This window comes from Schistocerca americana, chromosome X, assembly GCF_021461395.2.
Source record: "Schistocerca americana isolate TAMUIC-IGC-003095 chromosome X, iqSchAmer2.1, whole genome shotgun sequence".
Classification (NCBI taxonomy): Eukaryota; Metazoa; Arthropoda; class Insecta; order Orthoptera; family Acrididae; genus Schistocerca; species Schistocerca americana.
Window position 1 is genome coordinate 25684433 of NC_060130.1, and position 60948 is coordinate 25745380.

At 38.7% G+C, this 60948-nt stretch overlaps 1 long non-coding RNA gene across 1 annotated transcript; it reads left to right on the forward strand.

Moving 5' to 3' along the window:
- Nucleotides 1-26880: 26880 nt before the first annotated feature.
- LOC124556641 lies at nt 26881-54862 on the forward strand. Its single transcript, XR_006968638.1, has 3 exons — nt 26881-26942; nt 31217-31372; nt 54801-54862. It is a non-coding gene; the product is annotated as an uncharacterized LOC124556641 (long non-coding RNA).
- The last annotated feature ends 6086 nt before the right edge of the window (nt 54863-60948 follow it).

Sequence of the window (60948 nt, forward strand, 5' to 3'; positions counted from 1 at the left end):
AAAAATTAGAAAAATTCAGAAATTCTCACTATGGAGACTTTTTTTTGTAAAAAAGTAAAAATAAATCTTTCTCTCATTCTTTGTTAGAACAGTGTTTTTCATCAGTTTCAATTAATATGTGACTTCAAATTATTAATTTATACATGCAAATATACACACTTCGTTGTACAGGCAGTTTTGTTCTAACAAGCGTATTGCAGTGGAGAACTTTTGTTTTAGATGATAATAGGTTATTTAAATTTTGAAATTATGATTTCTGTTTATACAGTTTTTAAGAGACAACATTCCTAAGACCAAATAATTTCTTTGACTTAGGATACACCAAAAGATAAGCATTAGGGTGCGGATTTTCTATGACTTCAACAGGCCCAATACAGATATCAACGAATTTTTTAATTTCTGAAGTTAACATTTTTGATTTTTCATGAGATTTGACCAGAACAAGATCCTCAATTTTAAAAGTGGTTAATCTTACCCTATTGTTATATCTTTTATTCCTCTTTTCCCCTTGTTTCCTCATAGTTCCCCTGACAATATCTTCTCTCTCTTGCATAGTTAAAGGTGGACATTTAGGAAATTCAATAAGTTCTGATATAAGATTTGGAGGTCTAATATTAAACATAATCTCATATGGTGAAAATCCTGTGGAACTATGTTGTAGGCTATTCATAATATCTTCAAAATTTCGAATGTGCTCAAACCAGGTTGGATGCTTATGGCTACAATAGTTTCTACAAAGTCTCCCAATTTCCCTCATATATCTTTCTGCAGGATTGGTGGACGGAGAATAAACAGATATAAGTATATGCTTCAATTTTTATCTTTCAATAAACTTTTTCCAAATTTTAGAGGTGAACTGTGAACCATTATCTGATAATATAGCTTTTGGTTTACCCACCTGTTCGAAATAATCTCTTTCAATTTTTATTATAATTTCATGGCTAGTAGCTTTTTTCACTGGATATAGTTTAATTAATTTTGAAAATACATCTACCATAACAAATATGTAACAGTAACCACCTTTACTCTTTGGTAACATTCCATATACGTCCACTGCAATAAGATCTAAAGGTTTTTCCGGAATAATGTTTTGCATCTCTCCACCACATCTTTGATTGCTCACTTTAACTCTCTGCCATTTGTCACAGGTTGCCAATTCTTTTCTTACCTTCTTTCCAATATTGTAAAAATAAACATTTTCTTGTATCTTTTGAATTGACTTCTGTATCCCACAATGACCGAAACTTTCATGTATGTAAATGATCAGCTTATCAGCATCTGCCTCTGACCAACACAGTTTCCAATTATCAGAATCTACATCTGTTCTCCGAAACAAAATCCCCTTATGCAATTTGTAAAATTTATCAAGTTTCTCATACCCCTTCTTGCCTAAACATTCTTTGATTAATTTCCAACTCTGATCTAAATTTTGATTTTTTCTAATTTTGTTACACATAGCTCTAATTGTTTTTTCATTTTCCACCCCTTTCAAGTATCTAATTTTAAATTGCTTTTCCTCCTCTTGTTCAAAAATCTCCTTTTCTCCCCCAATTGGTAAACTTGAAAGTGAATCAGCTACTACATTCTCAGAACCTTTTATGTGTTTGATTTCAAAGTCAAACTGTTGCAGTAAAATTGCCCATCTGGTCAATCTACTGTGGTATAATTTGCACTCTTGTAAGTAACTCAAAGCTTTGTGATCCGAAAATACTATGGTTTTATGTCCAACAAGGTAAATTCTAAATTTTGTAAAAGCCCAATGAATTGCCAAAAGTTCCTTCTCTGTGACTGTATAATTTTTCTCATGCTTGAGCAACATTCTGCTTGAAAATGCTATGGTACAATGTATCTTAACTCCATTCTTTACTCTTTCTTGAAATAACTCTGCTCCAAGCCCATAATTACTGCTATCCGTGTTCAAACAAAATGGAAAACTAAAATCAGGTCTGTGTAATAAGTGTTGCTTTCTCAACTCTTGGTTAATTTTATCAAACTCTTCCTGACAACTTTTATCCCAAACCCAAACAGTGTTTTTCTTAAGTAATTGGCTTAAACATGGTGCATTCAGACTCTGATCACTTATATGTTTTCGGTAATAACCGCATAACCCAAAGAACGACTTTAATTGTTTTTTAGTCTTACGAATAGGAATTTCTGAAATTGCTTTAATTTTTTCTGGATCTGCCAAATTTCCCTTGTCTGTGACAACATGACCCAAAAATTTCAATTCAGAAACTGCAAATTTACATTTCTCTAATTTCAATGTCATCCCCCCTTTTCTAAGTTTTTCACAAACTGACTTCAAAATCAAAAAATGTTCCTCCCAATTTTGCCCTGTAACCAAAATGTCATCTACATAAATTATCAGTTTAGACGCAAGTTCTTGCCCCAGTACATGATCCAAAGCTCTTATAAATTCAGAAACAGAAGAATTTAACCCAAATGGCACAACACAATATTGGTAACGGTAACTCTTACCATTGTACAAGAAAGCAGTATATTTTCTAGGATTAACCGAAAGTGGTACCTGATGAAAACCCGAAGTTAGATCCAAACTTGACATATATTTTAAATCCGTAAATTTATAGAGTAACTCATCAATATTTTCAGGATGGTCTATCTGTCTGAACAAAATTTTGTTTAAGTGTGTAGAGTCCAAAACCAATGTTACTCCACCATCTTTTTTCGAAACTACTACTAGAGGATTATTATATGCACTGATACTCCTTTCTATTATGTTACATCCTTCCATCTTTTTCAGCTCTTTCTCAACACCAGGTCTTTTTGATATTGCAATACTGTATGGTTTTATGAAAAATGGTTCATGAGGTTTTACCTGAAGCTCACACTGACAACCCTTTACCCTTCCAGGTATGTCACTGAAAACATCACTGTATTCCCACAGCAGATTTTCTAACTGTTGTTTTCGCTCCCCAGATAAATTTTGTGTTTCTGAAATTTTCAAATTTACTAAATTCCCAAATTCAACTTCATTGGTATCAAATCTATGAGTTTCAATATTCTCCAATCTTTTTTCTTTTAGTAAATTGATACTGTCAAAATTTCCATTACTCTGATCACCAAGTGTGTTCGCAAAATTTGTCTGAATGTACTCCCTTTCACTAGTTTCTACAAAAGTTTTTTTCCAACCCAATCAAATGCTGTATTTGCTTCTACTATCCAATTCATACCCAAAAGAAAATCCTCATTAAATTCCTGAATTACGAAACATCCATGTGTGAACAACTTGCCTCCAATTAAAAATGTCACTAAAGCCTGGCTTTTTACCAATTTACTGCTCTTCCCAGTAGCACCTTTTATCTTTACCCCAACAACTGGCATTTCAACATAATCTTTCCCCACTTTCAATTTCTTGCTTAACCTTTCAGATATTCCCGAGATCTCACTTCCTGTATCAATTAAACATTTACCAATCCATGACCCAATTTGAACTTTTATATAGGGACTGCAAAATTGATCACTTTTCTCAGAACCTGTATCCTCATGTAATAAATCACTTTCAATTTCCCCAAACCTATACTTATCAGAATCATATGGCATATCATTACATGTATTATTTGTCACAGTTATAAAATTTGCACAAGACACAAAATTGTCATGAGTACTCTCTATTATCTCAAATAGCCAAGAATTTTCATCCAAATCACATTGTATACTATTGAAGTACTTATCCTTCAGCTTTTCAAAAATAAAATATCTCATCTTTTTCCACCACTCAGGACATACAGTTTCACATACATTAATAAGCATCTTTCTAAAGTTCTTGTCAAAAGAAATAGTTTCACTGTTGAGCCATATATTCATAAGAAATGTGTGTGTATCATTAGTATCTGTAAAAGTTTCACTTAGGTTAAAGTTATACATGTGTCATTGTCATTTGTGTAGTCAGATTCTTTATCAACAACATCAAAATTCACACTTTCACATACATCCAGCTTGTGAGCTTTATTCATCCTGGTAACATCCCTGGGAATTTCTATAATATTCTCACTATTTAATCCATTTTCAACCATGTATATACCCAATTCCCTATTTAAACTAATGAAATACCTTTCCTCAACATCATCATCAATACCATTACCATCATTATCAACTTTATCAACAACATCATTATCATTACACATATTCAGGTCATACACATTCAAATTATTCCCCAAAATATTATTTCCCCTTTCTAAAGTTACCAGATCCCTTTCACCAACATTTTCATTCTCACAGAATGCATTCTCTCTTTCATTCACACACATCTCTGAACTACTACAAATTACATCATCTGACAAAGTGTTGTTCTTTTCTGCCCGAGTGTAAAACTCTGTTAAATTAAATGAATCACAATTACTTTTATCTACTGTATGTTCTTGTGTACTGAAAATTTTATCTTTATCAATATTATTTTCCTCTTGAAATTTTTTCAATAAGTAACAACTAATAACCTCATGTGATAGCTTAGGTTTGGAACTGTCATGTTTGGGTTTATGATAGTCACATCCATTGGTCCTTTCATCATGCTCACCTTCTGCCTCAACCTTGCGGACCTTCAAGGGGGCGTCTACTCGTTTTTTATTTCCGGTTCCTGTATGAACTGGTGATTGTGGTTCTGCCAATGTCTCTGATCAACATTTCTGGTTGGTTGGTTTCGGGGAAGGGGACCAGCCAGCGAGGTCAACGGTCTCATCGGATTAGGGAAGGATGGGGAAGGAATTCGGCCGTGCCCTTTCAGAGGAACCATTCCGGCATTTGCCTGGAGTGATTTAGGGAAATCACGGAAAACCTAAATCAGGATGGCCGGACGCGGGATTGAACCGTCGTCCTCCCGAATGCGAGTCCAGTGTCTAACCACTGCGCCACCTCGCTCGGTTCAACATTTCTGATCCCATTCCTATGCCAAACATTACCTGATTGTTGGTAGTTCCTATTGTACGGACCTCTATCAAAATTTCTGTGATTTTGATCCCTAAAGTGTTCTCTATTTTGTTGATTATTAATGTGAAAATGTTGTTCTTGTTTTGGATAAAATTTATGGTCCTTCTTTTCAAAATTGTTATATCCCCCTGAATTTTGACTGACGCCATGATAATTGTTTTGTTCCCTTTTTTGAAAGTTGTCATTTCCCCAATTTTGACCTTTACCTTTCTGAGTAAACCCATCAGGACAATGAACTAAACTCAACTGCATTGCTGATGGCAATCTTCTCTTTAAGGTATCAATTTTGATCAAGTCATCCAAAGGTTTTGTTAAATGAATAAGTTTTTGAAGTTCACTTTTGCAAAATTGTTTCATGCTCCCATCTGATTCTCTATAGTTTCGCCCATTCAAAAATTCACTTTTGATTCTAGTTTGTTTAAGATCATCCCAAAATTTTTCCAGAGTTACAATCTGGTTTGCCCAAGTCAAAGCTTCCCCTTCTAAGAATTTTTTCACAAATTTAATTTTTATTTCATCTGGTGAGTGAGGTAAAAAACAATCCTTACAATACAGCATAAAATCAACAGGATGTAAGGGTCCATCTACCGAAAAGTGCTTCAGTGGAATATTAGATACAAGATTACATGTGTTGACATTGTAATTTTTGCTTTGAAATTCAATGTTAAAACTTTCAATTTTTTCGCTAAGTTCTTTGACAGATTTTTTGTTTTCTAAATCATTGCATTCTACTTTTTCTTCTAGAGTAACCAAACGATTGTCAAACTTTTTGTATTCTCATCCAAATTTTTTATATCCCCTTTTATCTCATTAAAATACATTAAATTTCGTTCCCTATCTACCAGTAAGTCATTTTTTACAGTATTAATTTCACCGCTCAATTTAGCATCAATTTCATTTACTTTTGCTTCCACAGATTCAATTTTTTCCTCAACACTGCCAACTCTGTTCGAAAGCTCACCCACTTGGGTATTGACTGCTTGGACTTGCAACAAAATGTTATCAATTTTTTCATCCCGGTAAGTCTTATTGTCGTCAACTGATTGTTTAATTTCTCTCGTGAAATTTACAAGAAAACTTTTTAAATCAAATTGATCGGTTCTTTCTCTTTGATTTGACCTGTCCTGATGTTCGAAGTCTATTAAATTACTACTTTCTACTTTAGGCACAATACTCTCGAAAAACTCGTAAGTCATTGTGAAGAACAAAAATTTATACACAACAATATAAAACAAGATAAAAATATTGTATTAACAAAATACGAGGTTTTCGTGACTTATCTGGAACACTCTTCTACTGTTGCAAAACCACGTTTTCCATCCATGTGATTGTTGACCAAAATTCTTGAAGTATTTTCTTCTGTCGAAAATTATATTTTTTGCCGAAACATTTCTTCTCCAAAACTTTTACTTCCCGATGAACACAAACACTGTAACACACATTCTGAAGAAACAGGTATTAACACACAAATCTGTTCTTCCTCGTAGCACTGTTGAAAATCTCGTGAACACAATATCCCGGCTACAGTCCCTAGTTGAAATATGGCATCCCGGCTAAGACACAAGTTGAAAATATGATCACTATTTTTTATTTACTTAAATTTGCCATATTTCGTGATTGTACCTTTTCCGTTAGACGTTTGCAAGGCGATATTAGTCTAGGCTTCAGTTGTCTAAGTATGATTCCACAATGCATCGTTGTCGGCTGCAGAAAAGACGTGGTTCAACGTGTTTCTCTCATTTTGGTGTTTCAAATACAGTTTCTTCAAATGTAGTTTCTTCTTTTTAGTTAATACAAAAATAATAGTAATATAATTCAAAATTATTTATGACGGCGACCTTCACATTGTTCTTCCGTCAACACACACCAAAACAATAGTCAAAGACGACTCCAACGTCAAAGATATTTTACACAATTCACAAGTTTCCACTCGTAATCAGTCTCTTTGCTATTCTTCGATACATCATAACAGTAGCGACACTTCTCCTCGATTTTGTTGCCTACAGCGCCAGCAGCGCCCCAAGAGGCTGCTGCGTTACACTGTGAATTCGCCGCGATCGTGAAAGAGAATAGTGGTTGTTTATTTCGATTTATACAATGGCTTTTACTGGCGGGAGCGTTTGTAGCGCAATAAATTGCACTAACAACAGGAAGAAGACACCACAGCTGTCTTTTTTTAGGTTTCCTAAGGATCCTGAGAGGTATATACCATCATGTTACTAAACTGTATCGTCAGGATTCACTTGCAAACTATATGTGTATAAATGATGAATGTTTCGTTTTAGGAGCAGAAAATGGCTTGTTAATAGCAGGCGAGAAGGCCTCATTAAGAAAGAACCAGTGTACCTGTATAATAATATTAGGTTTTGTTCGCCACATTTCGAACAAAACCAGTTCATGAACGCAGACAACAACAGACTCGTGTGGAATGCAGTACCCACACTGTTTGACATTCCAAATAAGCCACCTCAGCTGACGATGAAGAGGAAACTGCCACAAAGATTCGACAGTCAATCTAAAGCAGTAAAACAGTCCTATGACACAGAAGCAGCCGGTTCAACTCTGCATGTATCAGTGCCAGATTCGTGTGAATCGTCAACACAATTTGCTTTGACGATGAAGTGGTTAGATTAAGTGCAGCTGTTCGTGTCTTACAAAAGCGTGTGAAGTGTCAGAATGTGCAAATCGCTAGACTTTGAGCGAAACTATTACGGGACAAGGAAAGTGCCTACAGACAGCGACAGAAACTGTATCAGAAGGAGCAAGTGAACAAGGACAAACGAATGTTAAAGACTGTAGGACCCCGATATTTAAAAAAAGTGCCCTTGACTTGTTGGTAAGCCAGATTACCATGCCATTGAGAGAAAAACGTGCTGCAAGATGGAAAGACGAAAATAATCTGTTTCCTCTAAATTTATTATATTACAGCACTCAGGCATACAGGTTTTTGTCAGAATGTTTTATGCTTCCATCAGTGCGTACATTACAAAGGTATGTGGAAGGCATACAAATAAAATGTGGGATAAGTGACTATATATTCCATCTTTTAAAGCAAAAGGTGCAACATTTTTCTTATATTGATAAACTTGTGAATATGTCATTGGATGAAATGTCTCTAATGGCAAATTTGACATATGAGGCACAGTTAAAATTGCGAACAGTGTGTTGGTGATAATGATTAGTGGCATTTTTTTCATGTTTCAAACAACCATTGCTGTACTGTTTTTGTAAAGGAACAGTGGGAGCTATGCATTTGACTGCTATATTTTATGAAGTACTCAAGACACTTAAGGAAATTGGCTTGGTTGTAAAGACCTGTGTGACTGATCAGGGTTCAAATTTTGTGGGCTGTAGAAAGAGACTGGGAATTACACAAGACAATCCAAGTTTGGTATATGAGGAGCAGAAGATCTATTTCTTCTATGATACCCCACGTTTGTTTAAGAGCATCAGAAACAACCTATTTAGGTATGGCATAATTCATACATCAAATGATGGTTTGGTTGGTACTGCTTCTTGGAAGGACATTTCTCAGCTCTATTCAAATGACTTGCACAGGAAATACAAGTTAGCTCCGAAGCTGACTAAAAAAGCTGTCAAACTGCCAGCTTTTTCAAAAATGAAAGTGGGTGCTGCAGTTCGTGTGTTAAGCCACACAGTGGCAGCTGGTATTGACACACTTGTATTTTGTGGTAGTATGCCATTATCTGCAACTGGCACTTCAGACTTTTGTCAGAAAGTTAATGACATTTTTGATTTCTTTAATACATACAGTGTGAAAGGGCCTGTGCATCTAAGAAACTGTATTAGGAGTGATTCAGAGCATCTGGATGTTCTACATGTGATGAAGCCATGGATTCACTCTTGGAAATTTGTAGGCTCTGATGGAAAAGATTACTCCCTGAGGATAAAATGTGTAAAGGGGCTTCTAAGCAATATATGTGCTTTGGAAATGCTTGCTTTCGAGGTACTGACTGGAACAAAACTGTACTTATTCTCACGTAAAATTAACCAAGACACATTGGAAAACTTTTTTTCAACTATGAGGCAGAGAGGTGGTTTTTGCAGCAACCCATTTCCAAGGCAGTTTTGTGCTGCATTTAACAGCTGTACACTAAGCAAACTGATAAATTCCTCTAATGTGGCAAGCAGTAATTGTGAAGGAATTGACTGGGGTCAGGCAATACTGGACATGAAATCTGCTCAAACATTAAAGGTCTCTCAGTTGTTATGCAGTAGTGATACACGTTCTGCAACAAAGCTACCAAATGTGGAAGTTCCAGCAGACCTTGAAGAACAAAACAGTATGAGATATGTGTTTGGTTACATGTTGAAGAAACTTTTTTCTTTACATAATTGTGTCAAGTGCAGGAATCTACTTGTAGACAACAGCCAGGACTTAGATGCAAATGACAAATTTTATTGCCATTTCAAAAGTTACGAAGACAATTTTGAAGCTTGGTTATTTGCAGTGAAAATATTTGTTTATTTTTCAGGGATTGTGAAAATCAGATGGCATCAGTTTTTGATGAACATTCTCACAAGAAAAACTGTGGTGAATTATATGTAAACTTGTTGCTGGCTGTCCCAAGTTTTCCCCCTGGATGTTGTGAAGAAACTAAGCTGCTGTTAATCAAGATATTTGTTAAAGTGAGACTTGTTTACCGGCTCAAATATTGGAATCAAGACTTAGTTTCTAACAACAAGAAAGCAAATAAGAAACTGAAGTAGTTGGCTCATTTGGGCTGCTGATTTCTTTGGTATGTATTTCGTTCACTTCTGTTGTTAGTCACCTAATTTTCCTTGCTTCTTTCGTGTGATGACATTATTTTGTCAGCACCTTGTGCACTGACTGATTGATTGAAAATTATTCAAATATTTGGTTTTTCTTGAAATGTAGTGTAATCAGCTCATTATAATGTTTTTAGCATATTTCTCCCGCTATTTTGCAGTTGCTTGTGTCACTTAGAATAATATAAAGATGAAGGTCGTACTTGTGGCAACGGGCGAAAATGACAAACGCAGTAGGCCTACAGTACGATAAACGAGCTGTCGGTCGTTTTTGCATGTAGAGGTACATGTATGTGCTTCCTACATGTGAATCTGTGTGTTTATAATCTTTTGATATCAATGTGGTAAGCTGCAATTCTGTCCAATGTCAAAAGTGTTTCTTCACGAATGTGTTGTAGCTTGCCACTCTATTCATGATTTTTGTCCTTACTTGCGCTTTTTTTAGAATCATTTTTAGTAACATATATGCCTTCTGGTACCACACAAACCCTTGGAGCCAAGAAAATAACTCAAATAATTCGGAAATGAAGAAGGAAATGGATGCAAACAAACATTATGCTTACGACGCGTCTGACGTTCACCTTACCTGCCACTTGGAGCGCTAGTGTCGCTCCATCTGTCAAACGGCAACAATTTTTACAGCAGTGAGTGTCGCGACTGTTATATTAGACTGTGGATACATTTTCTAATAGTAATCAATATGCTTTTACTCTCAAAAACAGAAGTAAATTAACATATAATAAGACAAATTATAATAAATTCTGACAAAAATATAAGAAAACATTTACAATTCGGTATCGACAAATACGGTAAGAAAATAACATCTCCCAGATCCATTACAAGGTCTTGGTAGCATAACTATGACTGTGTAGCTAATATCTAAACCCCAGAAAGCACCAAGCTGGTATTCCGAAGGGGGTGTGGAATCTGAGAAACAACCAGTATTCAAGAATATTGCTATCAAAAATATGTTTTTGGGAGTTAATTTGACAAACTTAACCACGATAGCCTCATGATACTTATTCAGGAAACTGGACTAAGCAATAAATGCTTGTGTGTGAAAAAATAAACGTGTTTGGAGTCCAGTGAACAACATGAGCCATAGGTAGCCTATATGAAATGTGATGTGATATGGCATCTAGGATATTTCGTTTGTTTCAGTGAAATATTTTGAGTGTGTGTTTTGATCATAATATGTTTATTTTTTGTGGCTGGTAGCTTAGACTGTATTGTTTGCTAGGTGTACTTTAAGTCTAGGCCTACTGGAGATTGTGTTCGACTGGGGGAATGCTTGTGACATACAAGATGTATATATGTGTTCATTTACATTGACAGGCTGATCTGTAGACTGGTGTAAACATATATCTAGGATAGGTTGGGTTGGTAGGTCATTCCATAGATACATTTAAGTACCTATGTGTGGCTCCATTTTCGAATTGGGGTCTGGTATTTTCAAGTTTTTAATATATTTGAAGGACTAATAGAAAGAACATCCTGGGCCCAAAACTACCTTTTCTCACAGAGATCCTGTTAGTCCCTAGCATTTTATTTCGCTAACATTTACGTGTTATTAGTTAGGTGAGCAGTTGATCAGTTCTGTGTCTTATATCTCCACCACGTTAAGGGTGTTGTCGTTCATAAGCTTGGTATCACATTTTTAACTAATCCTGTTTTTGGCATTTCAAAGATTGATTTGGACACAACAGTTCATAACCAGTTCTTTGTCTTGCCTTTCTCCAACCAGTCAGTTATAGAGAGGTCTGTGGTTTAACATGAACCCTAAAAACAGTGCAGTTTTTATATTAACAGATTGTTGCCAGAGGTTAAAGAGTGATAAATGACAGAAGAAAGGGGTTGTGACATTTTGAAAACTTAAAGTAAGTGCAATTTTAGGGTATGCCTTCTTGGTCACTGTCCACGTTCTCAGACTAACATGTAAAAATCATTTTATGTACTGTGATATCATGTCTTAGAGTTCAAGTTTGTTGTCTAGATAACAATAGGGGGAACAATCTTACACGTGAGGTGACATCAGTGCAAGAATCCAAATATTAAACAATGAAGTTATTAAGGAATTGTTTTATAAAGAAACAGTATGGCTGGTCACTACTGATAGTCAAGTAAGCAAGATCCCAGGAGGCCCTACTGCTGATTAACACTTTTAAAAGTGAAACACTAATCTTATTTTTCAGAACTATTCATTCTTGTCCTCACATCCTGTCTGTCTGCGTGAGGTAGGAACTAAGTTAAGGGGCCATTGGAAGTGTTCTATTCCACCTGTCTCCTTTGACCCATGACATAATGGTGGTGTGTGTGTGTTTTTGAATTGGTTTGTGTTTGTTGAGTTTAACATGTGATATTGGGTTCATTATCACTATGGTAACATGGGTTTATTTGAGTCTGGGTAGCCAGTGCTGCAATGTGGGTTTGGAAATCTTCATTTTTCAGTGATGGTTTTTTATGTGTGTGGCATTTTGTTAGGTTTGATTAGTTTTGTGTGTGTGTGTGTGTGTGTGTGTGTGTGTGTGTGTGTGTGTGTACTGGTAGCGGCGGTCAACCTAGGTGATTTTGTTGCATGCTTTTGTTGGTAATAAACTTTTATTTTGGTTTTAATCTGTAGTAATTCTGATGTTCTGTCTGTTTTACATTTATCGTACTTTGGTTGGTTTTAATTGATCTGGTGTATATACAGGTTTTTGCGTTTTCGAGTTGTTGAAGGTTTTGGTTTTTGTGGTGTTTTTTGAGTTATGTTGGTGTGTGAAGTTTACATTGTTTTCATTATTATTATTATTATTATTATTATTATTGCTGGTAGGTATTGAGAGCTGCATTTGAGCTACATAGGTCAAGGGAAATGTCTGATTCCACTCTTCAGGTTGTAGCTATTGGTTCCTTGGTATCTGGGCTTCCTTTCAGCTGTATTGGTTCCTTGCTATCTGGGCTTCCTTTCAGCTGTAGAGGTCAAGGGAAACATCTGATTCTGCTTTTCGTGGCACTTAGGCAGTCTAGGGAGTACATGCGCTGATCATGAGAAAAGTACCTATTTTTGAAGGAAACACGTATTTCTGAAGATATAAGCATATATATGCGCTGAATGCCAAAAATTTTTTTATTTCAAAACTTGAGTGTTACAGTCATATCTGACGCGCTCTTCACCAAAAAAGTACTTATTTTTCATTTGGATGCAAAGAAAAAAATCTGTTAACTGTCTCAAAAAATTTTTTTGTATCAAAAATGACATATTGCATATGTATGCACGGAATTTAATTTTTTTTTTTTTTTTCTCCTCTCTCTCTCTCTCTCTCTCTCTCTCTCTCTCTCTCTCTCTCTCTCTCTCTCTTCTAGAAAGGTGGAATTAATAACAAAATTGTGGAATGGGTTTTCCCCAAAACGTTGACACCAGAGAAATTCCGCCAGGTAGTTATTCAGCATAGCACAGTGAGTTCTGAAAGGCCTTATAGGATTTTTTTCTTTAGCTTTTTGCCAGACTGACTCCATGTGATTTGTGGTTGCGTTTGTAAAGGGATCGAGAAAATAGAAACAGTGAAAGTAATCTTACTTCAATGATAAAATGAAACTACATAACAACCGCGGGAAATAGGGGGTCTAGCGCAAGGACAACCTAATTTTAACAATACAAAACATCACATCACATCACCCCTAAAAAAAGTCTCACCCTACGACATAATGCTACAGCCACAAAGCCAGCAGGAATCGTACAGTTCACTCGACCTATATAGCTCAAACCAAGCCCACAATACCAAAAAACGAACATCTGCAATAACGAAAATGGCACTTACGCAGTTTGGGGGGGTACATGCACTGATCATGAGAAAAATACCTATTTTTGAAGCAAACACATATTCTTAAGATATAAGCATATATATGCACAGAATACCAAAAAAGTACTTATTTTCATATGGTGGTGGTGGGGGGGGGGGGGGGGGGAGGGAAAGATTAATTAACTGTCTGCTTTCACCAGCTTATTCATGTTGCTATGCCAATATGCTGCAGACATTTTAATATATTTCTTCACAGAGTTCTTTAGCCATAGGTAATGCTGACAGTTTCATACATCCTTACCATGATAGCTATTGTTGGCTTTGCATATTGTTGCATATGGTATTTGTCCCTGTTGCTCACAGTTATGCATCTTGATCAGTGCGCCCAACAACCTATATTTTCCTGTTGAGGCTGTCCGTTTTGAAGTATCGTATATTACTGCGTGTGCCAAAATGGCGAGAAATTTTCCAGATTTGAGCAATTTGGTAATGGAAGATTTATACCATGTTATGGAGAACACCCGAAGCTCAATACAATGGGCTAGGCAACAAGGTCTTATGAAGAACGATATGGTGTGTGAAAATAGGTATTGTGTTGGATACAACGAGATGAAGCTGGAGAAAACTACAGGGAAAGATGGCGAAATTTGGAGCTGCTCCATTGGCAGGGACTGTAGAAAGAAATGTTCAGTCAGGAAAATATCATTTTTTGCTGGCAGTCATTTAGACATTTCTAAAATTGTGCAACTGTCTTACATGTGGGTTTTCGAACTCAGTAGGCAAAAGTTTTTAATAAGGGAGCTCAAAATTGGCAGTGAGCACACTGTGTTCGATTGGTGCCAATTTTGTAGAAATATCTGCCATGAATATTTCTTAATTGAGCCAATAGTTTTGGGCGGCCCTGGCCATACTGTTGAAATAGACGAGAGCTGCTTCGTCAGCACCATCGAAGTCATAGGTGCGAGAGCAATGGGTCTTTGGTGGTTATGACGTTGAGACAAAGCAAAGCTTTATGGTTGCTGTGCCACAACGTGATGCTACCCATTTGCTGCCAATTTTGCAACAGTATGTTTTGCTACTGGAAACACAGCAGTTTCTGATTTGTGGCAACTTACAACACCATAGGTAACTTGGGCTACTTGTCGTTGCAGTGTGTGGCTGATTTTGATGAGTGATTTATGTCCAGCATTTTGATGATGTGATAGGTGAAAGCAGACAGTTGGTATTGATAAAAATCAAAATTTCTGTTATGTAAGCTAGGACTAGTGGGCCAGGGAAAAAAGTAACCAGTCGCTCGGTCATTTCAGAAAAAAATTGATATTTGCTGGATGAATTCCCGAATGTTTAATGGGTTTAAAGACATTTTTAAAAAAAATTTATTCTCAACATTTAGAAACAGTGGCTATTTTTTGCTTTTACAGGCATCTGTTTTTATATAAATTATTCAGTACTGAGTTGCCCCAGAAATTTCAAATAAGAATCATTAACTGGACTATAAATTAAAAACCATGATAACCATGCTGAATGTATTCCTTAATATAGGCCCTACTTTTAATGGCTCAAACTTGTTGATTGCAAGCTAAAAAAGCTCATTCTTTAAACTATTTAATTGAATAGATAAAAATTCTACTCGTCAAGCAGCGGCAGAACACATACATAAAAGACAGCTGTAATTAGCAATCTTTTGGAGCCAGTGGCTCCTTCTTCAGGCAGAAGGGTGGAAGGGGAAGTAATCGAGTGAAGGAGAAAGACTGGAGAGGTCTAGGAAAAGGGGTAGATATTGGTTAAGTCACCCAGAACCGCGGGTCAGAGGAGACTTACCGTACGGGATGAGAAGGAAAGACATTACTTACGGTAAGTCTCCTCTGACCCGCTGTTCTGGGTGACTTTCCCGATATCTACCAATTTTCCTAGACGTCTCCAGTTCTCTTCCTTCACCCCTCTTCCGTCTTTTATGTGCGAGTTCTGCTGCCACTTGGTGAGTAGATTTTTTATCTACCCTAATTGTATTTTTCCAAAGTAAGAGTAATTTCTCAGCCTTAATATTTATTGTGCTATTTCACTATACAGTATAACTACTTCTTATAGTGAGAAGCTTACACAAAATGTACACTATTTTAAAAAATTGATTTTTTGAATTTTTTCATTCTTTGACCTACAATATCTTTGTAAGGAGAGCAGATAAAAGTCTGAAAATTACACACTTAATGGATCTTCATGATATCAAACTTAAATTGGAAGTAACAAACAGAAAATATTGTGGGGAAGTGTAATCAAAGACTGCAATTTATTGGCAGTACGAAGGAGATTGCCTACACTACGCTTGTCCGTCCTCTTTTAGAATTCTGCTGCGCGGTGTGGGATCCTTGCCACATAGGACTGACAGAGTACATTGAAAAAGTTCAAAGAAGGGCAGCACATTTTGTATTATTGTGAAATATGAGAGAGAGTGTCACAGAAATGATAATGGATTTGGGCTGGACATAATTAAAAGAAAGGCATTTTTTGTTGCAACAGAATCTTCTCATAAAATTCCAATCACCAACTTTCTCCTCTGAATGTGAAAATATTTTGTTGACACTGACCTACATAGGAAGAAACGATCACCACGATAGAATAAGGGAAATCAGAGCTCGAACGGAAAGATATAGGTGTTCCTTCTTTCTGCGCTCTATACGAGATTGGAATAATAGAGAACTGCGAAGGTGGTTCGATGAACCCTCTGCTAGGCACTTAAATGTGATTTGCAGAGTATCCATGTAGATGTAGACAAGCCTGTACAAATCTGTGTGTTGTCATCCCCCTTCCACCAACATCTGTTCACTCACACTTAGTTAATAATGAGCCCTTGAAGTGTGCAGTTGAACAATCGAGTCTCAAAATAATGAGAATAGTTTTTCTAAGTGTTGGTTACTAACCTTGAAAACTCAATAGTGTGTCATTTAATTGCCAAAGTCAGGATAAATTTCTGAAGGACAAAAGCAAACCTTGGCAGTTGATGAATGTATAGTTCTTGCTGACTTTTCTGAAAACTATTCCTTTGTTGTTCAAGTGAAATACAAGGGCACCACTGGGTAAACAAACAGGCCACAGTTTGTCCATTTATGTTCTGTTATAAAGATCCAGATAAACTAGAGTCATAGTTTTTGTGTTGCAAATGATTACTTTGAGCACAAAGCTACAGCAGTGCATGCTTTTCACCTGCAGTTAACAAACTACGTAAAACAGCACGACAGTTCCATAAACAAACTGATGAACTTCTCTGATGGTGGTGCAAGCCAATATAAAAGCAAACAAATATTAATATCTCCTTTCTCCGAGAAAAAAAGACCGTTGGCTTGGTGCAGAATAGCACTTTTTTGCATCATGCCCTGGGAAGAGTGAGTGTGATGGCATAAAGGGTACAACAAAGTGAGCTGTCACAAAAGCTAGTCTGCAACGGACCTATGAGAACCAAATCTGGACACGTCAAGAAATGTTCACATTCTGTATAAAGAATAGGTAAAAGGGATTACGTATGTTTCATTAAATGTGAGGAAATACGAGAACTCTATGCCAATGTCTTGGAGGAAAGATTCAAAACTTGTCAGAAGGTTAAAGGCACCTGATCTTTTCATTGTTTTATACCTTAGTCATACAACTTGCTCAACTGTATCACTGTGGAAAACTTGTACCACTGACACTTCAAAGTAAGGACATAGTGGCTTGTGTCTATGACGAACAGTGGTGGATTGCCAAAGTTGGTAACATTGCTCGTCAAAACCAAGATGTGGATGTTACATTTTACCAGCACCAAGAACCCCGTTTAAAAAATTTGAAAAGGATGAATTCGAGAGGCCCGTTAAAAATCATTAAAGGAGTTGTCTTCTCCCCTGGAATTTATGACTGTGACTAGGCGAACATTTAACCCTGTGCCCAACATGAGTGAAGAAATATCTCTGTTGTTCAATAAACAACATAGTAAAAACAAATAAGTTGAGAACGGGATAATGTAATGAATTGTCTCATTTTTTAAAGAGTTATCCTAGATATTTTTAAATTATGTAATTTATACACTGTTTCCATCAGCCCAGATATTGCAAACAGTAAGAAACATATTTTTGACTCGTATTTGAAATTTTTTTGTCCATGGAATCTCAAGGTTGAAATTTATACAGAAGTTTGATATCATAAAGGTCTATTAAATGTGTAATTTTCAGATTTATATCTGGTCCATTAACAAAGAATGAAAAAATTCAAAACATTTGTTTTTAAAGTGTTTTTAAGTATAAGCTTGTCATAATTGTTTCTCTAAAAAAAAAAAAAAAAAAAAAAAAAAAAAAAAAAAAAAAAAAAAAGAAAAAGGTATCTATACTGAGTAGTGTAATACCACAAAATGTATTAAGGCTAAGAAACTACTCTTTGGAAAGATAGTATTAAAAATGGTTTTTTTAAATTTACAACCAACAACTTTGAGACATTAAAAGTGTATTCCCTAATACATTCAGCAGGGTGATCATGGTTTTAATTTATGGTCCAGTGTCTGCTGAAATAAATACCTCTTATATGAAAGGTCTGGCGCAATCCATTACCGAATAATTTAAAAAACCACAGACGCTTATAAAAGTGTAAGAATGCTTGCAGCCTGAAACAAAAATGGCTGCTCTTTCTAAACGATAACCAATAAATGTTTTTAAAAAATATTTTTGAGTCCACCAAACATGAAGGAATTCACCCAGCGAATTCTTTCTACGCGAATGCAATTGTCTCTCTTTGTAATTTTATTGCTTTCTCAAGTATGTTTCCCTTTGGATACAATTAATTGATAGTTTTATGGTTTGGATGGTGTACGATCTTCCACAGAATGCTTGTATTTACTTAATAGGCACACGTTTCAAAATCCAAATATTAGATCATTATTTCTCTAAAGGAAACATTTTTTCCAGTATAAATCCTAGAGGCAGAATTGTATTGTTTACATTGTGACTGCAGCACTACTCTTCTCTCACCTGTTGTATATAAATATTTCTGGAATAATTTTATCACCTCTTTAACAGGACACTAATGACAGCAGCGGAGAAGCTTGCCGCTGTTCCTGATGTGGATATCGACCCAGAAGGAACATTTAAGTATGTTCTAATAGGTGTCTTTGGTCCAGAGGGTCCTGATGGCAAAGAACCGAGCAAATTAGTGGTCAGTAACTGGTAAACTAATATTTGGTCAACTTTGTGATACATTATTATTTGAGAGACAGTCGTTAGCATCATTTTTCAATTTTCTCAGTTGAATTTTTTCTTTTGATGTCGGTGACTTCCAATGGGGAATTGTAGCCTAAGGTTGGTTGTTATCTGCATAACATAGTGTTTCAGTGTTTACTGTTAAATTGGAAGGGAGATGGTGGATGGTGATACAACTGAAAACACACAAAAAATTTTCACTGAAACACTGTTGAACTACAGTTATGGCCCTGTGTGCTATGGTATCTTTGTCAGATAGTGTTGACAGAGGACATGAAAAAGCATTCAAAGAAGAGCAACTTATGTTGTTTTATTGCTAAGAAGGGGGAGTGCGCCATGGACATGCAGGGTGTGTACGACCCGGAAGAGCTGGGGAAAAACCCGGGAAATTTTTCATTGTTTTTGTTTTCAGTTAAATTTGTGTAATTTTGATTGGTAAGAACCAATACTCTAACAAAGGATATTTCTGTGTCTCAATACTGCAGCAATAAAACATGAACAAGAGAAAAAACGAAAATAAAACTTAAATTTCAAGGGAAATGCACCATATACAGCAACAAAACGGTGCTCATACAAGTGTCCGCCAACAGTAAAATGCGTCAAAGGCCTTAGGAAGACTGTGCAATGCTTTGTAACAGCAAATTGCCTCTGCTGAGCGTGACGTCACAACTGTTTACATTAAATTCATTTTAACAGTTACGAGCTCGATCATGCACATGCACAGTTGAGTAGTACCTTCTCCCGCTTCTGGCTACAGAAATTGTTGGTTGTGTAAGCAGTCGCAGCAAGCAGCTAGATGCTACTGGGAAAAATTTTACTGGAGCGCCCAAGCTGCCAGATTTATACATGCGCAGGAGGTCCAAATCTAGGGAGGGGGGGCAAATTCATATTCTTGAGGGGGGGGGGGGGGGAGGAAACCTTGTTTCACAAAGCGACTCGCATCCAGCGCACGTTAGTATGTTAGTTTATCGATTATTCATATTACGTTGAAACTCATCCCTGTCGGTTTTTGAACATTTTTAACACATTCTAAGTTGATTTTGAATGAATCGTAAGTTGATTTGTGAATGCGTGCGTAGTGTACATGTTTCCTCTGTCAGTGGAATCTGACAGAGCTGAGCGAAGTAAGGCTGAACGGATGAATGCCAACCGCTGTCTGATTGTGTGGTTGATTGTGTTTGCGAATGATGAGCGTTGTTGTAATTACTAGCGGAATCCATAGATTCAGATTACAGGAGTGGAAATAAACGAATAACAGGTAAGAATGATTACGTATTACGTTCTCGGTGTATACAAGAAAATGAAATTTTGACAAAAAATTTTTGGGCAGATCGCTATACTAGTAAGGGCGAGTTGTACAGTCCACAGCTAGCAGCTACTTTAAGTTTCTAGTTCACCTTTATCTCTCCCCATATTTTTTTATCTTTCATTTTCATTTCAACCTCATGTTACACTTTCCACCTTCTAATACCATGTCACCCTCACAACACCCCCACAAAAAAATGGTCTTTAAATATGTCTGCTTGTGTCTGTATATGTGGTCTTTAAATATGTCTGCTTGTGTCTGTATATGTGTGGATGGATATGTGTGTGTGCGCGAGTGTATACCCGTCCTTTTTTCCCCCTGAGGTAAGTCTTTCCGCTCCCGGGATATATATATATATATATATACACACACTTCCCAACTGTAATTCAGACTGTTCTGCGCATCGGTCCCGGATCTCTAATATTTCCGAACCGGGGCAATACCCCGCCATCCCCTCGAGCGTTTGAGATAGGACGTTAAAAAAAATTTTTATATATATATATATATATATAAATTCCCCTCGAGCGTTTGAGATAGGACGTTAAAAAAAAATTATATATATATATATATATATATATATATATATATATATATAATTTTTTTTTAACGTCCTATCTCAAACGCTCGAGGGGATGGCGGGGTATTGCCCCGGTTCGGAAATATTAGAGATCCGGGACCGATGCGCAGAACAGTCTGAATTACAGTTGGGAAGTGTGTAGTCTCCACGTGACCCATTTTTACATTTAGTGTTTTTGCTGCTTCCTCTTCATTTACTGCTCCCACGTCAAATGAAGACAAAACAGATTTCTGTGGCCGGGAGCTATCAAGTGAATTAAAATACATTCACATAATTATGGAAGGCTAAACTGTGTTATTAGTAGCAGATTTTATTTTATTTCCATCTTTCTGACAGTCAAGCGTTAATTGCCTTTTAGAACAATGAAGTTATTTTTGTTGGTTTGCCAAAGTTATTTTCTTTCATTGATCTTTTCCACTAAGGCAGACAATATAATTTAGACAAAGTGTTTAATTCCACACACTGTGTTTGCTGCATTTCAAGTGCACATTTTCAACTTCTAGCTTATTTGGCGTTACGCCATAATAAAGAACCAAATATGAGACAGGACAGTACTGGTACTCCAAGAAAATTTACATCCCAAAAACCACATAGAAAAGCTTAATAACAGGTCGTGGGATTCTGGACATACAAATTTGCACTTTAAATGTGAACATTTTAGTATGGGTCATGAAATTCTGATTCTCTTGGAGTATCCTCTGATGTCTTGTTTCTTACATAATGTAATATCTTTTATTGTTTCACACGTACGAACATGCGGGCTCCCTACGACATCGTAGCTGCGCTTGCGCAGTGATGCCTGTCATCTGGCGCTCTCTGGCAACTGCAGAAACGAACCTATTTCTAACAGGTCGTGGGAAAATATTTCGAATGGTGGGTTGAAAATCGTTACCATCAAAGTACCATTCTAGCAGTTACACCAGAACTATGTGAGATAATATACGATGAATTTCTTAAATCACAAAGTATTTGACTCTCATTTAAAAATCAACTCTTTGATGATGAGCCATTTAGATGAATTTTGAGCCTGGAAGATCAGACATTAATGTCGTTATTAAAAATTTTACTGGCACCTTTGTGTGATACATCTTAAATTGTAATACGCGCATAAAAGACCAACATTTTATGTGAAAGCTTAGCTTCTCTTGCAGCGTATTAATCTGATAGACCAATATTATATGTGAAGGCTTTGCGTTTCGTTTAGCAACAGTATTTACATTAATTTGAACCATTAACTTTTTCTGTTTGTGTGTTCGCGCTACTTAACAGTGATGTTGCTGTTGGTTGACTACATCACGTGTCCTAAGCTCTGAATACCTGCTGTGATCGGCTGGCGAAATCGCATGAAATGAGCTATGACTAACTTACAAAAGCGCATCCCAATCTCAATTTCAATGCTTTGGAAAGTAACATGCGGTGTTTGGTGGAATTCGAGTTCATACTTTCCTGATACAAAAATATACAGCATACATGTTGCTGCACATCAAAGATCTTTCCAAAATGCGTGTTTTTTTTATTTTTTTCCCTAAAGCGCCAGGACATTCTACGCCCGTGTATAAAACCATAATCAAAGGACTTATAAGTTATACAGTTCCAAGAGAAAATATACCGTCAGTTAACAGGGAAAAAGTATGTTTTCACTTGGGAGAAAGTGTATTTTTGACTGAGAAAACTGGGAATTTTTTTTCCTTGTCCGCGTATACCCTGACATGATATACAAGTTGGGGTGACAGTCATTAAAACAAAGGTGTTTTTTGTTATGATGAGATGTTTTCAGGAAATTTCCTCTGAATGGCAAAATATTTTGTTGGCACCCACCTACATAGGGAGAAATTATTATCATGATAAAGTAAGAGAAATCAGAGCTCCCACAGAAAGATTTAAATGATATTTTTCCCCAGTGCTGTTGAAGAGTGGAATGTTACAGAAATAGTCTGAAGGCTTTTCGATGAATCCTCTGCCGAACACTTAAGGATACAGGATACTTATAAATGGTGGAAAAATCAAAATTTTTTAAATGACTTTATTAAATTCTATAGTCTTTCCTGATTACATTGATATATACACTGTAGGGTTTGAAATGAAAAAAGACCTATACATACCAAATTTTAAAGTTACGGTCATGTACGAGGTGCGACAATAAAGTAATGAGACTGATTTTCTTTGCAAGGTGTGGCACCCCTGCAGGCTTGCGTAGGCACAATATCTGTGACCTTGGTCTATAAGCCGCTTCTAGTCCAAGCGGCATGTTGAAGCAACTGCTCAGTCACGAGTTGTGCTGTAATAAGTTAACACGTGTTAGTGTCTCTCATCACAGAAATGGAACTGCATAATATTGCGCAACAGTATGCCATTTCTTTTTGCGTTAAATTGAGTGAAAACGCGACGACAACTTACGGTAAGCTTAAGAAGGCTTTTGGAGAGGAGGTTATGTCAAAAGCTCAAGTTTCTGATTGGCATAAAATGTTTAGTGAAGGCAGAACAAATGTTGAAGATGAAGACTGCAGTGGACGACTGTCAACCTCACGGATGGGTGCATGAACTCGTAAAATCTGATAGAAGTTTATCCATGAAAATGATTGCAGGAGAACTGCACATCAATCGAGGAACGGTTCGTCTAATAATAACATTGCTGATAATTGGATTCTGCATCACGATAATGCACTATCCCATACTGCTCTGTCAGTACAGTAATTTCTAACCTCAAAACAAATTTCGGTACTACCAGAGCCACCTTATTCACCAAATATTACTCCGTGCAACTTTTTTCTCTGTGAAAGAGTCAAAATGGCGGTCAAGGACACCATTTTCAAATAACACAAGATGTCCCAAGAGCTGTGACGAAGGTCTTGGAGGATATTACAGAAGATTAGTTCCAGAAATGTTACCATCAATGGCAGAAGTGCTAAAGAAAGTGTGTGCAATCAGAAGGGAACTTTGAAGGAGACAACACGAAAATTGACTAAAACTGTAAGCAACATTTTTTTTCACATCAGTGTCATTACTTTACATTCGCACCTTGTATACTGCCATGCCCCCTTTATTTCTGTTACAGAAACCAGTATTATTTTGAAAAGAACTGTGCACTTTCTTTCTGTTTCCAGCGATTATATGTATGATACATTGTATATGTTGGTAACAGTGCAGGTTTCTAGCGTCTGTAAATGATTATCTTTGCAAGTATTTACTTTTGTGTTCTGAAGCAGTTTGTTCACATGTTAATAAACGTTTGTTTCCCAAGTGCTACATATATTTGTGGAAATACATATTTTTTAGTGTGCCACACATCAAGAAATTCAATAAAAGGAAATTCTGTGGTAACCAGTTGACAAACAAAACAAGCCACACTGTTGAAAGTAACCTACGTGTCAGTTCTTCAGTGAAGAAATTCACATGTGGCACGCCTCCTGGTGATTCAAATTTTTGTGTTAAAAATGACGCTGTTTGTAGTGGATTTGTTGTTGTTGGTGTGGGTATCTTATCTTCTTTGATAAAGGAAGTGGAAAAATGTAAACAATGTGATGGTGTAGGCTGTCTGGAACTAACTGAACAACAAAGTAGCAGGAAGGGTTTAGCGCCAAAATTAGTTGGTCTGTGTAGATCCTGTAATAAATCTACCTCGAAAATGACTTCGAACATTGTGCATAATTCATATGATGTGAATTTGAAGTTAGTGTACGCAATGCGTGCAATAGGAAAAGGAAAAAAAGGCTGCACAAACGTTCTGTCATTTGATTGATCTTCCTCCTCCCAGTAGGTTCAGCAAGTACATAAGAATACTTTTAGGTGCCTTGACGGTTGTGTCTAAAGCATCTATGAAATGTGCAGTAGAAAAAACTGTTAATATTAGTGAAACAAGGGACATTGCTGTTGCACTTGATGGGACATGGCAACATCGAGGACATCGTTCCTTGAATGGTGTTTTAAGTGCTACTTCTGTGGAGAATGGAAAAGTTTTTGATGTTGAGTGCTTATCTAATTATTGCCACACCTGCCATAGTAACACTGAAGGACATATTGAACATCAGTGTTATAATAATTATGATGGTTACAGTAGAGGTATGGAGAGTGATGGAGCTCTAAAATTATTTCAGAGGTCAGTGCCCGTTCATAACCTTAGATATACAAAGTACCTAGGTGATGGGGAATCTAAAGCTTTCAATAAAATTAATGAGTTCAATGTTTATGGTGATAGCTTCGTAACAAAACTGGAGTGTTGTGGACATGTGCAAAAGAGGATGGGTGCTAGATTGAGGAAGCTAAGAAGAGAAATGAAAGGAAAATTGCTATCTGATGGAAAATCTCTGTCTGGCTGAGACAGATTGACAAAAACTGAAATAGACCTCCTTCAGAGGTATTAAGGACTGGCCATTAGACAAACTGCACCTCTGAATGATGATACAGCAATGAGGAAAGCTGTATGGGCCACCTACTTTCATAAGTTGTCCACAGATGACCACACTGTTCATGGACTTTGCCCTAAAGGAGTAGATTCTTAGGTGTGCTTACCAAAAAGCAAAAGAAAGTGGTCAAATATACTATCAAAATATCATAAGCATTTTCTTCTTGAGCCTGTTATGAATGAAATAAAACCAATTTTTAGAGACCTGAGTGGACCCTGTTTTGCTTAGTACCACATTTACTAGAATCTAAGACGCACCTGAAAAATGAGACTCGAAATCCAGGAAAAAAAATTTTCCCGAATCTAAGCCGCACCTGAAATTTGAGACTTGAAATTCAAGGGGAGAGAAAAGTTTTAGGCCGCACCTCCAAATCGAAACAAAGTTGGTCCATTGTAATATGAGACACAATTTAGGTCAAATGAATGACGATACAGCTACAGTAGTTTGGTTCGAGTCGTAAGCTCAGTAGTTAAGCTTTACCAGGTAGCCATTACTATGCGTCAGGCGCTCCGTCCATATTATACGGGTACCCTTCCTCTTTCGCGTACTTCGTTAGCGAAACAATGGCAAGAGACTGCTATTTACTGTTACCTACACTCCTGCTTTCTTGGAGAATGATCAACAAGAACCAAATAATAGACAGCGTACGATAGAAGATATTCTGAACGGGAGTTTAGCGAAAATTTTTCTCCGTTTGAAAATCTTTGCAGGCACCTCGTTAGTACATTACATTCTGCACTGAAATTAGTCATCTTCGATTTAAAAATCTAGTCAATTGCCGTGCTTCATTTCTGACTGTATCACTATTAGGCATAAGAATAATACAAATATAAATATGGGATGATATCTATATTTTTCCGTGTTTGCTGTTGTCTCACTCTAGTTTCGTAGTTTATTAGGCAGACAGGATTTAAATGAGTTAGCAGCAAACACGAAAGAATACATGGCAAAATGTTTATATTCTAATTATTCTTATGTGAAGAGAATACTGCATGCTATTCACAATTCATAAAAGTTCCTATAAGGAACCATCTCTTCTCACAGTTAGGAAAAAATTCAGAACGTAGAGTTGGCCATATTGACAAACATCCCAAACAGTCTTGCCAGTCGGATTTTCGTAGTGCATTGAAATGCTGCTACATTCAAAGGTGCACAATACGGAATTTGTATTTACTTCGTTGGATAATGTATGAAAATGCAGTGGTCGAAACTCAAGGCGGAGGAAAAACTTGTCTGCCACCCCTTTTTCTTTTTCTTTTTTTTTTTTTTTTTTTAATACACTCATGCAGAGGGTTTGGCGCCAGTATTTATCTTTGTGCCTGCAAAGCATGCCTGTGTAGCGCTACATATATTCGACAGCAGAAGTTAGTTGTGGCGGCACCTACCAACATTTTCCAGAACTTCCGCTTACTTTGCACTCAATTCTAAGCCGCAGGCGGTTTTTTGGATTACAAAAACTGGAAAAGAAGTGCGGCTCAGATTCGAGTAAATACGGTAAATGTCTTCATGGGGGCACTCAGAATACAAATGAAAGTTTCAACCATTCCATACGGGAAAGATTACTCAAGAATGTTTTTGTAGGAATAAATACATTAATAGTTGGTGTACTAGATGGTGTGCTATGTTTCAATGATGGAGTGATAGGAAGGTAGGAAGTCCTGAGAAATTTAGGCATAAAATGTGGCTCTAATATGAAAGATCAATTTCTTCTGTGTGACAGACAACGGGTGCATGAAGCTGAGAGATTCGCTCTTCAAGTTACCAAAGAAGCAAGAAGTGCTAAAAGGAATGCCAAGAGGAAGCTTGAAGATGAAGAAAGGCTGCAGGATGTAGACTATGCTTCAGGAATGTTCTGAGGCACAGTTTAATTGGACTCATATGTTCATTCGCAATTTCCCGCTAGTTGTTTTCTTCAGAATTCAGGTACAAATATTTCCTAAAGTTTATAAAGCATTGCTCTCATTTTTTCTGTAACTTTCGGTAGTCCATACTTATGTAGTAGACCTAAGCTTTATTGCAGAATCAGCTAAATCATAAAAAAATAACATTTTTATTAGGAAAAAATTATAAATATTAAATGTAAGATGTGATACTTTTTTATCCTTGTAATATACGTAATAGGTGGAATTAAATAGGTCTAGTACCTCAGCCATGTCATGCATGTCTGGTAAAAATTTGGTCTCCTTCAAATGTATAACATTGGATCAAATGGTACCTCAGTTTGAGGAAGAATTTCCTTGTTACTTTTTTTAAATAACTCTAAGCAGGTTCAAAAATATTCAAAATACTTCTAATTTGTTTAGAAAGTGTGATCTATTACCTGATATCAACAAAAAATCTTAAAACATATACATTATAAACAGTGCCTGAAAGAAATAGGTGTTGATTTTTACATAATATTGAGCTGGAAAAATGCCGTGTATCCTTAAGTGTGAACTGCCAGATAGCTGTGTAGATTTACACGAGAAATATCGTCTGGTTTGCACTGATGATGTAATGATGTGAGGGGGCTGAATGCATTTTTTTTTCCAAATTTAATGTGCCATTATCAACAGAATGATTGCATGCAGATCATTATATTGGCGTGTGAGGTTTTGGGATTAACATTTATTTTTTTATCGCGTATCTTGAGACTTTGAGCCAAAGCTCATGGGATGAGGTGGTACCTAGTTTACAGAAAGCTGAATATATAATTTATAAACAAAAAATTACAGAATTAATAAAATATGAAATTAAGAGAAATTAGGATAAATTACATGTTGCATAGAGAAGTTTTCATGTATTGTGAGGGTCTCCTGTGTGGAATTCTAGCATACCACAAGGTAACCTTTGTGTGTGGATTTGAATACTTAGGTGTATCACTCTTTTTTTCTGCCCTGCTGGGAAATTTGGAAAACAAACCCTGGAGAAATCTTGTTTTTTGTCTCAGTAGATGAAACAGTTTGTTTACTGGGATTTCCTGCATCGTCGCTGGCTGGGTGCAGCTTAATACATGCACCGCTTCCCTACTCCCTCATTCTTACTGCTTCTCCACTTCCTACCACTCCCCTCAGCTTGCAGTCAGTGCTGCCACCACTTCTTGCCACTAGCCTAGTAGCTGCCGATGGGTGGCGTGAGGGGTGGTTTGTTTTGATATGATTCTTGGAGATTGTTGACCCAGTGGCTGGAGACAACGGTCATATGTGCACGAGTTGTGTCTGAGTGATTGTGTGAATATGTGTGTGTGTGTGTGTGTTATTTTCCAAGAAAGGTTATGGCCAAAAATTTAGTTGTGAGAGTGTGATTGTCTTTTCTACGTGTCTGTCCATGGTTCAGCTATCATCTTTACGTTGAGTTGCTACCTATCTTCATTAGCATTAATTCTCAGAGTATTTGCACAAATTGATGGATTTATCACCACCATCTCATTTTGTCAACATAATGTCAGTGACTTGTGTAAAGCTGGCCACATGAATGGACTTCCATGATGGGCCAAAACCACAGGCCATTTCTGTGGGTCTCTCTAACGGATTGGGTCTGCCGATTTGAAGCCCATCGTTTCCCAATAATGTGCAAGCCCTGCCCATCGGATCTAGTCTCGCCGATCTGCTCCCAGGCCGGCTCTGTTTGTGTGTGGTATAATGCAGTGGGTTTTCGTGATTTATATGAGGACTCAGGACTGTGGTGCTCCTCGGCAGGCCAGAGGCCACGGGCGATGGAGTTCAGGAATTGTGACTTTCTCACTGCAAGTACAGTGTGCGGTACATTTTTTTATAAACATTTTATTTATTCTAGTACTTTTTGGGGCTTAGAAAATAATTTATACAGGATGTACATATCTTTTTTTTTTTTTACAAACGTTCAGTACGCGAATCATGAGTGACCCGGCAGACATCAATACAATAATCGAATTCGTGCCATACCTGTCCCAGCATGGCATCGTCGATTGTGATATTTGTTTCTCGTATTCTCTCCCGGAGCTCCGCTACATCACGTGGTAGAGACCATACATACACCGGATCTTAAATGTGTCCCCACAGAAAAAAAGTCACACAGAGTGAGGTCTGGTGATCAGGGAGGCCATTTCATGAAACAGCTGTTCCCTTCTGTAGCACGGCCAGTTCATCGATGCGGCAGCTCCGTATTCAGGTACCCGCAAACTTCACGATGAAAATGGGGGGGAGCCCCATCCTGCTGAAAGATGAACGGAGAGCCCAATTGCATCTGAAGCATCAGCCATTGCTGCAACAAATCCGAGTAGGAATATCCAGTGACAGTTCTCTTGGCGAAGAAGAATGGCCCGTACAGTTTTCGACACAACAAAGCACAAAAAACATTTACATTTAGCGAATCACACCCAAATTCAATGCATTCGTGTGGATGCTTTGCACCCCAGATTCGACAATTATGCCTGTACACTTTCCCATTAGTGTGAAAAGTGGCTTCATTGCTAAAACTTAAGCGATCAAAAATTCCATCCCCGTCCTTATTCAATTGTTGCAACTGTGAACAAAACTCAAAACACTTGTCTTTGTCGTTGTTATTGACCTTCTACCCTAGCTCCAATCTGAATGGTTTCATAGACAACTTCTGTCGCATGACTTGCCACAGTCAGTGGAGCCATTTCGAGTTCATGGGATGCACGACGCACCAATTTCTTTGGACTCCTTATGAATGTCTCTCATATGCAATCCAAATTCACTTCACTCACACTGGGATGTCTGCTTCTCTGTGCTGGGCACAAGCAACCCGTCATAATAAATTTGTTGTGCCTTCCTTATTGGTGGTTTCTTACCGTACTTTGTTCTAAACATCCATTGAACAGCTGTAGCAAACACTTTGTTTGTCGAACTCCAACACGCAGAAAGCTCGCTCCGCACCTGAACTTGCAATGTTTATGACTGGTGTTATCGGCAAATCACCAAAGTATGCTGCGGTGGTATACATGAAAAAGAACTTTCAGGGTTTCCTTCAAAAAGACATATGTGTGATATCTGTGCTATGTTTGGTTCTTGTGCAATAAATAATTGAAAGTGTTCCCAGATGTAATGTACACCCTGTATATTAGAAAGTATGAGCGATAGGAAGAACAACTTGTGGCAGTCACAGGCGGTTTGTATGCTATGTACCTGTATATTTTGGCCTGCCTTATATACTACTTTCAATAGGCCTACTTTTTTCTGAGGTTATTTCTGAAATCAGTGTAGGTATTTTAAATCTGTCTTGCGACTCCAAGGAAATGCGTATTTGTGTCACCAAATATGTTTAGTTTTATTGAAATAAAATAACATCAGTGCTCTTCATGGAATATTATATACCATTGTCTTTCTTTCTCCATCTAAAAACTGTTCATTACAAAAGATGCTGACATTAGTACTTAAGATTTTTGCTCATGAGGGGAAGAAAGACAGAAGTCCTTACATTTTTTTTGTGAACTTATGTCTTTACTTGCCCTTGAGACCTCGAAATTTGTCAGGGAAAAATGCTAAAACTTGCTGGAAATCAGGGAACGTCACTTGGGGAAACTTGCGGCAACCCTGAATGTTCACAAGCTGGCACTGCAGACCTTGCTGACTGCATTTTTCAGGGATGAGAATATTCTTGCCAAGTGCACAGAATTGCCCCAAACTATAACACCATATGAGATAACAGAGCAAAAGTAAACAAGCTTTTGTGTTTGTGTCCAAGACATAGTGTATAGTGAAGACAGAAGTGTTCATTTTCTGCTTAAGGTGTTGAACATGATACTTCTGAGAGAGCTTTTCATCTATCTTCAGTCTTAAGAATTTAAAATGTCTGTTCGACCAGCTCAGGACAAGACTATTTCTATTTTACAAGAGTTCCGTTGTTGGCAGTGAAGTATTAATCCATTCTCCAAAAGCCATGTGCTGATGTTGCCAACTACCTTGTCAGCTAGATGATTTACGTTATGTTCAGTGTTTTCCGAGAGAACACATGTCCGAATATACAAAAGCTTTCGTTTGCATTTGCAGTAGGTATGGAATAAAAATAAAAAAAAAAAAAAAAAAAAAAAAAAAACAGAAGCCCCTGTTTGTGTTTCCTATAGATAGTGGATATAACAACAGCTCCTTTAAGTTATGTTTTCAGATTATTTTTGATGCCACAATTTCCACTCACGTTGCTACTTTTGTGTTTTCTTCTTGCTTAGTACTCTTGATACATTTTGTTGAAAGTTTGACTATGGTTCCTGCTACTAGGTGCGAGGATACAAGTGAGTTGGCTTCCATTCGGACGTCTACGATGAGACGATGGACAGGGTGAAAGGCCTCGGCGTTGATACCGAGTGCACTGGTGGTGGTAGAATACCGCACGACCCCAGTGCCAACGTCATCAAAGCGTACAGCTACTCACAGGTGATACCAAAAGCAGTGAGTTGTAGAAATGACAGTATGTGTCATCTTGAGCTGTTATTCAACTTAATTTTTTACTGTGTGACTGGTTTCAGTTGAAGACCATTTTCAGGCACCTGTTGTATATACATCGTGGATACGGGAAAATTTGGGATGAAAAGAATGTTTGAAAATTATAGTAACAATACAAGCAACACTTACAGAATTTGATTACCAGCAAAAACTATATATATCAAAAGAATACAATGTCAGAAATATAAATTAAATATCCACAAGCATTGTATGTATTGTTACTACAATTTTGAAGTATCCATTTTGCCTGAATTTTTCCTGTTTCCATGCTGTGGGTACAACAGGTCCTCAAAAATGGTCTTTGACCAAAACTGGTTGCATCATAAAAAAAAATATCAACAGCTTAAGATTAAAAGAATCGATTTCTGTGATTTTATCCTTGCTCAAATGGAAACAGATGAATCTTTCATTTCAAAGATTGTGTTTAGTGATGAAGCAACTTTCCACACTAACGGGAAAGTCAACCGTCACAATGTCTGTGTATGGGGCACTGAGAATCCGCGGGAAACAACTCAGTATGAACATGACTCGCCTAAGGTGAACGTTTTCTGTGCCATTTGAGCCAATAAAGATTTTGGTCCCTTTTTCTTCGAAGGTGCTACTGTAACTGGACTACAGTATCTGGAGATCTTAGAGAATTGGCTGTTCCCTCAGCTCGAACAAGAAGCACAATAATTCGTATTTCAGCAGGATGGAGCGCCACCACATTGGCACTTATCTGTCCGTAACTACCTGAACGTCAACTACCCCAGGCGATGGATCGGCCGCCAGGCAGCCCGTGACAGAGCATTTCGTCACTGGCCTCCAAGAAGCCCTGATCTTACCCCCTGCGATTTTTTCTTATGGGGGTATGTTAAGGATATGGTGTTTCGGCCACCTCTCCCAGCCACCATTGATGATTTGAAATGAGAAATAACAGCAGCTATCCAAACTGTTACGCCTGATATGCTACAGAGAGTGTGGAACGAGTTGGAGTATCGGGTTGATATTGCTCGAGTGTCTGGAGGGGGCCATATTGAACATCTCTGAACTTGTTTTTGAGTGAAAAAAACCTTTTTAAATACTCTTTGTAATGATGTATAACAGAAGGTTATATTATGTTTCTTTCATTAAATACACATTTTTAAAGTTGTGGTATTCTTTTTGAATCACCCTGTACAGTTAGTTCTGGCCCAAAAAGTCATTTTAAATGTTTTTAAAGTACAACAAACAGTAGCATTTCTACTGTAATTTGTAAGCCATGATGAACAGTAGCACATAGTGTGAGTTTGCTGCCTTTTTATTTCTGTGGGACCTCGCTATGTGTGTAAACCGAAAAATGGCTTTTCGAGCTGAAACTAGTTGCTTAATTAAAAATATTTTTAGTAACTCTATTATCTTAAGCTGAAAAATATCATTTTCATCCAATGACATTAATAATTTTTGTGTCCTCTTTTTCACTTTTGCCATATGGGTGTGTTCTGAGAAGGTCTATCACATGTTTGTTTCTAAGATTGGTACAGTTGTTTTCTGTCATTAGTTATTGTATGCTGCTTTTGACCACTGAGAATCAAATTTTTCAACTGTTTAATATCAGGATTTAGCAGCAAGTTTTTTTACTCAAGTGTTAAAAGGTGTTGTATCTAACAACTATTTTTCTGATCTTCACAACTATTTTTCTGATCTGAAGATTGCCATGCAGGAACTCAACAAACTAGTTCTGATCTGATTCAAAGACTGCATTCATTTTGTTGGTAGAGACAGTGGGGAGCTGTCCTCTTCAGTCATCATTATCCAGAGGTGAAGCTAGTTTCTTTCAGTAGTGGCTGTCATTATTGACTTCAGTCTTCAAGAGTGTGTCTCAGAAATCATTAAATCAGCAGCAGACTGTTGGTTTATTGCATGAAGAGATTCCAAATACTGCTTTAAATTCACTTCTATCTTAAATTCAGTGCCATGTATGAATGTTTGCTTTTAAACTCCATTGCTACCTCAGTCTAACTGATGTGTGTACAAAAGGAGTGAACAAGTGGCCCGTGTAATATGCCTAGTGTGTTAACAGTGTACACCACTACACATTGTCTATTTTAAAAAATGAATCACTCTGCAGCAACCCAGAATGTCTCAGAATTCCCACACTATGCAGTACAGTATCCAAAGATTGTTATTCTGTGAACAGATATCCATTGGTGTTAATTAGATGTGTACTGTACTCTCCATTTAATGTACAAAAGCAGTTGTCCAGTAGCAATTCATTGCAAGAGGAGGGACAATTTCCAGTTTTGTTATTTATTTTATTTGCCCATTTAAATAAAGCTGACTTAGGAATTTTCCCTTATGTGGGGACTGTTTGTACTAGATAATGTGTCTGTTTGAAGTTCTATATTTGTATATTTTGCTGTTCATGTCACTTCTGCGTAATTTTTCATTGATTGTATCGATACTTGTTTGAATTCTGATATGTTGTGAAATTTCAAACATTTGGGAATCCCGTGATAAACCAGTACTATTACCGTCAATTGTAGGCTTAAACTAAACTGTGTTCTTTCAAAAATTTTTAGAACAGTATGCCTATCATCCTCATTCAAAATATTCTGTCTCTTATTTTGTTGTCCAATTATGTGAGAAATAGTTTAGTTTCAGAATTTTGAGATGCCTGCAAAACTATACTTTGTAAGTTAGTGCTACCAGTGTTTTGTATACGTAATTTACGTAGCAAATCAATGCTTTGTGGTTCACAGCTCAGCCAAAGTATACATCACCCCTGAATTTCATTGTATATCAATGCAAATAAATGTGTATTTTTGAGAATTTTCGGAAGTTACCATTGTCCTTTGCATAATCTGTGAGCAGTTGGGGTTTGTGATGTAGTTCCTGTAGCAGATTTTCTGCCAGACATTTTGTGTTACATCTGGTTTTCCCTTAACCCTTTACTGGCCAAAACTCTATTGGATCTTTTTTTTTTGCAAACTTTTATACATAAATATGTTACATTGAGTGATAAATTGAATAAAAAGTTGTTTTGAAAAGTTTCAGTTTATTAGAACAAAAACTACAGAAGTCCTCATTTTTGGGACATTGGCCAAATGCGCTATCCAAATTCACAATCTTATTCTCCATGCATAATATTGTAAGAAGCAACACAAACATTAAATAAAGAATATTGTAATGTTATGGAATGTATATTGTACTGGTTGTTACCTATCTCGTTTCTTGATAACTGAATGATGTGGACTCTTACGCGGTATATTGTGGTAGGACCACATTCGCACCACGTGTTTGTAATTGATAATAATATGAGTAGTTCCAGCACAATTTCAGCAAGGCTTATTTATTAGTAGCTGGTGAAAGATTACACACTGCAGATCTCGTTTGTCTAGGGGTTTTGTCTGCAAAACATTACTCTAACGAGCCTGGCCTGGGTTTTCTTCTTGTTTGAAATAAACACTACCGGGTTTGAATTACTTTCGGCTAAAACTAATATTTATTCGTACTCTTTGTTTAGTAACTACAATATTTTCACTTCGAACATTGATACCCTAAAAATGCATTATACTGTACTGGTCACTTAAACACGTCCATCTCCCTCCAATACCGACAAAGAATTGGCGTGCAAGCCAACATGTGCCCGGAAGTTGCAGACATTCCTGCATTCCAGATTCTTTGGTCTTCTGACCTTAATACACTCCAAAGACACATATAAATAAATACATATAAATATACCACATTTATCATCTCAAACAAATCCATTATTTATCATAAAAGAAAATATTCATAAATAAATAAATTAAACACATTGTATGGCAACATAATGAAGTTACCTTAACTCTCTACTGTGGGCATCGTACTTTTCGCATGAGATAAACTTTATCTCTGACAGTTAATTACATTACAATAGCCCACCAGGACTTGCAAGTGTACCTTGGTCCACTTGTCAGTCCGATACAGAAATTGCATCATTGTCTTAGCTTGTATACAACTTTTTATCACAACTGTAGTAAACTGTTTATTCTTTCATCAACCATTGACTTCCTCCTTTGTCTCACAACATAAATACATATGTCGATTTGTTGCCCAGAAATTTACTATAAAATAATACTAAAGTTAAAACATTTTCTCATATTAGAACAAACATAGTACTAACTCCTATATCATCAGTGAGTTTGCAAAAGTATTTCAATTCAACAACACTATTCTCTCATGAGCCTTGTGAATTATGTTATATCAAAATTAAGAGGCAAAATAAGCCAACAAAGTATCTTTATGGGGTTATAAACAGAGCTGAATAAAACCAGTTATGGTGAGCATGATGTAAAACAAAGGCACACTTGCATATACAAGAAAATATATTCTATTAACTATTCAATTTTTTTTTTTTTTAGCATTATGGTCTATTTAAGTGAATGAACAAATTTCAAAATTTATGAGATTTGCTATTCTCAAACTGTGAGGGTGGGTGACATGTCTTGTCTCCTAGCATCATCAATAAAATAAAATCCCTTATTTATCAAGTTTACATATTTTGCAATTCATTAAATACTGTAAAATTACTTTAAAAAACACATAGGAATCATGAAATCTAATCTTATAATATAATTACGTGACAATCAGTCTAGATACAACATCGTTTTGCATGAGATGTGTTACATGGCATAGTATGGTGACTGCATTTTTTTTCTTTCTTTCTTTACTTCCAGTAAAATTCTTTCCAGATAAAGGCATGTTTTTAGGCTCAGTTTGCTCTTTTCTCAATATACGGCTTCAAAGAAACATTCCTAAGACCAAACAGCTTTCTCGACTTGGGATATACTAATCGGTACGCATTTGGATGGGGTTCTCAATAATCTCAAATGGCCCAATGTAAATGTCAAAGAACTTCTTGAGTTCTGCTGTTAGTAACTTTGATCGTTCGTGGGATTTCACTAAGACATGGTCACCTACTCTGAATGTGGTAGCCTTTATTTTCCTATTACGTCTGTTTTTCCTAGCTTCACCTAGTTTCTTCATGGTTTTCTTTACAATCTCTTCACGTTCTTTCATTGATATTAAGCTACATTGTGGAAAGTCTATTAATTCAGAAATAAGATTTGCTGGTCTGAGGTGAAACATAATTTCATATGGTGAAAACCCAGTGGAGCTATGCTGCAAGCTGTTCATGATATCCTCAAAGTTGTTTACATGGTCGGACCAACTAGGATGTTTGTGACTACAATATGTCCTACAAAGTCTCCCTATTTCTCTCATGTACCTTTCTGCTGGGTTTGAAGATGGGTTGTACACGGATATCAAGATATGTTTTGTGTTAGTTTTTTTCCATGAATGCTTTCCAGTTTTTTGAAACAAATTGTGAACCATTATCAGATAGTATAGCTTTAGGTTTCCCTACACTCTTGAAGTAATCTCTCTCAATTTTTGCAATGATCTCTTTACTTGTAGCTTTTTGCACAGAATAAAGTTTAATTAGTTTGGAAAATACATCAACCATGACGAATATAAAACAATGGCCACCTTTGCTTTTAGGTAAAGGTCCATAAAAGTCTACAGCTACTAAATCTAATGGTTTATCTGGAATGATGTTCTGCATTTCTCCCTGACATGTTCTGTTGCTTACTTTTACTCTTTGACATTTGTCACATGTTGATATTTCGTTCCTCACCTTCTTTACCATGTTATAAAAGTAGATATTTTCTTGTAACTTTTTTTACACATTTCTGTATTCCACAGTGACCATAACTCTCATGGGTGTACTTCATTAATTTGTCTGCCTCACACTCTGGCCAACGTAGCTTCCAATTGTCAGAGTCCACATCTGTTCTTCTAAAGAGTGTTCCCTTAAAGACCTTATAGTACTTGTCAAGTTTATCATACCCTCTTTTGCCTAAACAGTCCTTAACCAATTTCCAATTAGGATCGTTATTCTGTCCCCTCCTGATGTTATTGCAAAGTGTCTTTATGAGCTTTTCATCCTGGATTCCCTTCATGTATCTTATTTTAAATTCCTTTTCTTCCTCTTGATCAAACATTTCCTGATCTCCTCCTACTGGTGACCTGGATAAAGCATCAGCTACTACGTTTTCTGATCCCTTAATATACACAATTTCGTAATCAAACTGTTGCATGAACATTGCCCACCTGGTTAATCTACTGTGATATAATCTACACTCCTGCAAGTAACTTAAAGCTTTGTGGTCTGAATAGACTTTTATCTTGTGTCCTAACAGGTATGTTTTAAATTTTGTAAACGCCCAGTGTACTGCGAGTAATTCTTTTTCTGTGACAGTGTACGTTCTCTCATGTTTAAGTAACATTCTGCTGGCAAATGCAATTGTACAATGAAGATTTTTTTCATTCACAATTTTCTCCTGAAATAGTTCTGCTCCTAGTCCATAATCACTACTGTCAGTGTGAAGACAAAATGGCAAACTAAAATCTGGTCTGTGTAAAAGACTGTTCTTACAAAGTTCATTCTTAATTTTATCAAATGCTTTCTGGCACTCTTCAGACCAATTCCATGGAGTATTTTTTCTAAGTAAGTTGCTTAAACATGTTACATTAAGGCATTGTCCATTTACATATTTTCGATAGAATCCACAGAGTCCGTAGAAAGACTTTAATTGTTTCCGGTTTCTAGGAGATGGAAAGTTTACGATAGATTTTATTTTCTCCGGATCTGCACTTATCCCTTCCTTAGTAATGACATGACCTAAAAATTTTAGTTCTGACACACCAAATTTACATTTTTCCAGTTTTAATGTCATACCACCTCTTCTGAGTTTCTCACACACCTTCTTCAATAACTTCAAATGATCCTCCCAACTTTGATTTGAAACTAATATATCGTCTACATAAATTGTTAATTCTGACACAACTTCTTGGCCAAGTACATAGTCTAGTGCCCTTATAAATTCGGCGACTGATGAGTTTAATCCGAAAGGCACTACACAATACTGGTAACATCTCCCATTGTATAAGAAAGCAGTGTACTTTCTAGAACTAATTGCAAGAGGTACTTGATGAAAACCTGAAGTTAGGTCAAGGCTTGACATAATTTGGATATTTTTAAATTTATATAACAACTCATCGATGTTCTCTGGGTGGTCAGTTTCTCTGTATAAACATTTGTTTAACTGTCTGGAATCTAGTACTAATCTGACTTGTCCATTAGGTTTATTTACAGTGACTAAGGGATTATTATAAGGGCTTATACTCCTCTCAATGATTTCACACACTTCCATCTTTTGCAATTCTTTCTCCACTGCTACCCTTTTCGAGATTGGAATACTGTATGGTTTTGTAAAGAAAGGTTCATGTGGCTTCAACTGTAAAGTACATTGGTATCCAATTACTTTACCTGGTATATTGCTAAATACATCACTATATTCCCACAAAAATAATTTCAAATCTTGTTTTTGGTTCTCAGTTAGTTCTCTAGCCTCGACTACTTTTTCATTTACTAACTTTTCAAACTCTATCTCATCTGTATCGAAATCTGTGACATGGCTTTCAATGTACTCACCTTCTTTTGTAAATTCAATACTGTTCACAGTCTTATTCATACAAAACACATTTGATTGAAGAAGTTTCGTAGTGATGACTTCACCACTTGGTAGAGTCATCATTAATTTCTGCCCTGCCCAATCAAATGCTGCACTTACTTTTGTTATCCAAGACATGCCTAGGATAAAATCCTCTGTGAGATCAGGAATGACGAGACACCCATGTGACCATGATACTCCTTCAATTTCAAAAGTAATAAAAGCCTGACTCCTTATTGATTTACTGTGCTTCCCGGTAGCACCTCTTATTTTAATTCCTACCACAGGTAACTCGACATAATCCTTATTAGTTTTCAGTTTTTTACTTAATGATTCTGATATCCCAGATACTTGACTTCCTGTGTCTACTAAACACTTTCCTTTCCATGATCCTATCTGCACATCAATAAACGGACTGCTTACATCAAAGTCAAATTTTTTGTTAATATTCTCATGTAATAAGTCATCTTCAATTTCACTGAATCCATATCCCTTTCCAGTATCCTTACCTGTATCATTACTACCAGAGTTATATGCTGTTATTACCCTAATTGCATTTTCTTTGGCCTGATTACTATTTCTGAATATTTCATTAAGCCAACTACATTCATTTGTGCTATTGTGTGTCTCTCCTTTATATTTCTGTCTTAACATTTGTGCAATGTGATACTTAATTCTATGCCACCAGTCTGGATACAAAGTTTCACATATATCAAGTGTTACCTTTCTGAAATTTTCATCATCCTTAATGGCACTACTGTTAACCCATAAGTTAAACAAAAATTGCTCACTATCTGACATTTCATCATCTACTCCCCTAATGCTGTTAAGATTACCTGCTGTCAATTCCTTCTCATTTTTCTTCCATGTATTAAGATCAAATAACTCATTGGCTGAAATTCTGGCATCCTTATCATTGAAATTGTCAACTGTGTTCATGTGTACCTCGCTAATTTCATTACTATCCTCTTTTATATTAGTAATCCCTAAAGCTTCCAACTCCTCACTTACACCAATAAAACATCTATCTTCACTACTATCCTCAATTTCCTTTTCTTCCCAATCAACATCACAAAAATTATCATCTTTATCCTCTGCACTCTTACCTTCAGTATGCAGATATACATTTAAATCATCCTTACTAGGTGCTCTTTTCATTCCTAGCCCACCAGACTCTTCCATAAGTTCTCTAATTCCTAATACACTTTGATCATTTGAACAACTATTTTCCAGCAAGGTGCTCCTCTCAGCCCACTCATAGAATGAATCTAAGTTTAAGTCTTCACAGTTTTCTAAGCAATCAGTGTCTTTAAATAACTTACCTTTTGTTTCAGGTTTATTTGTATGTCATATATTATTTGTAACAGATACTACATTAATGGGATAACACTCCTCTTTGAAATAATTACTCATTATGTCACAGGTATCTTTCTGTTTAGTTAGACAGTTTGGGTTGGCCCTTTCCATTTGTGTATAAGTAGCTCCTACCTTGCGGACCGCCAATGGAGCCTCATTCAGTTTTTTAACTCCTGTTCAGTTCTCCCCATACCATTATGACTATTCCACTCCTTTGGTTTATTTCCAAAGTGTCTGTTACCAGATTGGTTATGATTATTTCCATACTGACCTTTGTAATGGAAATTGTGTCCTTGTGATCCCTTGAAGTTGTACTGGTGATTTCTCTGATGAGAATCACTACTTCCAAAATTGTGTGTTTCCTTTTTATCATGTTGTGTGTTTCCCCAATTTGTATGCCCTGTCCTTTGAAAATGGTTTTGACTATGGTGTGGTGGTTTACCCGTTTTCTCAATAATTCTGTCTAGTTTGTCAACATATTTCAAAAACTGATCTATTGTGTCATCTGGACCATAAGCTAACTCCCACTGTAGTTCACATGGTAGCCTCCTTTTGAGTGCATCAATTTGAGTGAGTTCATCAAAAGGTTTGCTTAGGCGAGTGAGTTTCCTTAACTGATTTCTGCAAAATTGCTTCATGCTACGAAATTCATGTTTATAAACAGGTCCATTCAAGAATTCGCTTTTTATTCTTGCCTGTTCTGTCTCTGACCAGAATTTACTTAAGAACCTCTCCTCGAACTCTGCAAAAGACATTCCCTCAGTACAATAATGATTAGTCCATGACAATGCTTCACCTTCTAGAAATCTTTTCACAAATTTAATTTTCAAATTATCATTCATATTTGGAAAAAAGATATCCTTGCAATGCTGCGGGAAATCTACCGGATGCATACTGCTCTCATCTGAAAAGTTTTGTACTGGAATATTGTACCACAAAGTGCCAATATTGTTCGGCAAACTATTGCTGACCATATTGCTACTAACACTTTCAAGTTTCTTAGTGATGTCATTAATACTACTTTCTAAACTCTTGACTTCATTTTTGTTTATCTGATTATTTACATCTATTTTTTCAGTAATAATTCCTATCTTTTGTTCAAATTTGCTTTCTACTTTAACAATTTTATCGTCTACAAGAGAAATACGCTCAGATACTGTTTCTTCTACATGTTTGATATCTGAATGCACAACTTTAAACGCATTATGGATTTTCTCTCTACCTGTACTTGCTTCAGTTTTCAGATTTTTTACTTTTGCATCTACATTTTTAACTTTTCTCCCGACATAATTGACCTTACCCGTGATCTTAACCATATTACGACTCAAACTGGAAATTTTTGCTTCTACTTTTTGAAAGTGATTGTCATTTTTCTTTTCATATTCTTTGAATTGTTTTTCAAATTTATCACTCATGAGCTTGAGAGTCTGGTCTAACTGAGCAGCATTGTTTTGCTCCATTTGATCCAAACGAATCTCATTAGCATCGAGTCTGTCTTTAATATTTCCTAACCACTGTCCGTTTTGTCTGTTAGTGTCATCAATTGCCTTAAATTTTCCCTCCATATAATTCATTATTTTTGATAGCATGTCTTTAACTTCATTCTGTCTTTCCGTATGAGTTTCAACTTTGTCTACAGGATTCGGACTATTACTGTTGCATTCACTTTCGTATGATAAATTCACATCTGTACTAGCGTTGGCGACACCGTCGTCAATACCTTCCTCTTTTACAATAGTCATCTTTTTACACAGGAATAAACAAAACACAACAAATTTATCTTTTCTAAAGGAAACTAAACTATTTTACTCACAGTTTACTTATTTTCTTATAAGGTCTTCTTTGTTGATTGGTGCGTGATGGAATTCACAACACTGAAACACTACACTTATATGAATATTGCTTTTTTGGTTGCACAACACTTTACACTTTTTTCTTCTTTCGTGACTTATTGCGCCGTTATTCTTGCTCCAGTAACTGCATCCCGTTGTCTTGAAGGTATCAGCATTCGACTTCCTTTGTCTTGAAGGTATCAGCATTTGACTTCCTTTAACATTTTCAGCCAGGATGTACGAATTCTGTCGTTTTCTTCGCAATCTCGGTGGTAGTTCATTTCGGTAACATTTTCAATAATCCCGGACGACGCCACCATATTGTACTGGTTGTTACCTATCTCGTTTCTTGATAACTGAATGATGTGGAATCTTACGCGGTATATTGTGGTAGGACCACTTTCGCACAACGTGTTTGTAATTGATAATAATACGAGTAGTTCCAGCACAATTTCAGCAAGGCTTATTTATTAGTAGCTGCCGATAGATTACACACTGCAGATCTCGTTTGTCTAGGGGTTTTGTCTGCAAAACATTACTCTAACACGCCTGGCCTGGGTTTTCTTCTTGTTTGAAATAAACACTACCGGGTTCGAATTACTTTCGGCTAAAAATAATATTTATTCGTACTCTTTGTTTAGTAACTACAATATATTCTCTTCGAACATTGATACCCTAAAAATGCATTATACTGTACTGGTCACTTAAACACGTCCATCTCCCTCCAATACCGACAAAGAAGTGGCGTGCAAGCCAACATGTGCCCGGAAGTTGCAGACATTCCTGCATTCCAGATTCTTTGGTCTTCTGACCTTAATACACTCCAAAGACACATATAAATAAATACCTATAAATATACCACATTTATCATCTCAAACAAATCCATTATTTATCATAAAAGAAAATATTCATAAATAAATAAATTAAACACATTGTATGGCAACATAATGAAGTTACCTTAACTCTCTACTGTGGGCATCGTACTTTTCGCATGAGATAAACTTTATCTCTGACAGTTAATTACATTACAATATTCAGTATGAAATGAAGCAAAACACTTGTCATGTCCACCAACATTGCACCTATCACAAATTTTTGTTGTTTTTTTCTTGCAGTAAGCACATTTCTTCTGTGTTTTACTTGGCACAAAGAAATGATTTCCTGGATCTAGTCGTACATCTGTGCTCACCCATCCTCCCATCAATTTGCTTCCTTGTGCTCCTCTTTGTTTTGGTACTGATCCTTTTTCCTTTGATAGAAAAAACATCACTATTCTCTGTCGGACATCCAAAAGTAAGAGCTTCTCATTAGAGTTAGCAATTTGGTATGCACGCCATGTGTTTACTATGCAGATATATATCATCTGTGTGAATAATGGCCACCACCATTTCTTTGACCTTATCCTCGTCCTATAAAGTGATATCTGCTTGTCCAGTAGATATATGGCACCCATGTGGGCATTGTATTCTTCAATGATATGTGGCAGTGTAACAGATATTTCCTTTTTTTTGCCCGTGAATATATTTTAGTAGAACTCAAGGAATAATAGTACTGTTATTTGTCACTACACATACTGGTTTGTTGTCACTCCATTTCACAACCAGAACTTCATTCTCTTTGTCAAATATGTAGTCATAGAATCCTCGTTCCTTCCTTTTGCCATTCTTTTCGAGTCAATCAAAGGACATGCATTAGTTCGGATCTCTGTTATTGTTCCTGCAGCTTTCATTTTACTCTTTCCGAGTGTGATCAGTGTGTCAACACTGGTGAAAAAGTTGTCAAAGAAAAGCTTATAATTCGGATACTCTGATTCTGGAATAATGGTTTTTAGTTCATTAATTACCCTTGCACCTAAAGGCTCCTGTTTGTTGTCAGTCTTGCTACAGTATGGTGAAAAATTATAAAGAAAGCCATTGGAACTTGTAAGACACCAAATTTTATATCCAAATTTGATAGGCTTTTCCCTCAGAAACATTTTAGCTGAATGTTTGCCATAATAATGTACCATTATTTCATCAGTTGAGAGTTCTGAATGAAATACGCCAAATTTACCAAATTCCTATTTCAGCATTTCAAATTATAACCTCAGTTTGTACATCTTGTCGTTTCTGTCTATTTTGGAGTTGTCATTGAGATGAATGAATCTCTTTATTTCCCAAAACCTATTTCTTGACACGGAGTTGAAGACTAAAGGAACACCGACGTCAGGAGCCTGTTCCCAGTACTTATTCTTGTGGGGAAGCTTATGATAACCACTCAGAAGTAGTACGCCAATAAATAATTTTAGTTCTTCTTTGGTTAGCAGAAAATTTATTCTGTTATGTTGGCAAGCATAAATTTCGCTTTGTTCAATAATAGTATCCATTAGTTTCTTAGAAAAAGAAATCCTCAAACACCTGGGGCACTGTGTTATTTGCTAGACATTCCGCATCATAATGTTTGTTGCTCTTCCCTGGTTCACTATTGTTTGTGTACGTTGGTTGACATTTATACCACTTACATATATATTTTTTTGTAGATAACATACCACTTTCTCCTCCACCTCCCAACGCTTTCCTTCTTTTGGCTTCTGGATGTACAACTGTAGCATTAACTTCATCTCAGCTGGTTGTGAGCTCTAAAGTACCGGCGTCATCTTGTACAACAGTACATTTTCGTCAGTGTCTTCTTCATCTGTTATTACATCTGCATTGGGTGGAATAATTGCCAATTCTGTATATCATCTTCATCGTCACTCTCTTGATGGTTCTCTAGTTCTGCTAGAATTTCTTCAAATGTAAGTTCACGTGGCATGTTTTTGTCCTGTTGGAATCGTAAAATTCGAATAGAATATGAAAAAAGCAGATATAAAGAACATAAAATGCAATTCTTCTCTGTATATTATGTGTATACAAGAATAGGGCACATCAACAATAAATAAATGATTTTTTTATATATATATATATATATATATATATATATATATATATACACACACACACACACACACACGAAAGGATGTGCGTTTTAAGGGAGAGGGTAAGGAGTCATTCCAATCCCCGGAGCGGAAAGACTTACCTTAGGGGGAAAAAAGAACAGGTATACACTTGCACACACACCCATATCGAACCACACGTACACAGACACAAGCAGACATTTGTAAAGGCAAAGAGATTCGGCAGAGATGTCAGTCAAGGCAGAAGTACAGAGGCAAAAATGATGTTGAAAGACAGGTGAGGTACGAGTGGCGGCAACTTGAAATTAGCGGAGGTTGAGGCCTGGCGGATAACAAGAAGAGAGGATATACTGAAGGGCAAGTTCCCATCTCCGGAGTTCTGACAGGTTGGTGTTAGTGGGAAGTATCCAGATAACCCGGACGGTGTAACACTGTGCCAAGATGTGCTGGCCGTGCACCAAGGCAAGTTTAGCCACAGGGTGATCCTCATTACCAACAAACACTGTCTGCCTGTGTCCATTTCCCCCCTGCGGGTTCGGGGGTTAGAATAGGCCCGCGGTATTCCTGCCTGTCGTAAGAGGCGACTAATAGGAGTCTCAACTGTTTCGGCCTTTAATGTGATGGTCCCCATTAGGGTTTGACCTCCATTTTTCCAAATTCAACAGAAGTAAGAGCCTTTTGGGGAAGGACCCCTTACGTGGTGCACCATCAGTCCTCTGTGCCCTAAGACCTTGGCACTCTTTATCGTCTGGGTGTCGTAACTGCACCCTCCATCCCTCATTTTGGGCATACACACCTGATGGATTGTGTAAGTTACGCCCTTAGTGCATCATCATCTGCACCCACGATCACTATGGACTACCCATGGCACCCAAAATCCAGCACGGTAGCCAGCCCGTTGTGGTGGGGTCGTCATGTACCCTCTAGGTTGTAGCCCCCTGACAACACAGGGATCGTACTGCCGATGCCTGAACTGCCGCCTCCCTACGTAAGCCTAGGAGTAGATGCCCGTCTCTCCGGGGCATCAGGACTCCCGGCAACGGCCATCCTGCTAGGTGGCCTTTGCTGTGGCTGGGTGCCACCCGTGGGGAGAGCCCCTGGTCGGAGTGGGTGGCATCGGGGCGGATACCCCGCAATGAAATGGGTACAATCTCAATCCGGTGGTCGCACGACCACCAACGTCTCTAAGCGCAATAAAGTAGACTTTAACGCTGTGGCATATAACCCCAAATCGTCCCCTTCCCTAGCCACGCCCTGGGAGGGACGCAGGGCTGCGGACAGACAGGAGCCATATTCACCGCGATATCTTGTGTGCAGCAGAACTGATGGGGATTCATTTTTGGGGACTAAGCCTCTGTTCTTTGTGACCCATCTTGAATATAAGTTCGGGGAAGTGGCCCCTCTTTCCAAAATGCGGAGCGGGGCCATTTTGATACAAGCACCTTCCTCTGCACAGTCAAGGGCGTTGCTCGCCTGTGAGAAGCTTGGTGACATACCTGTTAACGTCACTCCCCATAAGTCACTAAATTTGGTCCAGGGGATTATCTTTCATAAAGATCTTCTGCTACCGTCTGATGACGAGCTACGGGAGAACCTGGCACGAAGAGGTGCACACTTCGTTCGTCGTGTCTTTAGGGGACCCAAGGATAATAGGATCGCTTCCGGTGCTTTCATCCTGGCCTTTGAGGGCAACTGCTTGCCTGAGAAGGTCAAGGTCATGATCTACCGGTGCGATTTCAAGCCCTATGTCCCACCCCCTATGCGATGCTTCCAGTGCTGGAAATTCGGGCACGTGTCCTCCAGATGCACTGCCAGCCCCACATGTCGCGATTGTGGACGACCTTCGCATCCAAATGCTCCGTGTGCTCCACCTCCCACCTGCGTTAACTGTGGGGAGCATCATTCTCCCTGCTCGCCAGATTGTGCAGTCTACCAACGAGAGCGGAAGATACAAGTAATTAAGACCCTGGACCGTTTAACTTACCAAGAGGCGAGGAAGAAATTAGAATGGCTCAACCCCACACCTATGTTGAGGAGTTATGCTGCTGTAACACTGCAGCCACCAGTTCCTGCAAAGACTCCTTTGACAGTTGGCCCACCGAACAGTCATGTTTCGCCTGCCCCACCACCGGTGGGGGCCACTCTCTCTTCCACTGCTCCCAAAACACACAGTTCGGGAGCAGTGCGCCCCAAGCAACCGAGGACGTCGGTCCCCACCTCTCAGCCGGAGCGGCGACAGCCCTCTCTGGCTCCTCAGCCGGGGAAGCGACAGCTCTCTCCGGCTGCTCAGCCGGAGACGCAACAGCCTCCTCTGGCCTCACTTGTTCGGAAGGGATCCCTTGGGGGAGTCCCTTCCAAGGACTTCCCCAGTGTCTCACAAGACACTAGCCAGTGGCTGAAGAAGCCACCAGCTGCTGGTCGAAGGGCTTCACGCTCTTCCTCTGTTCCTGATAATGCGTCAGGAAAGCCCTCCCAGCATGCCAACCCTCCTCCGAAAGACAAGAGAGAGAAGAGGAAGCTCTCCAAGAAGGATAAGGACCCAGTGGTTCCCGCACCAACGCTTCCTGTCAGCTCAGCCTCTGAGGATGAGGTCGAGCTCTTTGCGTCCCCTGATGACCTGGATCTCGCCGTCTCCTCAGAAACGATGGCCGTAGCGATGTCCGTCACTCAGTCGGTGGCAGCATGTGACCCTGCCCAGTAATTTGCCTTTTCAGTGCCTGAATGCCTCTACAGGACACGCTTTGTACAATCCTCCAGTGGAATTGTGGCGGTTATTTTAGCCATCTACCTGAGCTGCGTCAGCTTGTAAGCTTGACACCTGCTTTATGCATTGCTCTCCAGGAAACCTGGTTCCCGGCAATGCGGACCCCTGTCCTCCGTGGATACAGGGGTTATTACTGCAACCGAAGCACTTACAATAGTGTGTCAGGTGGAGCCTGCGTGTATGTCCTTACCTCTGTATATAGTGCTCCTGTGCCCCTTCAAACATCTTTGGAAGCTGTGGCTGTCCGCGTAAGGACTACCCAGGACATAAACGTCTGCAGTGTCTATCTCCCTCCAGGTGGTACAGTCTCCCTGACCGAATTGGCTGCACTTGTCGCCCAACTTGCCACGCCTTTTCTTCTCCTTGGGGATTTTAACGCCCACAATCCCCTGTCGGGTGGATCGAAGATTACTGGCCAAGGCAGAGATGGCGAGAATCTCATCTCCCAACTTGATCTCTGCCTCTTAAACACTGGCGCTGCCACGCATTTCAGTGTGGCGCATGGCACGTTCTCGGCCATAGATCTGTTGTTGTGCAGCCCAGGGCTTTTACCATCGGTCCACTGGAGAGTCCATGATGACTTGTGTGGTAGTGACCATTTTCCCATCTTCCTTTCACTACCCCAGCGTCGATCCCATGAACGCCTGCCTAGGTGGGCATTTAGCAAGGCAAACTGGGAAACATTCTCCTCTGCTGCCACTGTTGCATCTCTCCCCCACAGTACCATCGATGTGGTGGTTGAGACACTGACTGCAGCGATTGTTTCCGCTGCAGAACGTACCATTCCTCGTTCGTTAGGGTGCCCCCGGCGAAAGGCAGTGCCTTGGTGGTCTCCGGAGGTCGCTGAATCCATTAAAGAACGTCGGCGGGCTCTTCAGCGACATAAGTGGCACCCGTCTTTGGAGAACCTCATTTTCTTCAAATGTCTCCGTGCTCAGGCACGGCGGCTCATCAAGAGTCGGAAACAGGAGCGCTGGGAGAGGTACGTTTCCACCATTGGTTCCCGTACTTCACCCTCCCAGGTGTGGATGAAGATTCGGCGCATCTTTGGAGTGCAGCACTCTACGGGTGTCCCAGGGCTTACCATCAATGGGGCGGTATCCACCGATGCTGATGCAATCGCCAAGCATTTCGCACAGCAGTATGTTCGGGCCTCTGCGTCGGGGAATTACCCGCCTGCGATTCGCGCGCTTAAACGCCAGGAGGAAGGCAAACGGCTTTCTTTTGCTTCTCGCCACCCTGAGACGTATAACGCCCCATTTAGTTTGTGGGAACTCCAAAGCGCCCTGGCACAGTGCCCCGATACGGCCTCTGGGCCAGATGGCATCAACAATCAGATGCTCAAACACCTGTCCCCGGTCTGTCAGCGATGTGTTCTTGCCGTCTTCAACCGCATATGGGGTGATGGTGTCTTTCCGTCGCAGTGGCGAGAAAGTACCATCATTCCGGTGCTGAAGCCTGGTAAGGACCCACTTACTGTGGATAGCTATCGACCCATCAGCTTGATAAATACTCTGTGCAAGCTACTGGAACGTATGGTGAGTCGACGGCTGTGTTGGCTGCTCGAGTCTCGGGGTCTTCTGGCTCAGTGCCAGAGCGGCTTCCGTCAGGGCCGTTCCACCGCCTATACTTTGGTCTTTCTTGAGTCTGCAATCCGCACTGCTTTTTCCAGGCGCCAACACCTTGTCTCCCTCTTTTTCGACCTCTCCAGAGCATATGACACGACGTGGCGGCACCATATACTCGCCACGTTGCACGGATGGGGTCTCCGGGGCTCTCTCCCCATTTTTATTCAGAATTTTTTATCTGTTCGGACATTCCGCGTTTTAATTGGCACATCCCATAGTTCACTTCATATCCAGGAGAATGGCGTTCCACAGGGCTCAGTATTGAGTGTGCCCCTTTTCCTTGTGGCCATAAATGGCCTTGCAGCAGCAGTTGGGTCGTCTGTCTCACCCACGTTATATGCTGACGATTTCTGCATCTTGTTCAGCTCCTCCACCATTAGTGTTGCAGAACGTGGGTTGCAGGGAGCCATACGCAAGGCGCAGGCATGGGCCCTATCTCATGGGTTTCAATTTTATCCTGCAAAGACTTTTTTTATGCACTTTTGTCGGTGCCGAACTGTCCATCCCCACCCTGAGCTCTATCTTCAGGATGCCATTCTCAAGGTTGTTGACACTTACCGTTTTCTGGGATTGCTGTTCGATGCCCGGCTTACTTGGCTTCGACATATTCATCAGCTCAAGCGTCAGTGCTGGCAGCATCTGAATGCCCTTCGCTGCCTCAGCAACACAACTTGGGGTGCCAATCGTAATACGCTGCTGCAGCTCTACAAAGCCCTTGTGCTGTCCCGGCTTGATTATGGGAGTGTGGCGTATGGCTCAGCGTCGCCCTCAGCATTGCAACTGCTGCACCCCGTTCACCACTGTGGGGTTCGACAGGTGACAGGAGCATTCCGCACCAGCCCTGTGGACAGCATACTTGTGGAGGCAGGTGTACCTCCAGTGCGATTGAGGCTCCAACATTTACTGGCCGCTTATGCTGCCCATGTTTTTAGCTTGCCTGGGCATCCAAACTATCGTCTCCTGTTCCCACAATCGGTCGTCCATCTTCCTGAACGTCGGCCCCGGTCAGGTTGTACGATCGCGGTCCGCGTCAAAGAGCTTCTCTCTGGGCTTACGGTTTTTACAGTTCCACCTCCTTTCCGGGCCACTTTGCGGACACCCCCATTGTGTGTTCCTCACCCTTGCCTTCGGCTCGACATGGCACAGGGCCCGAAGGACTCCGTCCCTCCAGAGGCCTTCCGCTGCCGTTTTTATTCCATCTTGACCACGTATCAGGGCTCTGGCATTGTATACACTGACGGTTCAATGGTTGCTGGTCGTGTCGGATATGCGCTTACTCTAGGGGACCATTCTGAACAACGTTCCTTGCTGGATGGCTGCAGCGTTTACACAGCTGAGCTGGTCGCCATCTTTTGTGCCCTAGAGTATATCCGCTTCTGCTCAGGTGAGTCCTTTGTTATCTGTAGCAATTCCCTGAGCAGTTTACGAGCTCTCGACCAGTATTTCCCTCGTTCTCGTCTGGTGATGGCTGTCCATGAGTCCCTGCATACTCTTGCACGTAACGGCCGCTCTGTGGTCTTTGTGTGGACCCCAGGCCATGTTGGGATCCCCGGCAATGAGAATGTTGACCGCCTGGTGAAAGAGGCCATCAGTAAACCACCTCTGGAGATTGGCCTCCCGGCGACTGATTCGCGGGCACTATTACGCCGCAAAGTTTTCGAATTCTGGGACATTGAATGGCGCAACCTGCCCGTGCCAAACAAACTCCGTCGTATCAAGGAGATGACGACTGTTTGGCGGTCATCCCTGCGAGCCACCCGCAGGGACTCAGTCGTCGTTTGTCGGCTCCACATTGGCCACACCCGACTGACGCACAGTTATTTACTGTGTCGTGAGGATCCTCTTATTATGCGTTCAGTTAACTAAGTAGAAATTAGTAATATCTTATCTCAGTGAGGAACTTGAAACTTTCAGGACAGGTCAGGAGCATGTAGAGGTGCTCTTCCTCTACTTGAAAAGAACAGTTGACCACACACTGAGTAGATAGGTTCCTAGTAGAACAGTTCATAATGGGATGGAACCTCCGTGGTATACAGTCACTGTAAAGAAAACGTCTAAAGGAACAGAGATTACTGCATAATAGGTGTAAAACAAAGTGTAGGATTATAGATTGAGAGACGCTGGATGAAACATGTTTGGCTGTCAAGAGAGCAATGCATGAAGCCTTCAATGGCTACTGTAGCAGAATATTGTCAAATGACATTTCACAAAATCCAAATAAATTCTGGTCGTATGTAAGGGCTGTTAGTGGCACAAAAGTTAGTGTCCAGTCCCTAGCAAGTGAGACAGGAACTGAAATTGAGGGTAGCAAAGTAAAAGCTGAAATTCTGAACTCGATTTTCAAATGTTCCTTTGCAAATAAAAACCCAGGAGAACTGCTCCAATTCAATCCTTGTACACTGAAAAAATGAACAAAATAGGTATTAGTGTCAGTTGTGTTGAGAAACAGTTGAAATCATTAAACAAAGCTCCAGACCCCGATGGAATCGCAGTCAGATTCTATATTGAATTTGTGGCTGAGCTATCCTCTCTTCTCACTGTAATCTATCCAAAAAACCTTACCCAGTTTTTGGAAAAAGTTACAGATCACACCCGTCTACAAGAAGGGTTGTAGGAGTGACAAAACTACCATCCAGTAGCCTTGACATCGATTTGTTGTAGATTCTTAGAAAATATTTTGAGCTCAAACATAATGAGGTATCTCGAACGGAACTACCTTCTCAATATGAACCAGCATGGTTTTCAAAAACATAGATGATATGAAATCCAACTCTCACTTTTCTCACATAACTTGCTGAAAGCATTGGATCAAGGCAACAGGTAGATAGTGTTTTTTGATTTCCTAACAGTATTTGACTCTGTTCCACACCTACACTGACTGTGAAAAGTACGATCATATGGGGTATCAAGTGAAATTCATAACTGGATTGAGGACTTTTTGATAGGAAGGACACAGCATGTTACCTTGGATGGAGAGTCATCATCAGATGTAGAAGTAACTTCAGGTGTGCCCCAGGGAAGTGTGTTGGGGCCCTTGCAGTTCTTGTCCATTAATGACCTTGCTGTAAATCAGGATTTTTGCAGATGATGCAGTTATCTGTAATGAAGTGCTATTTCAGAGAAGCTGCATAAATATTCAGTCAGATCTTGATGAGATTTCAACATAGTGCAGTGATTGGCAACTTGCTCTGAATGTTTAGAAATGTATAAACTTAGTATCCTGTGACCATAATATTGGTGAGTCACTGTCGGAATCTGCCAACTCGTACAAATACCTGTGTGTAACACTTTGTAGGAATATGAAATGGCATGATCACATAGGTTCAGTTGTGGGTAAAGCAGGTTGTAGACCTTGCCCTAGACTATTGCTACAGTGTGTGGGACTTGTACCAGATAAGACTAGCAGGAGACATTGAATGTATACAAAGAAAGGCAGCATGGTCACAGGTTTGCTTAATCCATGGGAGAGTGTCACAGAGATACTGAAGGAACTGAAATGGCAGACTGTTGAAGACAGGTGTAAACTATCCCAAGAAAGTGTATTAGCAAAGTTTCAAGAACTGTCTTTAAATGATTACTCTAGGGATATACCACAACCCCCCCCCCCCCCCCCCCCCCCCCCACATATTGCTCTCACAGGGGTCGTGAAGATAAGATTAGGATGATTACTGCTCACACAGAGGCATTCAGACAAATTCAGACAATCATTCTTCCACGCTCCATACATGAATGAAACAGCAAGAAACCCTGATAACTGGTACAATGGGACTTACCCTGTACCATGCACCTCCTGGTGGATTGCAGATTACAAACGTAGATGTGAACTGACAGTCTCTTACATGTGCATGAGGGAAACATCTAATCACCTTTATTTTACCAAGACAAAAATTATGATTTACTAAAGTTTCAAACCTTGACAGGAAATAATGGATTAGGCTGTCCATAAATTATAAACTAACATTATTGTGATGATGGAAAGTCTCATATAAAGACGTGAAACAAATACTAACAAAGAGATAGAGGGGCTGGCCAGTACAGCCAATAGATACACAAAACATAACAGAAAATTTACGTATCGTAGCTTTTGGAACTTTGTTCCTTCATCAGGGAGGAGAGAGGGGAAAGAAGGGGAAGAAGAGAAAGTGGATTCAGTTACTCACAACCCAGGTTATGAAGCAACAGGGTAGAGGTAAACAGGGAGGGTAGCAAAGATGGAGGCATGGGTGTATACTCTACAGTATGTCAACATGTTGCCTTGACCTGTTTGATCACCAGGTCTGGCTCCAATTCAGTGCACACGGGACATCATCGAACAACTCCAGTGTCTCCCAAAAACAGCATTAACCATCCCTGTTTCGATGACAATGTGAAACAGGCATGGAACTTCATCCCACAAACTCATATCCAGCACAATGCATGCATGTTTGCATGCTTACATTTGGGCAGTTACACTGGATTTCAATGTATTAGTGTATCACATTTGCAATGGTGTATCTCGCACTTATATTATCCTGTGATCTTGCAACATTAATCACTTAAATAAGTTACTTAGACATATATGTTCCTGAAATTTCATTACTCTACGTTAATTACTTTTTGGTGTTGCAATTTTTTTTTTTTTTGCAGTGTACATGATGACTACAATAATACATTATAATGTTTCTCCAGTGGTTTCAACATTAACTTTTTAACAGAAAAGATTTTGCTTACAGTTCATTTTTTAGTTAACATTTCTAAACTTCTTAACAATCCATATTAAAGCTAGCAATAGTAACTATATTAATAATTGCTGCTGTAAACAGTTACACATATGGACATCAGTTTTGAATAATGGGTTTTGAGTGTAAATAATGTTTTATGTAAGTGTTTGTATTGATACTTAAAATTAAATGTCATGTAATGAATGTCCAGATACTCATATAAAAAGTTTTGTTGGATCAAGTTATTTACGAACGCGATGTACTGTGTTCTTCCATTAGAGAATGAGACTGTATTGTTTATCGGTTTCATTACAAAATGCTAATAAGCTTTTAGTTAGAAAACCTTCTATAACTAGAATTATTAATATGAGAAAAATAGGAACAGTGAAAGAACGGAAGATCAGTTGCAGAAACAAGAGTAGCTCTGAGTTGCAAGAGTGGTTGCTTTTCCCACACATGTAATTAACTGGCATTATCGCCACTATTAACTTACCATGGTTTCACATCTCATCTGTTCATTGTTCCCCATGTCCTGCCCTTCTGTTCCCCCTTCCTATTAGATCATATATGCCTCTGTTACTGTAATCGGTATGTAAACAATAATTATCACATGACCTTTTTTTGTTACAGGTTGTAATATTTGACATTGCAGCTTTTGAAAATGGAGCAGGATGTTGTGCCCTCTCTCCTATTGGAGTGTTTCTCTGTGATCAGAATTGGAGGCAGACAATTCACTTGAACGTCTCGACGCGCAGGTCACCGAAGTGGCGTCAAATCGAAAGACCTGCACCAGGCGAACGGTCTACCCGACGGGAGGCCCTAGCCACACGACATTTCCATTTTTACTTGAACGTCCATTGCTGTTGTTGATGTCTTTGAATCATGTTGGTTCTTTGTGATTAATAAAAAAATTATACAATCCAATGGTTTCTTCGCCTTGTCTTTAAAAATTCCAGACCTATTGTGCAAACACATATTTTGAGAGTTATACATCTGAGCCTTTTTGTGGAAAGTGCGTTTCACACATACTTTCAAGATAAATTGAATAATGACCCCCATTTTGTGTGTTGGGGAAGATAATTTGATACAGCTAAATGCATATACGGGTACACACATTTGCTCGCGCCTGAGACAAAGTGAGAGTGATTCAAAGGAAGAATTCACTACTTTTTACCTACTTTCTGAATAACTCGTACTTTCGTCAGAAATGTCACACTGCAAAGTTGATTAGGTAAAGGGACAAAAATGAGAGTAAAATATAATTTGAATATCAGAAAAAATAACCACTTAGTTTCCAGAATGAGATTTTCACTCACCACCTAGTGTTTGTGTAATACTTTACGGCAAGCGTAAAATTAATTTTTAAACATTGGGAAATCTGGGATGGAATAACAATAATATGAAATAGGATAGCTTTCTGCTCCCCACCTAGAGAAGACACTGAGTGGCAGACTGGCACATTGAAGGAAGATTTTTAGATATTAGAAAGTATGGGACAGCCCTCATCAAGCAGGTGTGGTGGTGTGAGGCTGGGGTGGGAGCAGGTAAAGGACAGGTGAGACAGAGAGACTAGCAAAGGTTTACATAACGGGGTTTACAGGAGTGAAGAATATGCCGCAGCTAAAGTTTCTAGGTTTCGTTCCTGTGGCCCCACACCTCAATGCCCTCCCCTGCTCCCATTCCAATCTCACACACTGTTACTGTCCCCCTAGTACACTTCTCTCTGTCTGTCCACCTCCACACTCCCAACCAGCAGAGACTCCCTATGCTGAGGTGGGCTCTGTCCATTAGATTACACTCGTAAGATAAAAATAAACATTATGCAGCATGAAAGAATTATCTGTGTGGGATGGAAATATGTAGATGTGATGTACGTGCACAGACAAAAAAAAAAAAAAAATAAAATAAAATAAAATAAAAATTACAATGTCAGAAAAATTGATTGATTAATTCAAGATAAAGAGCTTCACAAATTGAGCAAGTTGGTTCACCTCTGACTCTTGAGCAAGCTTGGCATTGATAGATTTGTTGGATGTCCTACTGAGGGACATCAAGCCAAATTCTATCCAAGTGGCGCATTGTATTGTCTAAATCATGAGCTGGTTGGGTGGCCCTGCCCATAATGCCCCAGACATACTCAGTTGGGGAGAGATCCCGTGACCTTGCTGGCAAAGATAAGGTGTGGCAAGTATGAAGACGAATTGTGTGTGGGCAGGCATTATCTTGCTGAAATGTAAGCAAATGATGGCTTGTCATGAAGAGAAACAAAATGGGGTTTATAATATCGTCAACAGATGTCTGTGTTGTAATGGTGACACAGATGACAACCAAAGGGGTCCTGTTATGAAAAGAAATGGCACAGTAGACCATCAGTCCTCGTTTGGCTGTATGGCAGCCAGCAGCCAGGTTGGTATCGCACTGCTATCTGGTGTGCCCCCAGGCACGTCCCTGGTCTGGAATTGCATTGACTGGAATATAATTGGCTTCAGTGATGAATCCCACTATGAACTGAGCCCCAATGATCAGCACAGATGTGTCTGAAGACGCCCCAGACGGTGGGATGCCACCGTGAATGTCACATCCCATATGGTCCAACTACCAGGACTGATGATCTGGGGTGCGATTTCTTTTCCTAACAGATCCCTTTTGGTCAACAGACGACTATGCTGTAGGGGTGACATGGATGCCCCCCCCTACAGCATAGTCGTCTGTTGACAATACTGTACATCCTATTTTGTTTCCCTTCTTGGCAAGCCATACATTGCTTACATTTCAGCAAGATAATGCCTGTCCGCACACAGCTTGTCCTCATGCTTGCCAAACCCTAGCTTGGCCAGCAAAGTTGCTGGATCTCTCCCCAATTGAGAATGTAAGGAGCATTATGGGCAGGGCCATTAGACCACCTCGGGATTTTGACTATCTACCGTGACATTTGAATAGAATTTGGCATCATGTCCCTATGTTGGACATCCAACAACTCTATCAGCCAGAGCCAAGCTTGTATAAGGGCCAGAGGTGGACCATCTCATCCAATTTGTGATGCTCTTTCTCTTGAATAAATCATCCAGTTTTTTCTGAAACTGTAATTATTTTTCTGTCTTCACATGTATGTCACATTTACTGATTTCAGCCCTATTTGGTATTTGGATAATTCCTTCAGTACCTAAGTGTTTTTTTTGAGTATATAGTATTTGACAGTTTTTTTTTTTTCAGTATGCTTGTCTGCTGCCCATTGCCTGCTCTAACTGGTTAGTAGCAATCTGTCCTATTTCATATTGTTGGAATTAACTTTTGACACTCAATATTTATGATGCAAGCAAACTGTTATTGCCACTTGACATGATGGTGAATGGTACTCTGTTAGCCATTGGCACAAATGGATTGACATGATAAAACAAGGGTCCACAGCTTTTACAAACTTTTTGGATGTGATAAATACAGCTTACTGCTGTCAATACTTTTCTTAATTACAATATTGATCGTTTGTTATTTTCAAGCATACATTTCAGGTGCCACGACACCTTTGAATTACTGCAAATGGACAAAGATGACCAGACTCATTTCTCTTCAGTAGAAACAACTATTGACAAGAGAAGAAACTTGATGTCATTCAAATCTACTTTTTCATTGGTAGAGATCTTTCACTCATGGGATTAGCAGCAGAGATTAAAAAGAAGCAGCAGCAAACAGATCCAAGGCATCCATTGTTTGGAACTCATGTTCTTCCATCACAACTCCTTATAATAGTATCAGCTCTGGAGAACTAAGTCCCGATTCATTTTCTTGTAACAAAATAGACTGCCATTACCTTGCAGTTAAAAATGGGAAGCTTTACATGAATGTCCTACATGCAGTTTTTTTATACTTGTGCTCTTTGAGTTCCTGTCCTAGAATACATTAAAATATTAAAAAATGTGTAAATTAATCTTTGAAACAATCCAAAGCTTTCAATGGAAACCAGGAAAGACTTAGAAACATTATCATTAAAAAAAAAAAAAAAATCAAGGAAAGGTAATGTAAGGAACAATCAGGAAAAGTCCGCTGTACCCTTCCTGTTGTGTACTGTTATTGTTATTCTTAATTTTTTAAAATTTGATAATGGCCATTAAAGACCACGCAGAATAGCAATTGCACATTACTAGAAGCTGGCTTTGCATTCTTCCTCCAACAGCCCGTTGTATTTGCTCAGCGTAGAAGCCTTTAAAGTTGTAACTCTGGTCGGTCTGAGACGCCGCCTAGATTTAATCCAGCCTGTCAAAGATCCCTTTGTCATTCCCCTGAACTATGTCAGAAACTTTAGGGTTCTTTCCAAGAGTATTAAAAATCTGTTTTGTCAACCTGACCTTCAAACTTTCGTCTTCCTGACTCGACAGGTGCAGGCAGTATTTCTCGATTTCTGAACAGCTTTTGACTTAGTGCCAGATTGATGCTTATTATCAAAATTGCTACCGTGAGGGGTATCGAGTGAAATTTGTCACTGTAATTGAGGATATTTTGGTAGGAATGACTTACATGTTATCTTGGCTGGGGAGTCATCATCTGATGTAGAAGTAACCTCAGATGTGTCATAGAGAGGTATGTTGTGACCATTGCTGTTCATGTTCATGTACATTAATGACTTTGCAGACAATATTAATAGTAAAGCACTCTTTTCACAAATAGTGCATTTATCTAGAATAAAGTGCAGTCTGAAAGAAATTGTACAAACATTCATCAGATCTTGATAATTTCAAACTTTCTTTTAAATGTTCAGACATGTAAAATCGTGCATTTTGCAAAGTGAAGAAAACGCAGTGTGGTATGACTACAGTATCAGGGTGTCTTGCTTGGATTAAGTCTATTCGTACAATTACCTGGGTGAAGCACTTTGTAGGGATATGAAATGAACAGTCATATGGGCCTACTCAGGGGTAAGGCAGGCGAAAGAGAGAGATTTTTTTTTGTAGAATACCATAGAAATGCAGTCATTCTACAAATCGTTTGTATGATCCATCCTAGAATATTGCTCAAATGTGTGGGACCTGTATCAAAATGAATTAATGGGGAATTGAACGCATGCAGAGAAGGGCAGATCAAATGGTCACAGGTTTGCTTGACCCAAGGGAGAGTGTCACAGAGATGCTGAAATAACTGAATTGGCAGACGCTTCAGGATAAGATGTACACTATCCTAAGAAAGTATGCTTACCAAAAGACGACTCTAGGAATAAGCTACAACCTTGTAACTATTGCTCCCATAGGAACCATGAGGACAATATTAGATTAATTACAGCATGCAGAGAAAGATTTAAATGGTCTTGAAACATGAACAAGCTTTAATATCTGGTACAGTGAGATGTACCCTCTGTCATACTCTTCATAGTGGTTTGCAGAGTGTGGATGAACATGTGGATAGCATCATCAAGAACGCAATCGATGTGTATCTGAAACTTGAGCTTCTCCTAGATGTGTAGTGTCACAAACGTTTTGACATTATTATACATACGTCTGCCACTGGGGCAATCACAGGTAATGACTAATTTGGCAGTAATATGCAGTGCTAGATTTGTTAAAAGAAAAAAAATAGACTTCTTAACATGTATTTATGGTAAGTAGCACTCTATCATTTCCTATATTTCTAAGTTCCTACCGAGAGTTTCCGTAGTTTGATTTAGACTTCTGAAAAAGTTATAACACTTTTCTGAGCTTTTTAAAAGTGTGAATACAACATTTGCATCTTACCGCTTCAACTAGAGCAAAAGTTCTATTGTACCACATCTCAAAATCTTTGGGTCCAATTTTTTTCGTCATCAGCGGTATACTGTCACAAATCAAGCCTTGGTTATGTGTATTGTTAGATTTTGTTTATTATTATTTATGTGGGGTGCATGAACAATGCAGCTGACTGGGATTCACCTGCTGCAAGTCATAGACTGACCGCTGCTGTGTTCACTGCCTGGGTCAAAGGTGCTGAAAGGATGTGCTCATTGATGCTATGGAGACACTGTTCTGTGTTTTATTTTAACGACAATTATTGTCAGTTTTTTCTTGTTTTGTTTATAAGAAAGGAATGAGGACATCATTAGATCTTTTGAAGAGTACACAACATAAATCACAAAATGTTATTTCTGTATTAGCAAAAAATTGGACTACATTGTATCAATATAATGGAAGGAAACATTCCACGTGGGAAAAATTATATATAAAAACAAAGATGAGGTGACTTACCGAACAAAAACGCTGGCAGGTCGATAGACACACAAACAAACACAAACATACACACAAAATTCAAGCTTTCGCAACAACTTGTTGCCTCATCAGGAAAGAGGGAAGGAGAGGGGAAGACGAAAGGAAGTGGGTTTTAAAGGAGAGGGTAAGGAGTCATTCCAATCCCGGGAGCGGAAAGACTTACCTTAGGGTGAAAAAAGGACAGGTATACACTCGCACACACGCACATATCCATCCACACATACAGACACAAGCAGACATATTTAAAGACAAAGAGTTTGGGCAGAGATGTCAGTCGAGGCAGAAGTGTAGAGGCAAAGAAGTTGTTGAAAGACAGGTGAGGTATGAGTGGCGGCAACTTGAAATTAGCGGAGATTGAGGCCTGGCGGATGACGAGAAGAGAGGATATACTGAAGGGCAAGTTCCCATCTCCGGAGTTCGGATAGGTTGGTGTTGGTGGGAAGTATCCAGATAACCCGGATGGTGTAACACTGTGCCAAGATGTGCTGGCCGTGCACCAAGGCATGTTTAGCCACAGGGTGATCCTCATTACCAACAAACACTGTCTGCCT